We start from the raw sequence: 72,089 nt of genomic DNA, 5'->3' as shown, positions 1-72,089 counted from the left end.
GGGGCTTGATCTTTTTGGTTCAAGGATAGCACTCTACCACTTTGAGACACAGCTCTACTTCTGGCTTTGTGGTAGTTACATGGATATATGAGTCTCACAATCTTTTCTACTTAGGCTGGCTTCAAACTATGCTCCTCTGATTTCAGTCTCCTGAGTAGTTAGAATTACAGATGCAAGTCACTGATGCTTGGGCCTGAGTATTACATTTATCATAGATTTTATTGTTACCATTCTATTGCTATAGGGCTATACAATAATCATCAAATTCATTATTATTCAGTAAAAATTAATAAACATTGCAATAATATTGTGAAACAAAATTTTCTGTTCTTGGATATCAACAAGCTTCTTAAACTTATGCCTCTCCTCCCACTTACAACTGAGAACATATAAATAATTCATAATAATCAATCAGACATATCAAATTTCACATATTAAAAGAGTAATTAATCTGTCTTGAAATAGCTTTTATATTCATATGTATATATATGTGTATATATAGTCTATATATTCACATATATAGATAGATAAATAGATAGATAGATAGATAGATAGATAGATAGATAGATAGATGTACACACACATAATCCCAGAGCTTTTGTGCTAAAGCTACCACTCTACCACTTCAGCCACAGTCTGCTTTCAGCTTTTTATTTTATTATTTATTTATTTGCATATTCTTGGGACTTGAACTCTGGTCCTGGGTGCCATCCCTGAGCATCTTTGTGCTCAAGGTTAATGCTCTACCATGTGAGCCACAGCCCTACTTCCAGATTTTTCTGAGTAATTTATTGAGGATAAGAGTCCCATGGACTTTCCTGCCTGGGTTGACTTCAAACCATGGTCCTCAGATCACAGCCTCCTGAATAGCTAGGATTATAGGTGGGGCCCACCAGCAATGTTTCTTTGATGATACTTTTGTTAATATTTTCCTCGAATAGTAACTGTTGGAACATGTACATGTCATCATTTAAAATTCCACTAAATCTTGACCTTTGGTACTTGAATAAAATTAACTTTTGAATAGCAAATTACAGAAGCATGTGGAAAAATGGCACAGTTCAGATTTACTGAAGAGCACAAATTAGGTAGTATACAACATATCTTGGCAGAATTAAACTTGCTAAAAGCTACATACTTAATTATGCATGACCTGAATACTTTTGAAACAAATTTAATGTGTTCCAATAAGCAGTGATTCAAAGGGTAATTTGGGATAGAAATGTAAACCAGCATCTCCTTTGGTGACTTATTTTCTTACTCAATAGAACTTTACTTTTAAAAAGGAACTCAGAAGAAGAAGAAAAAAATTGCCACTTAGTAGGTCACTGTTATTAGAAAAACATGTCGATGAACAACTAAACTTTGCTTCACAAATCAAGCAGCTGACTCTCCTGGGAATTGTTCAATGCTTGGTTTAATATTTTCCTAACATTTTAAGAGTTTTTCCCATTAAATATTAATACTTTTCTCAAAGAGAAAGAGAGATTTATTATCCTAGAGATGGAGGAAGGGGGAGATCGTGATCTGCATGAGTAGTTAGCCTGCGGAACCGAAGGGACAGGTTCGTTAAGGAAAACGTGCTGAGCCTACATTCTCACTCATATCTGGAAGCCAGGCTTTCACTATGTGCTGGGATTCAATAAAAGGTGAGAATGCCTTCCAAATCATTGGCTCTATCAGTCAAGGTATTCCCTAGTGCAAAATGTCAGCCACAGGATGGTGATAAAGCTATTAGAGCACCCAGGTATTCTGTCTGTGTTTAGTAGAACTTAGTCATCTTTCCATTGCCGTGACAAGTTAGCTGTGAAGGAAGAAACTAAACACAAAATGGTTTATTTGGGTGAGTAGTTTCAAAGGATGCAACAGTCATTTGATCCCATTGTTGTGAATGAAACTGTGGTGAAGCAAAGCATCATGGGAAAGAGGACATTAATAAAACATCGTTTTCTCAGGATCAACAGGAAGGAATGATTGAGAGGAAGAGGAAGGGGTGGGAGAGAAAGAGAATCGGACAAACAGACAGAGGCATGGAGTCACGATATACCCTTTCTAAGGTACATTTCCAATGATTTGTCTTCTCTGATTGGTCCTATTACTAAATATTCCTATGAACTCATCAGTGGATTCATCCATTGTTGAAGTCAGCTTCCCTCATGTTCCAAACTCCATCTCAACAGTGCCACCAACTTGACGCCTTCTACACAAGTCTTTGTAGAGGACACTTCATTTCCAAACCATAGCAATTAGAAAACACAATCCTACGGACGCTTCAGGCATCTTGCTTAAAATCCCCATGAGAAGCTTATGGTCCATATTCCGATGCCTATGGTGTTAAGAGTTCAGGGCTCACTCTCATTTCCATGACTGCTGCAATGATTTCTGAAGCTATAAATTGGGAGAGCTGATGGCAGGCAAATCTCAAGTAATTCTCATTTTTGGGATGCCAAAACTGAATCAATTTCCAGGGGCAGTAACCTGCATCCATTTCCTGATCCAAGGTAGAGTCTTGTAACTGACATTTTTTTTTGGTTCAACCCAATCTGAAAATGGGTTGGGGGAGTCCAGTGTGATCATCTGCTTTGCATTTCACACTTCTCTTTCCTCAATCTTGCTTTATTTACTTCCTCTTCAACGTTCATCATGAGAGTAATCCCCAAGATAATATTTGCATGAAAATATCTAAGAGTCAGCTTCCTGGAAAATCCAATGTGTGATATCTATCATGATTATTGCCTACCTCTGTGCCTTTGAAAGTGGGGCTGTCATTTGAAACCCGGTTAACTGCTCATCCTATCAAAATTGTCCACAGCATGGCTGTCTGCATCAAACTCATGGTCTTCTCCAAGACATCTTTGGTTGATCTGCATTGCAAGTAGAATGCATGTCAGGATAGGAAAGGGTAGGTGTCACACCCTCAATAAAATACGCACACCTCTGTAGCCTAAGAATTTTAAAATTTTAATTGTATGAGTACACAGCTTTGTGGTTCTATTCAAAATGAGGGTATAGTGTCCCTCTCGTGCTCCTGAATTTCTTTATTAGACTCTCAGTCTTTCTCCATCTTCTAGTTATATATTCTGTAATGGAAATCTGCTACAGTTGCCTATGGCAAAGCTCTTTCCACCCTGCATACTTTCCACCATCTCTCAAATAGCACCACCAGCTGAACACAATGTGTTCCACACAACCAAACCATAACATTCTAATCCCTGGCCCCCAGAGGCTCATAGACATCTCCTATCACAAAAGGCTTTCAGTGTATCTGCAAGAGTCTCAACAGTTTCAACATTGTGTCAAGGTTCAGATAGGTCTCCCCTGAACAGATTTCTTTGACACAGATCACTGTAGTCTGTAGTTTACAGTCTTTAACAAACAAGAATCTGATTAACTGGATACATAAGCTCTCCTCACCCTCATATGTTAGAAACAATTTACCTAGCCTGATCCTTCATTTCCTAATTTCATTATTCCTTCTTCAGTGGCTTTGCACTATTCTTAGGAAAAAGTCTAACAGTACAATTTGCATTGGCTCCATTGGTCTGGAATCAATCTACTTTTCAGTTCATGTTATAATTTTCCATCTCATGGATTTCCAGCTAGGGCACATCTATTGCTTTCTAATAAATGTCCTCTGTTATTTTGATTTTTATAACAATTATATTTTACTACTGACATTTCTTCATTGTTCTGCCTTTACTGCTTGCCTGCAGAAGACTTTATATTGTCGTGCTTGCTATTAATTCTCAGAAAGTAACATAGTTTTTGGCACATGGTAGGTGATCGATCTGTTTTTGGTTGAATGAATGATGTCAGAAATAGATAGAGCAGACCTTGTCTTGGCATTTGCTAACTTGGATGATGAAGTTAGCAAAAGACACCTGAACTTTATCCTAGAAAACTTTATACAATCGTGAAATTATTTGTGTAAGTAGAGATTCTGTCACTTGCAAACATGGACCTTAGAAAAACCATGTAACTACTTACTTTTTCTTCTTTTTTATCCCCCATTCCCCTGCAAGACAAGATCTTAAATGGCAGCCTTTGCTGTCCTTGGAATTTCTAAGTGGCATGGCTGGCCTCTAACTCTTAATCCTCCTGCTTCAGCATTCAGTGCTTGCATTATGGGCATGTGCCATTGGCATCTAAATTAACTAGTATCTTGGTCTAAAAAAAGTGGTTTAGAAATTAAGGTCAGATAAGATGTTGTTAAGCGAAATGAACCCCAAGATAGGGACACGAGTGGTTTTTTTTTCTTCCTTGCTATTGTTTCTAACATATTTGCAAGGCATTGTGTGATTATTTTTGTAGCTTTGTATGTCCCTCCCCCATGGTATAATCCCTGTTTTCACTGTATTTGATGTTGGCATAATTTGGGGAGAGGAAGGGAAAAACAATTTGTTTAAATAGAGATAGAGTTGGACCCATTGCAACAATGAGATGTATAAGACACTATGTTGAAAAACGAACTTTACAATTTAGGCGGGGGTGGGAGGTAGACTGAGGGATGGGGGGAGTGTAGTTGTGGAGTGAGAGGGAAGGGATCGTAGGAGAAAAACAAAGGAGAAGGCAACAATGCTTGATAAGAAATGTACTCATTACCTTGCTCCTGTAACTGTAACCCCTGTGTATAGTATTTTCACAAGAAAAAAACCAATTTAAAAAAATTATCTTACTGGATTGTTGTGCACATTATGATTATATACATTTATATATACATATATATTGCTATAGTGTCTGGCAGAAGCAATTTTGAATATGATATCCATTAAAGAGAAGAATTTCTTCCAGTTCATTGAAAAATGGTTACAAAATATTCCATAGTTTCCCAATGCCTTAATCATTTATAGGAACAATTCAATTATAGTTTCTAGTCAATGCACGATAGTGCTTTTAAAATTCCATTCAAGTTAAGCTTGTTTAAGCAGTGAGAGAGTATGTGATATTCTTTCTTGCTGGTGACAGGATCTGACATGCATGCCTGATTCATCAACTACAGACACATTAAGATATTTATGAGGCACACACTGCAAAATCTTAGGTTAAAACTTCTGCAGATTATGAGATTATTTTAAAGACACAGAGTTTTCACATTTTAGGGACCAAGTCAAGAACAAATATTCATAATTTGTAGACACTACCACTTTGGAAAACTAGCTCATGTTATCTGCATTGTTGGGCCCATGTCTCAAAAAATTACTCCATAGAGGTCTCCCTAGCTCTTTAATACATATAATGGAGGTCATGTGTAGTAGTTTATGCCTATAATCCCAATTACTCCAAAAGAAAGGATCAAAATGATCATTAAGTTAAAATCAACTTGAAGAAAAATTATTCAGATACTGGGTCAAGAAATAAGCTCAGTATGGTGGTTCACACATATAATCACAGTTAGGTAGTAAAGTTATTGGAATCTGAGCCTGACCTTTGGCAAAAGCATGATATGATATATGACAAAGAGCTAAAGCAACACAGGGTTGGGACATAGCTCAAATGGTAGAATGTTTGCCCCGAAAGACATTCTATTTATTTTTCATTACCCAGTATCCACAAATATAAAAAGTAAATATAAATAATAAATAAAATACATAAAGTGATCTAAACTTGTTATGTACTTTGACATTTCTAGTACTTGTTACCATTTTGGTACATCTGAATATTAATTTTCTGCTAAATGTCAATGTCATCATGATCCATTGAACTCCACTTCTTGAAATTCTGCTTTGGGACATCACATTTTCCAAAAGTTATTATTTAAAATAAAAATTCTAGTATTTCCACTTCCATGACATGACCTAATAGTTCCTTCCTTACACTGCTGGGACCACCAGAACTTCCAATTAAAACAGCCTTGTCTTTTACTTTTTATTCCAACCAACAATATCACCCATTTGTTTCATAAGCCTTTCTCTGTCATATGTATTTCTACAACATTAGCCCATTGCCAGGTTAACTCATCTTATGGACACACAACGTGAAGCATCATCTTCTCAAAGAATGTTCCTTAAGCTTCCATTGTCATTTGGTTTGTATCCTCTCATAATTGTGTGCCTTTATCTCATCATGTTTTCCTTTGTGATTATAGACTGACTTTTCTATGCAATGATTCAAATATCAACTACTCAAAGTCCAGGATGTTACTTGGGATTGTATTCCCATCTACCACACTGTATGGATGTTTTAAGACATAGCCTCAAGGTAATTTTGGAAGTGACTGTGAAACTTGCAGAAGAATAAAATAGGAATTTAGAGAAAATGAAAACTAGGACTAAGAATAAGAATGAAAACTCTCATTTACTGAAAGTAAACTACTGAATGAATTGGAGGGTTGGATCAAGATCATTGCGCAGGATCATAAAATGAACACAATTGAAACAATTTCAAGTGACTATCTGGAAGTCAACTAATGGAGGCAGGAGTTATATATTAAGATCTTTTCTCCCCCTTAACTAACCAAACATGAGGAGCATTGGCTGAGTCATGAGCCATGTTCAGTGACCTATTCTTAATGTTGAAGAAAAAAGGAGAAAATTAGGAATCACCAACATCATAGATGAGACACACTAAGTAATGGCAGCTAATCTATTCGTAGGTGAGAATTTTAGTTTATTTTAATGTTTCACATAATTAGATGATCTAAATGTCATTTGTTTTATATCAAATTTGATTCAGGAAATTGCATAGGAGATGAAATTCCAGAAAAAATGTCTTTGCCTTTTGTCCAAACAGTATTCAATAAAATTTGATAAGGGGATAATCTCTAGTTTTCTTAGGCAGTGTATTATAGGCATACTATAAAATATACACATGTAATTTATATCTATACACCCATGCATACATACATGCATATATACATATGTGTTGTTGTTCCTCCATCAATTAGAAAAAATAACATCATAACATTTAAAAATGAAGATCATCATGATGAGCAGAAAAGTCCAAATGAAAAGGACAGATAGATCCTGTTCTAACTCGTTTGTGGATCCTAGATCTAACACAATGGTGTGGTGATACTGATGATGATCATGACTGTAGGCTAGGCAAGTGTGAAGGCAAAGGAGAAAGGGTAGAACACTAAGAGGTTAAGAAGATCAAAGAAACAAATATATATTCATACATGTACAGGTATATGCATGCATATATATGAATTTTGTGATTATGTATGTGTGTATATGTATATATACATAGATATATTGACATATACATGTATATAAACCATGTGTAACAACATGATGAAATTTACTCAACATTGAAGAGGAGGCATGAGAGAAGCAAGGAATCATTATAAAGGCTGAACATGTTCAAAGTACACTGTATGCATTTATGGAATTATCAAAACTTCCTATTATGATGAACATATCCTAGTCCAAAACAAAATGAAAGGGAAACATTTAGGAAAACAATAGTATATTAAATTTTAAAAACTCTAATACTAACCTAGTTACTTGAATAGAAATTAATTACTGAGATTATCTTAATGATTTATTATAGACAAATGAAGATTTGTATTATTTCATTGATTCATTTTTTTATATTCTTTGGCCATAAATGTTAGGTACAGAGATTTTGATAGATCATCCCATATGATTTGAACACTTAACCAATAACTATTGGTGCTGTCTGATAGCTTTTATGAGGTTTGTATTTTTTTCCATCTTTCTCAGCTTTCCTTGTAAGACACTAGCATATTTATTATATTGAGTTTTTCAGTTTTATATTGTTCACATTTATAGATTTCAAGCCACACTTTCTCAGCATTTTCAGAACATCACACTCTTTTTCAATATAGAAACAAACCTTTCAGCACCGAGAATGAAGACATATTATTAAATGTTTCAAAGAAACATAGTCCCCAAACATTAATAAATACTGATCTTGACTTTACCTGAAACTTGTGTCTCATACACTAGTTGCCTTGAGGTCAACATTCAGTATAATTTACAGAACCACTGCCATAACAGGAGGGGATCAATATTCAGTATATTTTTCCTGTACGTTAAGAATGGTTTATAGATAAAATCACAGTTTTTCATGGTGAACAAAACAGTGCAGATTCCCAGACTAAGAGCCATGTATATGAAAGAGAAGAGAGTCATGTGAGTTAAATTCCTGGCCCTAGGATATGTTTTATCTACCAACTTTTTGATTTTCATCTTCTCCTCAACATATTACATCCACTAATAAAATTCAAATAGTGGGGCTGGGAAGGTGGCTCGAGTGGTAGAGCGCTAGCCTTGAGCTGAAGAGCTGAGGGACAGCACCCTGGCCCAGAGTTCAGGCCCCACGACTGGACCCCTCAAAAAAAAATTCAAATAGTATTTACCCCAGTGATGAATTGTGTAAACTCAGGCACAAGGTAGATGACCGGTAGGAAAATATACTTAATGAATATTTTATTTGGCACCAATGAAACTGTATAAGGAAAGAAACTATTCAGCCAGGCATAGTGGCCCATGCCTGCCTGAAATCATCGTCCTTGTGAAGTTAAAGCAGGAGAATTTCAAGTTCAAAGCCCAGCTAGAGCTTCATAATTAAGTTAGAAGCCATTTGGTGGTACACAGTGACACCATGTCTCAAAACAAACATCCACATTCTCCAAGGCTTACATAGATGGTGAAAAACGCTTCTATTTGTTTCACTCAGTTTCATTACAATTAACTAAACTGGAAAAATATTTCCTGACATTTTTGAATGACTATTGTTTAACTGGGTATTGTCCATAGAATTCAGTATCCATGTTTGTAGTTAGATACATGTACAGTAGTAATTCATCAAGTAGATCTATCTGCCTAAGCACAAAGATCAGAGGTGAGAATTACATCTTTTTAATACAAACAAAACTGAGTGAACTGAAGCCAGGCATTTACCTCCGTACTCCAGAATAGATGATTTAAAAAGCATTAAATAATGATATGGCCATCACATTGAGATAGGCTATGGATATGAAAAGATCTTTATATTTAATAATGGGTATTATTTTTTATATTCTAAATGTAAGTTAATTCCAACAGATTGTAATTTTATGTGTACTTTGATATGCATTGGGTTAGTGAGATTCTTTTTGAAAAATATTTTTTAATTATCTTAATTAATTTCACACATAATTGCCATTCAACAAAGCAGTTTATGAATACAATGGGTTTTGATTCATGTCACCCCTTTCAACATTGTCACCCATCTCTCCCAACTCACTCCTTCTTCACTTTTCTTAAATTTGGTAAGATACACATTGAATTTTTGACTGCATTTTACTTCCTTCCTATCTTCTCTTCGTTCCTCTACCTCTTCTGCTCTTGATACTACAATACCCTTGTCTTGTATCTGTTTCCTGGTGTTTATTTTGTTGAACTATGATTTTTGCCTTCCTAAGCAATTATGCTTAATTCTCCCCTAATTCTACCAATTTAAACTAATACATTTATCTACACTAGCATAACGCCCAAGATATTTACTTGTTATTTTAGAAATATATACACGATTTTTGCCTTTGTAATTTTGTGTAATATAAAGTTGAAGGAATTTACAAGTCTTTTATATGAGACAATATGGAAATCATATGAAAATAATTATTTTTTTTGCCCTATCTGAAGATTCAATGAAACTTGTTAGTGTAGTAGGAGGAACAATGACTGTTAAAAGTTCCTGCCTTAACAGAAGCTGCCTGACCCTTCATTTATTCCCAGATAAAGTAGGGAAACTAAAAATTCAACCCACCTCGTATGCCAGGTGTTTGAAGGAATTAAGTGAAATCAAAGATGTTAGAGTGCTTGTAATCTTTGTAAGCTTTGTATTAATGAAGGGAATTGTTCATTTCATCCGAATTAATAAACACTTGAACTTCGTACATCACAGCATTTTGTAAGGCGTCCTCAGACGAACAGAATGCCTTAGAATGCAAATCAATTAATGAAAGCATTGTTCCCTTTCATGGTTTCAAAGGTTTATCTTGCACAAAACCCAAGCTTCCTGACACAAACACATTTCTACTTCCCAGAGCTTGCAAAAAAAAACAAAATCCCAGAATTTGAAAGTGTAATTATTTTTTGGTCTCACCCTTAAGTATTGGGCTGCACGCAAAAGGCTGACATGTTGTGGGGGTCTTTCAAAGAGTTGCTTAATTCTCTAGACTATGTTGCTATATCACAGTGTCAAGGTTGCCTGATCTTTCAACATCTTGCATAAGCATGGTTGCAGTATATTACATGTTTGAAAATAGAATAATGAACGTATTGAACCTGTTGATACCTGTTGAAATTGTTTGGGAAGGGGTGAGAGACTAGAAGAATATATGATAAACGTGAGAGAAAAGATCACAGTGGACTCCCCTTCTTGTATAATGAATGTAAGCTAACCCAAAAAAATAACAACACAAGTAGCCTAAGAAGAAATAAAACATTAAATATCACAACTTCAGGCTGGGATGTAGTTCAATGCAAAGCACATGTCTAGCAAATGCAATGTCCTGGGTTTGATCCACAGTACCCAAAACAGTAAAGACAAAAAAAATACAGTTAACAAAACCCAAACAATAAATATCACAACTTCCACCCAACATTACATACTTTGTAGATTCCAGTAACTATTCACAAAACTACAGGGGAATAAAAATATATAAAGAACATCCTCAGACACACTGAAAAACCCAAACCATATACCTTTTATAAAAAGCATGAAAAGGAAATATAGTGTGGCTATACTATTCCTAAATATGCATGGTAAGGTAAAGGTTAATGATATGATTTAAATAGCATATGGGAAGCATCACAGTAGGAACTTATGGCAATAATTTTACATTAGTTTCTTCCATCGGTGGGAAGGAAACTCTTGAGTAGAGTAATCTAGAACAAATTGGGAGAGAAAGTCAGCTGATACCAATCTTGAGCAATTGTGATCTGCTATTGAAAACTTCCCCAGTGACCAAAAAGTGATGTGTCTTTTTCACTGTATGTTAATACTGCTATAAATTCAATTGGCTAATTCAAACAAAGGAATTCTGAAGACTATGTGGTAATCTGAATGGGCTGGCCGCAGTGTCACTCTGAGATTAGAATTGATTTTATCTGACGCCTGAAGCTGCATCTATCCTTAAAGAATGATTGGATAAGCAGTGTCAGTATAATGTGGACCTGCTACTCCACTTCAATTACTGAAAGTGATAAACTACCCAGAAGATACAGAACTGCCAGGTGAAGGACATCATGTTCATTTATTGACTTGGATGATCAAATATATATTTATCTCCTTCGGGTGTTAGTGGCTTGGTTTTCCATTGAAGGATTCCCTCTCTTTCCACTGGGTATTATCCTTGGAACTCATTAAAAGGCTCAGCTTTCCCTTGTTTCAACTTGTGAATACAACCCAAGATTGGAAAATTTAATTGCTACTCTTAGAAATGTAAACTTTGAGGAGCAACTGTGAAACAATGTAGGTGGTGATTGTTTCAACTCAGCCCACATAGCAGAGTTTCTGGTCTTCATACCTTTAACTTCCAAGTTGTCTTGGTCCCTGATTCCTGCTTTTCCTGAATTGTGATTCCTCAGCTTGGCTCTGACTTTTGAACTTTCTCATAAATTAACATCAAATTTCTTCCTCTCATTTCATTGCTCCTAATTATTTGTTCATTAACTTCTTTTTTAACTTTCCCTCCCCATTTAACTTTGCCACAGTCAGCTTATGTTGTTAGCAAACAAAAGAAAACCGTACGCAAAAGCAAAATAAATCAGCACTCCATGTATCCAGTTACTTTTCCTAAAATACCTTGTGGTGAGTTGTTTATTTTTATTTTTATATGGACACTCAATCTGAATTCAGCGGTTTTAGTACAACATCTGAGTTTTGATTTTTCTTTATAGACAGGATTCATCTAAAAATCAGAAAGAAAACTCCTGGTATATAATCACACATAATCATCATAAAACTGACTAGTACACTATCATCGCATAAATCTTGACAGAGACTGATTTTTCCACTTGGGAAAACTCGATATCACTGAGTATGTCTTGTCACTACAAATGATTATTTTATACCATGTAAAAGTGAAAATTTTGGTTAAAAGTGTGTGTGTTCAATGATATTTTATGTGCTCAAAATGTAGGCCCATCTAAATCTGCCAAGAATAATCTTGAAAGTATTACATAAATTGAAGTGTGACTCCCAAGGCCATCTTACTAATATGTTTTTATCCATCAGATCTTGTTTGGGAATTCCCTTGCAGGGAATGCAAGCATGTCAGATAAATTCATTGAAAGGAACAGATGTCAATTAAGAGTGATGTATATTCTGAGACTCAACTTTTAATTTAACTAAATATTATTTTCCATCTTTGTGATCATATTATATTGAAATGTTGGGACTTCAATTTCCTCTACTATTTCATTTAATGAAAAAAAAACCTTTGTCTCCTCTGAGCTCTTAAGAGATGTTAGCTTTAAATCATATTGACTTCACCCTTTGCAATTTACATATGTTGAAGAAATAAAAGCCTTTCCAGAGTCAACATGAGGCCTTTTAGGCCTCAAAGGAGTATTAAGACCTTGAGTTTTATGTGAGCTGCTTCAAACACAAGCCACAAATCCTCCCTGCGGAATACTAATGGCTTTTGTGTAGTTACATTTTCTTGTGATTTTTTTTAAGTTACAGAGCAGTCTATGTATAAAACAGCGTTTGTGTTGGTGATGTGAGAAATACAATTTCAACTCTAATGGCAAAGAGGGAGCTTCACATTGGGTGTTATTATATAGTCTAGTTGCCACTGTAACAATTACTAGATGATCTGAAGGCTGAGAAACATATGCACTTAAACTGCTATGCATATTTTTATTTTAAAAACTTTATAGAAAGGAGACTTTTAACAGCTAAAATATAATTGGGAGTTTGATCTTCCATTTATGGCCATGGATTTAATTTTTCTTCTCTTTTTCATTCTTAGATACAGCTTTGTTTTATTTTTTAAGAACATATACTTGTTTTTAAAATTTAAATGTTATTGTAAACATGGTATACAGAGGGGTTACAGTTATATAAGTAAGGTATTGAGTAGATTTCATTTGGAAGAGTGTTATCCCTTCCCTCCTTTTCTCCCACTTCGCTCCTCCCTCCTCCCAAGTTGTTATGTTCATTTCCAAAATATTATATAGAAAATATCACTGTTGAATTGTTTCACCATTTCTCCCATCATTTCGGTGTTGCTCCTTCCCTTCCCCAAATCAGATAAACTTATATACAAGACAAAGGGTACAGAAATTAAAAAACAATAACAACAATAACAGTGACAACAGAGAATAAACCAGAGGAGGAAAAAAGAAAAGAAAAGAAAAGAAAGAAAGAAAGAAAAGAAGAACTGCAAGCAGTACAATTTTTAGAAAAAGAAAACAAAAACAGAAAATGTTTGTTTCCATTTCTTGGAGTTGATCTACTTAGGCATTATTCCATATGGTCATATGCACAATAGATATATTGAGCCATTGTGATCCTCTTCTAAGAATACAGTCTCCTCCTTTGTTCTCAGTGTGCAAATGAAGCATTCATACATTGATATAATTGGTTTTGAACACTAACGGAATTCATTGTCAGAGCATAATAAGGTCCAGGCAGTGCTGGTTCCTAGTTGATCTTTGTTACAGAATTTACATGCCATTAAATGGCCAATAAGACTTTTATACATGCCAGAAAGCCAAAGACAGGGTAAGAAATACTGCATCAAGTTTTCTATGGTGTCACTGGGACCTAACAAACTCCGACATTTATAAAAGCAATAATGAAAAACACACTGTAGAGTAATCTAACTTTAACTTCCTACTCTCGATTTTGGCACACAGTGTGTCACCCTAGGAATTCAGAAACAAAACAAAACAACAAAATAGGTATGACTGGCCCTTTCTTAGATGAATTGTTGTGGAGTCTTTAGGATTACATTGTTCAGTGTCCATTAGCCATCTGAATCCACTGGGGACTTGAATGGTGACCAGTTGATCAGTATGACGGGAAAGACTATGGAAGGTAAATTTCACATATTTACCACTAACAAATTGATGAAGGCATCCTCTGCCACTCATCTTGAAGTAGGCACCAATAAGTTCTCTTTTTAATAGCCTGTCCTCCCAAGCTCACTTTTTAAAATTTTTTATTGTAAAAATAGTGTACAGAGGGATTACAGTTACATGAGTAAGGTAATGAGTACATTTCCTATCCAGCATTGTTACCCCCTCCTTTGTTTTCCCCCTACCATCCCTTCCCTATCTACCTCCCCAATTTCCCCTTCCCCCCAGTTGTAAAGTTCATATTCAACATAGTGTCTGGTAAATCTCATTGTTACAATGGGTCACCTGGATGCTTCTTTCAGCATTTTGTTATTTCCCTTCCCCTCCCCAAATTAGAACGATGTATATACAAGATGCAAGGCACCGACGTCAAATACAGTGAAAACAGCGCATCCCTCCGGAAGCTGCGCGCTTGGTTGAAGAGGATGACCATCCGGGATGGAGGAGGACCGGTCTTCCGTCAAAGGTATGAGGAGTTGCGCTCCCCTGCTAGAACCTCCAAACAAGCTCTCAAGCTCTCTTTTAATAAAGAAAAAAATCCTGGTAAGTTAGTTTTCAAGAATCCTCTTCATCCTTGATCATTTCTGAACACCAACCATTGATATCTGATCAAATTCATCTTAGTCATTTAAGTCATGGGACAACCATTAGGAAAAAAAAATCCTGTAGAAGCCGGGCGCTGGTGGCTCACGCCTGTAATCCTAGCTACTCAGGAGGCTGAGATGTGAGGATCGCGGTTCAAAGCCAGCCCGGGCAAGAAAGAAAGACCGTGAGACTCCTATCTCCAATAAACCACCAGAAAACCGGAAGTGGCGCTGTAGCTCAAGTGGTAGAGCGCTCGCCTTGAGCTGAAGAGCTGAGGGACAGCGCCCAGGCCCAGAGTTCAAGCCCCACGACCGACAAAAAAAAAAAAAAAAATCCTGTAGAGCCAGTATAAAACATGTGCCCATTTGTCATATCACTTCATCATTTCTATTCGCCGGCAGCTTCTTTCCGCTCCTAGGCTTTCATTTCTTTAATTTCCCTGGATTTAATTTTTTCTGGATTTAAAGTTGAGCGCATGTCCTTTATTGCAATAGTGCTGAATACTGTTTCTTTCTTTCTCAGCAAGTTTCCAATGCATAATTTATCTTTAAGAAAATAAACATAAAAATATCAATCTTTCTATATGTGTTACATGTTAAAAGGAGTTAAGTGTACAATATAGTCAGTCAAACAAAGCATATGACTAAATTAATTTCACTTGCCTTTTTTATATTTTTCTAAGAAAATAATAGAAATTTTAAAGTCCCACAACTGACTTACCCATACTTTGATCTGATAGCACAGTTCTATGACTCATGTCAAGCACCAGTAGTTTAGGTAACACTCTAGTGATTATATTTGCTACAAAGTTTGACCTTTCACCTTTAATCCTACTAGCAGAGAAAAATAAGCATATTCAAATACTATTGTTTTTACGGTATAGCAAGTCTGATGATAGGAAATTTATACTAACCAATTTGTCAAATTAATACTGTATGGTAATTGCCATGTTAATACATGGCATGTATAGAATGTGGTATAAAGACATGTAGAAAACTCCTTTGCCCAAGGACATAGCATGCAGTCAACATAGTCTGAAAATACTAGACAGAATGTTTTAAAAAGAAAATTCATACGTTTTATTCTTTTTTATTTTTATTTTTTGCCAGTCCTGGGGCTTGAACTCAGGGCCTGGGTGCTGTTCCTGAGCCTCTTTGCGTTCAAAGGTAGCACTCTCTCATTTTACCTTTTCTCAGTAGTTTATTGTAGATAAGAGTCTTGCTGACTTTTGTTGCCTGGGTTAGCTTCAACCTCCATCATCAGATCTCAGCCTCCTGAGTAGCTAGGATTACAGTTGTGAGCCACCAGCACATGGCAAATTCTAGGTTTTAAATTGCACACTGTCTTGAGTGGTATGATGAATTCTTACATTGCTCCACCCGTGTTTCCTAGGATGTGGTCCACCTTTGGCCAGCCCATGCATGCTGTGTTGGCTACCTGCTCATTTGTCTCTTAGTAGTTGAAGAAGTCATCAGATCTACTGCCTTGAGACCAGTATCACAGTGCTATCTTGAAATAACAATAATTTTGCAAAGTAATGATATAAAGAAGGCAACAGGACATAAAATGTGGAAGCTTAACTTTGGAAAAATGTGGCAATGTGGCAGGTATATGACATTATAGTATGTGTAGTTCTGCGTATTAGTTTTGGTTGTGGTTTTAAATGAAAATCTTGGAATAGATTATTGTGATAAGAAACTTCCTCTTGATTATATATCAGTGATTGATACCTATTACATGTCAGAATTTTTAAGAAATCATATAGATATATTTGTATTGTATGCATGCATATATGTATATACATGTATATATGTACATGTAAGTATATACATACATGTATGTATATATGTGCACAAATATATATATACATATACATATATACATGTATGTATATGTATATATACATATACATAGAAGCAGACAGAGAAGCAGGGACAAACAAAACCATTATAATACCAGGTAGTAAAGCTGAAGAAACATCAGATTAGATTTGACATTGCAAAACTACTAAGTGACTTTGATCAGAGTACAATCTAAATCCATGTTAATTTCTTCATCTAGGATATAAAGAAGTAAACATTACATTTTGAATCTCAGGCATTAAGAGAGATTTATATGATAGAAATTCAACATAGTATTAGTAATAAAAATAAATATTCCATTTGTCATCCTTTCCCCCTTTATCCTTATGGATAAGAACATCCAATGACAGCTCTAAAATCCACTCACCAAAACTTCTTCCATATGCACAAAAGTGTATGCATTCTTCCCTATGTGTGTCTCCTTTCCCTCTTATGTAAAGAATTTTCCCTATGTTCAAAGAAGCCATATTAGACCTAGTCTTTTCCTTAACATCTTTCCTTATGGATTCCATGATGAATCTTGCCCTATAGATGATATGGAGTGGATAATTCTTTCAAAACTAAAATTCAGAAGTGGAGCTTATCTGTAGATGGATCAGAAAATACTTCCCCAACCTTACTGCATTGTTGGTGGGAGTGTAAACTTGTTCAACCACTTTGGAAAGTAGTATGGAGGTTCCTCAAAAGATTCCACATAGAGCTCCCCTATGGCCCAGCAATCCCACTTTGGGGAATTTACCTAAATGATGACATAAGACCATACTAAAGCTATCAGCACAACTATATTTATTGCAGCATTATTTACCATAGCTAAGATATGGAACCAACCCAGATGCCCCTCAGTAGATGAATGGATCAACAAAATGTGGTATATATACACAATGGAATTCTATGCCTCCATTAGAAAGAATGACATTGCCCCATTTGTTAGGAAATGGAAAGACTTGGAAAATATATTAAGTGAACTAAGCCAGGCCCAAAGAAACATAGGCCCCATGGTTTCCCTTATTTACAATAACTAGTATATGTCTGAGACAAGTAGAAAAGGTCAGATAAGATGATGTTAGGCTAAATGAACTCCAAGATAAGTATTCAAATGTTTTTTTCTTTCTTGCAATTGTTTCTAATATATTTATAAGATGATTTCTTCATTGCTTTGTATGTCCCTCCCCCATGGTATAACTCCTGCTTTCACTGTATTTGATGTTGATATACTTTGTGGAGGGGAAGGAAAAAAACAAATTGTTTAAATAGGGATACAGGTGGACCCACTGCAACAATGTAATGTACAAGACGATGTTGAAAAACGAACTTTGCATCTTTGGTGGAGGGGAAGATGGGAAGGGATGGGAAGGGGACACAAAGGAGGAGGCAACAATGCTTGATAAGAAATGTACTCATCACCTTGCCCATGTAATTGTAACCCCTCTCACAATAAAAGAAAATACTTCCCCAGAAACTCTTTTACTACCAACTTACTCTTCTGTGGAAAATATGGGTGTAGACAAATCTACACCTTACACAGACACAGCATTTTATTTAAGTTTGAATTGTTTCCTAGTACTGAGTAATTGAGATAGTCTCAAGGTTGCTCCTATTAAGGTCATTAATTTTTGAAGGGCTACAGTATCTTTCTTTGCAGATTAATAGCAAATTCTAATATATTTTTCAGAGCCAAAATGTGCTAAACCTAGACAAATTACTTTATTAGCCAGAAGAAAATGTCCTGCAGGTAGAGAAAGAAAGAAAAAAAGGGAGCATCCTGGAAAGAATTAGTAAGAGTTTGATTTAATGGTCAGCTTTGAAATAGATACATCTTAATCAATAGTGAACAAACAGAGAGGAGCCTGGTTTCACTTGCTGTGCTAAACATCACTATAAAGTTATTTTTAAATTTATTTTTTCTTCATTTGGAAGTTGGTACCATGGTTGGAAATCCAGTTGTGTGACTCATGGTGTTTCTTATTACATCTACCCCATTGTGCCAGCTCATCTAATTATCTCACCTTCTCTCCTGTGTTCCAGTTTCTAATGGGTTTCCTGTTTCTCAGCTCACTGGATACCCAAGAGTTCCTGGCAATAAAAGAGTTGAGCTTACACAAAAAGCACTCTGGAATTGGAAGAGATTTGGAGATTCTCTATTGCAATCTCTCATGCTACCCAACATGAAACAGAGGGTTAAGTTGGGATAGCTTTGCTTAATGTCATTAAAAAAGGTGTGCTGAGGGGGACTACAGACCAGGACCAATGTAAAATTATCCTCCCAGGTGAACGATCAGTATGAAGCCTCCACTGACTTCTCCTTCTCCTTTTCCTTCTCCTTCTCCTTCTCCTTCTCCTTCTCCTTCTTGGTCTTTTTCTCTGTGAACAAGGCCTTGAATGTAACACACACACACACACACACACACACACACACACACACACACACACACACACACACACACACACACACACACACACACACACACACACACAGAAATCTTTTCAAAATTAGCACTCCAAAGAAACAAACAACTCCGGGTGCCAGTAGTTCATGCCTGTAATCCTGGCTACTCAGGCGGCTGAGATCTGAGGATCATGGTTCAAAGCCAGCCCAGGCAGGAATATCCAGGAGACTCTTATCTCCAATTAGCCACCAGAAAACCAAAAGTGGCTATGGCTCAAGTAGTAGAGCACTAGCATTGAGCTGAAGAGCTCAGGGACAGTGCCCAGGCCCAGAGTTCAAGAACCCCTCCAGACACAGACACAGACACAGACACAGACACAGACACACACACACACACACACACACACACACACACACACACACACACACACACACACACATTTTCTTCATTTTGAAAAATAATTTCCCTCTGTGTAACTTCAGTGGCCACTTTTACCTGCTTATTTTCTACACACTCACCGAAATCTTTCCTCAAACTATTCTAAAAGTTATTCTTTACTTTTAGTTTTAATACAGAAAAGAAATCTCTACTACTCCATTGACAGTGAAATAAGAACGCATATTTCCCCCTCCTGTTGAATGGCTTTTTAGTTTCCTGCATGATTTTCCTTTACCTTTCCTTTCAGTGGCCAGAATATTTCTTTGAGCTGGAAGTCATGTCTTGTATAAGGTATTGATTTTCCAATAACTTGTGAGTGGAGGAAGCTTACATTAGTTTTGTCTTTGAAATGAGCCACTTCCACACATTCTGCAGCCACCATTTCATTTAATTCTAATGAAAAAGTCCCTTGAGGTAGGGTTTAACACCCTAGTCTTCATAAGAGGAAAACTGACACCCAGATCCCCGTAATAGGACTTTCTTAAAAACTGATTTCTTTGTAACACTGATGTACAGAGGGGTTACAGTTACATTGTAAGGAAATAAATACAATTCTTGTCCAACATTGTTACCCACTCCCTCATTTTCTCCCACTTTCCCTCCCCTCCCCAACTCCCCTCTCCCTCAAGTTGAGAAGTTCATTTCCAACATGCTGTTTTGTGAGTATCACTGTTGCATAGGCCCATCCTTTGTTCTTTGTTTCACCATTTCTGATCCCCCTTCCTATCCCCAAACCAGATAAACTTATGTACAAATAAAGGGTACTGAAATTTTTTAAAAAGTCACAACAGGGGGTAAACTAAAGGAAAAAAGAAATAACTGCATATAATACACTAAAAAACTCATATTTCCATATCTTGTATTTCATTTTGAGTAGCATCATTTTATAAGGTCATATGTACATTGCTATTCAAATATTGTGATTCTCTGCTAGGACTATGCTAGACATATATTAGTTATTACAAATGAGTGAAACCATGTTGCCTATGTTTCTTTGGGTCTGGCTTACTTAACATGATTTTTTCCACTTCCTTACAAATGGATGATGTCATTCTTTCTGATGGAAGCATAGCATTCCATGTGTATATACGCCAAATCGATCTATTCATCCACTAAAGTTACAACAGACAAGGGCGTCATATCTAAAATATAACTAGAATGCAAAAAATTAAACCCCCTTAAAATAAAGAAACAAGTACACCATTAATAAGTGGGCTAAAGACTTAAAGAGAGATTTCTTTGAAGAGAAAATAAGAACTGCCACTAAATACATGAAACTGTTCAACATCTTTGGCCATAAAAGTATTGCATTTCAAAACAACATTGCGATTCTACCTCACCTCAGTTATAATGGCCATTATCAAGGAAACTAATAATAACAGATGCTGGTGGAGATGTGAAACAATACTGGGAATGTAAACTTGTTCAACTACTCTGGAAAGCAGACTACACATACAATTCCCCTTTGACATAACAATCCCACTCCTGAGCATTTACCCAAGTAATCACAAACAAAGCCACACTATAGTTACCAGAACAACTATGTTCATTGCAGTATTATTTACCATACTCGAGATATGGAAACAATCCAGATGCCCCCCAGTGGATGAAAACTTAAGTTTTGTGAATAAAATAGACATCATATGACTCACAAAAATAAAGTTGCAAGTAAACTATCTTTTGTCCTTAAAATATGTTTTGTACTACAAATTAAAAATACTGACTATAAGGATATTTACAAATTGCAAAATTTAGTATGGAAATGCACACACACATATATGACAGACGTATACATATACATTTTAATATGTGAACACCTGTGTGTATTTATGTTATAAGCTCAGCAATGTGATTCATTTCTTTAAGAATTGATTTCTGTTTTTCTGAATGGTCAGGGGTTTTAAAGTATTAATTATGAGTCTCAGTATGAGTATTATCTAGAGCTGTCCTTTATATCTAATGTATGGGTTGAAAGGGGAGAGTGTGTTAAGACAAGGATGGTAGGCAGTCTTTGTGAGTCATTTCCAGTTATCCCATGCATTACCCAAGAATAGTTTTGATGCATGATTTAAGACAAAGCCTTTAGCACAGAAACTAAATTTGGAAAACTTTCACCACTAAAAGGAATACCACTTAAGCAGGAAATAATTTTAGCCATGACAGTGCATCCAGTGAATCTTAGAATTAATTCATACCAGAGCCAATTTCTTCTAGAAGATATCATGTTTGATTTTTCTATATAAGCAGGCAATAAATTTACAGTTTACTGAAATAACATTGATTTTTCTCCATCAAAGTTATTTAAAAATATTCAGCATTGTCTCCAAAATCTAAACTGTAGGTAAGTATACTCAAGCTTATTCAAACTTACCTACTCATTGATTTTAAATTTTGAACCATTTTGTAGGCAATTTGCAACTATTCCTACAAACATGCTTTCACTCAGAAGTTGGAAAATATTACACAAAATTGGAGGCTTCATCTCTAGAAGAAGAAGGGAAGTCAAAGAGAATATGCACAATGATGTTTCAATATGCAAGGAAGAGTTTAGTTTAATCACATACTATATAGAAAAGATTTCTGGAACAAAAAATAGTCAAATTTATCAATACAGGAACAAAGACTTCCTTAGTATATATTTCTTAACGTTAGCTCGAGTGATCATAGAAACTCCCTTATAATTAATATTGTTGGTGTGACAATTAAGGGCTATTTGGATAGTTGAAAACATAAATAAACATGAGCAATCTTTGGCTATCAGCATTAGGGTGGATGCACTTTAAAGTATTGCAAATCACATATCTCTTTTGTTTAATAATCACAGTGTCATAAATTATCTAGTATTTAATACTAGTGATTTATATGCAATTTATTATAGTTTTCTTCAGAGCACACCAATAATAATGGCATATGCTTAATATTTAATGGCAATGATTTATAAACAGGCAACTATTCTACTTATTTTAACACAAAATTTTAATAATATATGTATTGATATGATTGCTATAATAGTGACCAAATCTATGATGATGTAATTTGAAAAATGAATGCCATTGGATGTTTCAGTATTTGTCTAAATTAGGACCTGAGAAATTTAAGTGCTTAAAGAAGAATATCTGAGAACGGTCGGGGGTTATATTTTAACACTCTGATGTCTGAATTGGAATTATTTTGTTTAGATCAGTTGTATTAATTGAAGTTAGAATAAAACAAATGCCCTCATGATTCATTATACAGAATATTAACTTCTTATAGTTCCATTTACTACACTAAAATAAAAAAAAATTCTGGTAGTGTTCTGTGTTATACTGCACTTTTTCCTGCTCTGTTTCTAGTCTATTTTCTAATACCTGCACTGATCTCAATGGAAATTTCTAGCATACAATCATCATTCAATACAAGCCTGATACAGTATCTGGGCTAAAGACTGGGAATATATTAGTCAACAGGTATGAGAGAGGTCCTGTCCTTACCCTACCCATAGTTTGGGGCACATCAAGCCATGAACTACGAGCTAAAATGTGGTGCATATTCTTGCAAGAAATCATTGTACCAAATAGAAGCTGCCTTACCAGAAGTTTATTGCCTTCATCTCAGTCTTCCATACCATTAACCAATAGCCAAAGTTCTCCCTAGAGGATCAAATGGTTTCATATATTTTTCATACAGTTTCTTGACTCAATAAATTAATTTCATTCTTTCCTTCTTTCCCTCCAACTCTTCCTTCCCTCCTTCCATCCTTCTTCCCCTTCTAATCTTTTACATCTCCTCTTCTCATCTTTTAATCCAGAGAATTATGCATAAATACAAGTAAAATTCTACAAATAGTATCACCAGTGATAATATACCACAAATTCAAAATAATGTGCTTCAAGAAGCCCTAAAATGAGAATAACATGCAGAATGTGAATAGTAAAAGGAGACAGCTGACATAATAAAACATTTTCAATTATCAATATTCAGTGGAGAGCTATCCAGTTCTTTATCTCTCCTTCCTCAAGAAAACACATTTACCAATTTGACACAATGACCAAAACAAACACTGTGAATTATCAAGCTGATAAAATACAGTTGGTTTGTATCAATATCTGATCTTAATTTGGAGATTCACCATCACTCCATGTAATGAGTAAAGCATGATCTAGAGAATATTCTGTTTACTTCTGCATATCAATATCATTTAATATATATTTCTGTTATCAAAGTCATGTAAGTTTCAGTGTCATTTTAAATAAAAGTAAAAAAATGATTTCTAGACTGGGTTTCCACATAGGTGTCTTCTTTTAAAATAATTTCTAGAAATATATGTATTTGGTCTATGCATTGCTAGTACATTTTAGCAATGAGATGTTCATGAGCTATTTCTGCAGTTTAGCATTACCTACTCTTCAAAATTAATTGATGAAAATAGCAACATCTACCAGGAATCCTCTGCATGTCATCCAAGTATCTGAGGGGTTTTGGTTCCAAAAAATGTTTTAGTTTTAAATACTTACTTGGAACAAAAATGGAAAATGAATCTTAACAGTAGATTATTTCAAACCATAAAGACATTTTAAGTTATTAACAATCTCCTATTCAGGGCCATTTTAGGAAATACCTTCTGGATCAATAATTCTGCTAGGAACTCATGTGATGACAATTGTTTTTATAAAATGTTATATTTATAGAAACAGCAAGAATGAGGAAATTATGTAATTATGAGTAAGACTGTGTAAATGTATGGACATCTTACTAATTAGTGTGTGTAAAGGCTCAAAGTTCTATAGGCACAGAAATAACTATATAATCAAGTTAACACCTATCCCTCAATAAATATAAAGTAAGAGTGGGTAACCATTTTTCTTCCAAAGGTTATTTGGGCCATTCAGAATTGCCAGTAGATGCTGCCTGCACACATTAGAAGCATATGTGTCTGTCCTGTGAGTTACCAAATTATTTCATAAATGTAATTGAGACCACAGGCTGGATAATCTCTATGCAATGCCACACTAAAGCGTTAACCACCATATTTCAAAGAAGCAATGAAGTAGTCTAAATGCATGCCTCAATGAAGAATAAAATTGTATATAATGTATATCCACTATTGTGTTCACTAGGTTATAGCTTTAATAATGTGTAATCATGACTATTAATTAAGTGCCAGGTCTGTGTTTCAGAATGTGTTAGAAACTTTAAAGAGGTTATAAAATTAATCTCTACAAGCCATTAAATGTCGTAAATGTTAAAATGCACCATCAAGCTAAAAACAACAAACTCTTGCAGAAAAGGAAAGGGCAGAATGGGTCAATACAGCATGCCACGTGTATGCAAGCATCGGTTACAAAACCATTTTGCATATTTAGACTTACAGTTTTACCTCAAAGTAGGAAAATAAGCATTTTCCAAAAGATCGGAGTCAATACTATTTTTCCTAACTCCTGGGTGGTACTCTACCACTCAAGTGACACTTCCAACTAGCTTTGTATTGCATGTAAGCATGGAGACTCATGCACATTTTTGTCTGGGTTTTAAAATGGTGATGTCCTCCAGATCTCAGACTTCTTCTTTTTTATTTTGGTCCAGTCATGGGGCCTGAACTCTGGGCCTGGGCGCTGTCCCTCAGCTCTTTACCTCAAGGCTACTGCTTTACCACTTGAGCCACAATGCCACTTCTGGCTTTTTTTCTGCTTATGTGGTGCTGAGGAATCGAACCCAGGGCCTCATGCATGCAAGGCAAATGCTCTACCACTGAGCCACCTTCCCAGCCCCCAAGATCTCAGACTTTTGATTAGTTAAGATTACAGTATGAACTACCAGCATCAGGATTGACATTTTACTTCTTACTTAGAAGCATTTAGTAGAGGAATTTGAATTTAAATACACCAGTTGCCAAAATATCTTTACAGCTACCCCGAATTGTCCTCCATACTTCATAAACTCTCCTTCCCCAATGGAAGAAAGGATTGGAAAACTGAGATAGCACCACATATAGATCATAGTAAACTCAAGCCAAAGGCACCGGTATCATTTTAGGAGTCAGCAACTTTTAGAGACTAGACAAAAGATCAATATAAATGAAATTAGAAAGGGAAAAAAAGTATCTCAAAGGACACAGATGGCTGGATCACTATAATCCTAGCTACTCAGGAGACTGAGATCTGAGAATCGTGGTCAGAAGCTAGTTGTTACAATTAACAACTAAAAAGCCAAAATGGAACTGTGGCTCAGGCGGTAGAGTGCCAGCCTTGACACCAAGGACCTGAGTTCAAGTCCCAGGACCAACACAATCAAATTAAAGAAATAAATAAAAATAAACTGAAGAAACTGGATCAAAGAAAATAACCTCATAGCATAAAGAATCCATCATTTTTCTAGAGATATAGAAGCCAGCTAATTTATTTAAAAATTAGTCCAGTTATGGAACTAGACCTATTTTTTATGAATATTTAACACACCATATTATTCCTTATTACATCCTACAAATTAAACATGGATAAAGTAATAAATAACCATGTTTCTATTTCTTATCCAAAGCAAAACCCCCAAAAGAGAAAGAGAAATAAAAAGTGGGCTTATTTTTATTTACACTTATAAATAATAAAGATGAAAGCTACATTTTAAGATAGATAGAAGATTCAAAGTAGTAATTGCAATGTACGCTCTATATAATTGGCCTGAGTAGTCCTAATGATTTCAGAACTCTTAAATTACCCCCAAATTACCCAATTTGAGAAATGTACTGAAAATCGGTATTTCTCCTAAAAGGGTTTTGCAGATCTGGCTAATGGATCTTATTGAAAAAGTCTGATTTTTGACATGGCAATATGCGGAGAAGGGTAGAATTTTAGGAGTCATTGCACATTTTTATAGGTGCCAAATTCTATACCCAGATTAACTTTGGTAACCATTCTATTTCTTCTATTTTATCTCTTCTAAAGTAATTTGCATAGATTTAGCATTGATAATAGCCTTTGAGAGAGCTAAAAACATTAGAATATCATCTCATTTATCCTTTAAAATTGCTCATTAAATAGCAAAATGATGTATCCTGAAAAAAATGGAAAAAAATGGTTAGAGATGTTTATATAACTGTGCTCCTTCATGTGGCTGATTTTGTCGTAGATTTTTGTACCTATTCTTAGTGCTTTCTCATTATACAAAGCCAACAGCTAAAGTGCAAATACAATTTAGAAATCAGTTTAACAGCCTTAATTATTCATGCTTGATTTCCTTGTTTGGGTCCCAGAATTCAATCCTTATTGTCAGAGTTTCTTGCTTCTTTCAGTTTATTTGTTTACACCTGTATTGCTAGCCTTGAGTACATAACCTGTACCTATTAGGAAATCAAGAAATAGTTTTGAAATAAATAAGTGCATAAAAGTTTCTTCTATTGGAAAGTAACAATAATTAGGCAGACCATATAGAGATAAATCTTATTTCTTGCTGTTTTTCTCTCTTATCTTGTCTCACATAGTCTGGAATTAATCAAGAACAATGCTGTATTCTGTCACATGTATCTTAGGTGATTGCATCATATACTGTTGTATCTACCCAGATCTCGATGACATAACCCAAAACACACCTAGACTCAACTGCTTAGCCTCCTGCTCCTAGGTTATAAATCTATGCAGAGGGTTACCAAATTGAATTTTGATATCATAGACAATCATAAAGCATAAAGCAATGGTATTTAATTCTCCACACCTACCAAAATATAGAAATGGGTCAGAAACTATGTTATAATAGGAAGAAAATTTATCATCACCGCAATTACAAGCATGAGTAATGCATTCCATTGTATTATGGTGGATATTATGACATGTTCCACTCCATTACTATTCTGTGAGACCATCATATATGGAATTCTACCTTTCAAAATATCATTATGTGACACATGACACAATGCACTTTAGAATTAATGTATTGAAATATATCCTAATTATATGGTTGCAAAATAATCAATTATTGTTTTATGTGCCAAATGCTAGTCTTTGCTCTCTAGTTGTATTAGTTATTTACTTGAACAACAAGACCTTGCTTTAGGCAATAGGTCCATTCTGTTTTCTTCATGGTACTTGAAACAAAGGAGTTAAATAAATTATTGTCATAAATTGTCATACAGCTTCTAACACAGTCATTGTATACAAGTCTTGCTTTAAAAGTATTAAAATCTCCTACCTGTCTAACCATTCCAACCATGTGTATATAACCATTCCAACCATGTGTATACAAGCTCACAGTATTTACCTTGTTTCTAAATTTTTAGGCATTTGCCCCATTGTTTTGTTACATACTCTACACTACATGCAGAAATAAACATGATGTATGTGCAAACTTTGAGAAGACCTAGAATTTGGGCTAGAAGTCTAAAAAAGGGAAGCCAGGGCAGTGCAGAAATGTCTGTTTCCATAAAGTGTCAAAATGCCATTGAGGTGAACAAAATTTGCAAATTATTTACATGTGCAAGAGAACTTTTGTAAGTGATTTTGGACACATAACCCCTGCCCCACAGACACACAAACTCTGATCTATCCGAAGTGTGGGACATAGGGATAAAAGGAGAGGTAGCATGGAAAAAGCAACAACAAATGGATTATGATCAAAAAAGCAAAATTCATCTTTCCAAACCCAAGCTCACTGGTAGCTAAGAATTGTCACTTGTGCCTTTTCCAAATCTGTTATTTCAGGGTAATGGAATTTCCAATTCTGTTATTTCAGTGTAATGGAATATTGTATTGAATGCCTGTTTATTCCTTTTCAATTATCTAAGTGATCTGCCTAAAAGCAAGAGATGTAAAATTAGCATGAGAGCACTATCTTTTAGAATGGGAAAATAAATAGTTGAGATAGTTACAGTTTCAGACATTCCACATAGCCCAGTGCTGAGCTACAACTTCACAACTTGGCAATACCTATAAACCTTGCTAAGGTATATGTCAAAAAACACCGGATCCAATGATTTAATAGTACATAATTAAATACTGCTCCTGAAATGTCATGCATTTCACACAACTTGGGTCTGAATTTGAAAAAAAACTCTTTTATTTTCAATAAACCTTAAAATCTGTAACCTTTTCTATACTCACTGGACATATCTGAGTTTCATAAACCAATGTAGTTAATCTCTATGAAAAATCCCTTATGATGCGTTGTCAGAATTTCTTCCCACTTATAACATCCGTTAGAACCGTTTTTCAGAGATAACTGCAATTCTGGGCAAAGTCTAAGCCCTTGATGGCTAATCCTTCACATGTCACCCCATTTCACTTTATTTTTAGCATACTCCAGTTCAAGTGACTGTCTCCTCATGACATCTGCCTTGGCCTTCAGCAGCACCTGGTCTCCCATAGAGACTCTGAGAGGGAATTAGGAAACAGTACAAAGTCTGAGTGAATGTTCTCCAAGTCTTCCAAAATATGCACCTCACACATTACATTGTTGGGGAACTCCTGGCCTCCATCTAGTGATAAAGCATTGACATTTGGAGGCAATAAAACCACCATTGTTGATCCTCTCTTCTTTCTCAGGGAGCCCGCATAATTTAAAATATTCATGCCGTGTGTGGTTTCATATAGAATTTCCATTTTCAGGGAAAGACAATATGAACTGAAATGGAACACTTACTGGACCAGACACTCACCCTTGCGTAGGCATGCTTTCATTCATTCCGTTATTAATTCATTTATATCTTTCATTCCCCAAGCATACGCTCAGATCATAGAATGTGTGTAATATTAGTTTCCAGGAGGGAATCACGTGAAAAGTAGCCTCTAATTTCCAAAGAACTCCGGGGAGCAAACCTGTATGTGCTTCATCTTTTAGAAAACCACTCCACCTTCAGTTGTTAAATGTTATCCTTCAAACTCCAGGGACTTTTCCCCTCCATCTTTACCCCACACTGTACAACAGTCTGAAGAAGTTTCTCAAATATTCAGGGGTAGTTATTTTTGTGTCATTGGAAATTATCCCACCAGGAACTGAATAATATTGCTTTGGCTTTTCCATTTGTAAGGATGATTACATTTCCTGGCCAGTTCTTTAATGATACATTGGAGAGTTAAAGATTTTTTTGTTAATTTTTCTGTCAGCTCTAGGAGTTTCAGCTGATCTATCTATCTATCTATCTATCTATCTATCTATCTATCTATCTATCTATCTATCTATCTATCACCTATCTATCTGCAACTGCTTTTGTGACATATCCTTGATGAAAATAGGATTGCAATTCACAAATAAGAAGAACTTGGACTTACCACTTTAAAAAAAATCACCTTTCCTTTTGCTATCTTCTCTGTTTTTATGGATGGTAGCATCTAGCATGCAGTTCAATAACTCTGATTGTATTATCCATTCTCATTTTGATTCTTAGCACTAATGAGATTGCTTCTAATCTAGTGCGGGGCACCGCTGATATTAATAATGCTTGTGCTTTCAACATCTCTTTTTCTAATATACATGTTTATTATGCTAAGCACAAATAATTACTACTTTACTAATAGCATCTCATCAGGATGGATTTTGAATTTTTAAAATGTCTTTGATGTTTCTTCAAATGATTTATTTTTGTTGACCCCTTCTTTTGATCATTTATATGAGTGTTCTTAATATAAACTTATTCTCGACTTTACCATCAATCTATTTTAATTTTCAAATTTATTCATCTGTTTTAGATAGAAACTATGTCATAAAGAATTTAGTAAGCAAACCCTAAGTGTGGTGAGTTTGAATAAGTAAACAAGAGGTTGTATCATACTGGTATTAGTAATCGTGGATAACCTTTACAATTTCAAGGCAGAAGAGTAGGAGGGAGGGTAACTACCAGAAGCAGACTGTTTGATGAGAGGGGTAAGCCTTATTAAAATAGCAGTGCCAACCAATTGAGAATGTACATGCAGGGAGTAGATGGAGCAAATTGCCCAACCTCTGTTTTCCTCCACCACTGAGCTGATACCACGGAGCAGCGAAGCCAATGGATTCCCTTTATTGGGATCTGATTGCCATGGCACAGTGCAAATGGCACAGAAACTAGAAGAAGAAATAGAAGACTATATTTACCCAGAAAATGTCTAGTCACTATACTTATACATATCTATCTATCTATCTATCTATCTATCTATCTATCTATCTATCTATCTATCTATCTATCTCTATATCTATCTATCTATATCTATATATATATATATATATATTCTAGTCTTTCTGGTACCTATGAGGCTTTCCATTGTACAGCATGTACCCAAGCCAATATCATTCAGATGTTGTTAAGAGAGATGATAGATATAATGATGCTCTATATTGAGATGTTGAGGATAACAATGGGATCAAAGAAACGATTTTGTCTAGAGCCTGCCTATGCAGGAAGGAAGATTGATTTGGTAGAATAGAGAGGAAGCAGAGACAAGAAATAACCACAGCCTGATGATAGATATCATGTTATCTTCTAAGTAATATGGAAAGACCCTTCAGGGTTTACATGGGGAATGGCTATGACCCCATCTTTGGAATTATTTATTTCTTTGAATTCCAGATTAAATGCCTGTGATGACTGACACAGGAAAGCATGTTTACAGAAAGCATATAGCAGGTAGTATTTTCTTCTTTTGAGGTGGGTAATGAACCCAGGACATTCTGGCTGATAAAGCATACTAATAATACACTGTAGCACAACTTTACATCATACCTTAAGCATATGTGGGTGGAGAAAGATAATTGCTTAATTATGTTCATGTTTCCGTATTTGTAGGTTTAAAGACAACACAGATTCCAGAAAAACTAATAATTTACATTTTGTTTTCTAAATAGGAAGAATAAGTTTGAGATGTGAAATTTTACTCTAAATAAGAAGAGCATGTTGTAGTACAGTTTTAAAATACCTTGTGTATTTGCATGTGACCTCTTATTCACATAATTTATTTTCTAGATACAATTTACTACAAGATTTTTATTCTATATAATATATATCTTCTTGTATATTATATATACATATTAATTTAATTGTGAAGGTGGATGAATGGGGTTACAGTTACAAAAGATAAGCAATGAGTACATTTCCTTTTAAAAACTGTTACCTCATCCCTCATTTTCTCCTGTTTACCACACCCTACTCCTGCCCCCCCAAGTGGTAAAGTTCATTTCCAACATAATGTGTTACGAGCATCATCACTGCATTAGTTCTTCCTTTGTCCTGCCCTTTCTGTGAGTTCCTTTCCATTCCACAGATTAGTTAAGCTTATATACAAGACAAAGGGTACAGAAAGAAAAAATAGAAATAACCTTATGCAGGATGTAGTATCCTCTTGTTTCCAATTCCTGGAGTTCATTTTGGTCCTGTGTACTTAGCAATCAGGCTATTGTGATCCCCTGCTAAGAATATCATAGTCATATTCTAGTTGTTACAAATGAGGAAAACCATGAAACCTATATTTCTTTGGGCCTGGCTTATTCTATTGAAGGCTATTATTTTTATTTCATGTGTCTGTTTTCCATTATTTTAAGTTTTCTCTCTGTTTTGCTCCAATTACATAACAGTGGATAGCCTTTGCTGTGTTGTGAGTGTATCTCATGATTTTAGCTTGTAACAGTATAATTCAAATATATAACTTGTGTTGAGTACCATATTGATTACTTTTCCTATTTTCAATATATAATAATATGGATGATCATGTGATTTACAACATGATGCATGTTGGTAGTCCCATAAGGTATAATTACAAGAATTCTATTTCACCTTTTGAGATATTTTTCCTTTGATTCTTTCATATAAACATGAATGTAATTTAACTTAATGAAAAAATTCCACTTTATTTCACATTTAAAAAGTAATGAAATTTTTTTTCCTGACTTCATTATAACCACTTTTGAAACTATTGTAAAGAAATTCCAAACCATGTATTTGTGAGGATTAACATATTTGTTGATTAAATCCAGCTATTTTATCCATATTTACTTACAATTAATAGTTATGTATTTATGCTCCCTGTCAAAAATATATTAACTATATGTCTATTCTTGACTCTTTATAAAAATTTTTTGACTTCGATAATACAGGATTTATATATTGTATATTTATTCTGTATTGTACAATGAGGCTCTGAAAACCACCCAAATTGATTTTCCTTACAAGTCTATATTAGTTACTCTAGATAATTAAACATTTTCATCTAAATTGAAGAATTAATTGAATATTGTTTACAAAATTCATATCAGAGTTTTGACTGAAATTATTTTTAATCTTTGGTTTAATTTGGAGTGAATTGCCATATTGAAACCTTCAAACATTAACATGGTATGTCTCCACTGATTTTGTGTCCTCTATATTTTCTCAGCTATATTTTGTATTTTTTTTGCATGAAGAATTCTCACACATTATTAGCCGATTAAGGTCATTCATAGCTATTTTCTTTCCATGGTTTTCAGATGATACTTTCCTGGCACAATCCCAGTTAATTATAAACAATTCATGGTTAAGCCCTCAGAGAATGAGAACAAGAGGTATCTGACATTAGTTTTTAAAAGACAAAGAATGTAGAATTCATGTCCATGTAATAATTAAGTTATCTGCTAACATCCTTCAGAAAGGAAATTTTAAGGAAATAGGGCAAAGAGGAAATTATTACTGGGGATTTCGTTAAATGTTCAAATATTATCTGTTATTCATTCTCTGAAATTATCCTGTGAACTCTTTGATTTTGTAGATGTAAATCTGTATTTCTTTTTTTTTTAAATTTTGGTCAAATCTGTATTTCTTCCTTGTTCCTTCCTTCCATCCAAACTTTCTTCTTTCATTCTTTCTTTTCTCTTTCATCCTTTCTTATCTCTCTCTTTCTCCCTCCCTCTCCTACTCCTTTCATCCCCCTCTCTCCCCTCCTCTCTTTTCACCTCCCCTCCCCTCTCTTCTACCTCTCCTCTCTTTTTTTTGTACTTTTTTTAAATTGTAAAAATGCTGTACAGAGGGGTTACAGTTACATGAGCAAATTAATGAGTACATTTCCTATTGAGCATTGTTGCCTCCTCCTTTGTTTTCCCCCATCCATCCCCCCCACCCCTGGCAGAAGTTGTAAAGTTCATTTTCAACATAGTGTTTTGTACATCTCATTGTTACAATGAGTCAACCTGTATCCTTATTTGAGCATTTTGTTTTTTCCTTTCTTCCCTAATTAGAGAAGTGTATAGACAAGATCCAGGGCACCGACATCAAATGCAGTGAAAACAGAGGTTATACCATGGGGAAGGAACATACAATGCAACAAAAAATCACATGGTACATTATTAAAAAGTTAGAAACAATAGCAAGAAAGAAAAAAGATATGTGTCCCTATCTTGGGGATCATTTTGCTTAACATCATCTTATATGGTCATATGTACATAGCTTTTGGCCTTTTCTGTTGTCCTACATTTTGATGGTACTAGCTTTGAATTTTGCCTAATACTTGTTGGGTAAATACTTTACCAATTGAGCCACACCATTAGCACTCTTTCCTGGAGAGGAGATACTGGAGGTTTGAACTGAAATCAAAGCTCTAGAGTGTTGATAAGCTGTTACATTACTGTTAAGTCACATCTCCAGTCCTATTTCAATGTTTTCCTACACTTTCAGTATTTTTCCTAGAATATTCTTTTACATTTCAGTACTGCTAGATTGTTTTACTTTCTATATTGAACTGATTACACTGACAATGGATATTTCCCTACTTAGTACTTTTGTATCTCATTTTCACTCAGTCGGTGTTTCCATCTTTCTTTCTTATCAAATATTATTAGCATCTACCCAACTTTTGCAATTTAAAGAGTACCAGAAAATGACATTGTCCAATTCATTAGAAGATGGAAAGACTTGGAAAAATTATACTAAGTAAGTCAGACCCAAAAAACATAGGCCACAAGGTTTGCCTCATTTGTAATAACTAGAAATGCTTATAAATCTACAAGTAAACCCAATGTCTAGTCAAAGACAAACAATTACACCTGGACATGATTAACTAAACAGGACTCTACATATTCACACAGTGAGAACAAAGGTGGATATTTTTGGGGAGAGGATAGCAGGGTCTCAATAGCTATTGTGCATAAGATCATATAAAATGATACTTATCAACATGAACTCCAAGAAATGGAAGTAAGGAGGATTTTTTCTATCATACTGTTTGTGGGAGTAAGGAGGTTTTTTTTCTATCATACTGTTTGTGCTAGTAAGGAGGTTTTTTTCTATCATACTGTTTGTGGTAGTAAGGACGTTTTTTTTTCTATCATACTGTTTGTGGTTCTTCCTTTCCTTTTCCTTTTCTTTTTTTTTCTTTTCTCTTTCCTTTTTATCTTTGGTTTATTCCTTTTTGTCACTGTTTTTTATTTCTGTATACTTGGTCTTCTATCTAAGTTGATCTGATTTGGGGAGGGGAAGGGCAAGCACAGAAAAGTGGGTCAAAGGGTAAATCAATTCAGAAGTGAAACCCATTATACACTTTATTGGAAATGAATTATACATCTTTGAGTGAGGGAAGTCAGGAGGGAAAAAAATAACTGAGAGAGAATAAGGCAGCGATGATACTGTTCAAAAGGAAATGTACTCATTACTTGACTCATGTGAATATAACCCCTCTATACATACATCACCTTTACAATAAAGAAATTTAAAAGAGTACCAAGAATCTTATCATTTGAATTGGATTTCTGGTGTATTTTTGTATGTTTTCCATATATCTGAGTTCAATCAATTCTTTTTCTCTGCTATTAAAAACCCATTAATGCTCTGAGTATTTTAATTGAGAAACTGATTTTTAAAAGATTATGAAGTTATTCTATGAATTTTAGCATATGAGTTTTTTCCCTCATGGAAGATTTTCTTCAGATGATAGGATTTTAATTTTACTTTCTATTCCTTAGTTTTTGGTTTATTGATTATCCCTCTGCATGGACTTATTATTAGTCTTTCTTCCCCTAGATTACATAGTTGACATTTAGGGATTTTCAGAATTCCTAGTTATCATTCACTTCTGTCTGCTTTGCAAAGTCCAGATACTTTAGTGGATTGAATTGTTTGGTTTGATTTATCTCATCCATGGAGAGATGAGTGGTTGTTCCTTCGATATGTTGATTCTGTTCTGTTTTATAAGGCTCCAATTTTGCCTCTTCCGACACTTTTTTCCTCGCCTACCTAATGCCAGAAAACACAGCTTTCTTCCAATTGACATTTTTTATTCTTCAGAATTGTACTGTTTCAGTATATATATATATATATATATATATATATATATATATATATATGAAGTCTGTAATTTAAACACAAAATAAACAAGTGACTACAATATACATGAGCTATCCCCAGATATGCTCAGATAAAGGGAATGATATGAGGTGTTTAACATTGTTGTGTAGTTACTAAACATTCATTACTGAGCTGGAAATCAGAAATGTCTCCCTGTTTAGTTTCTGGGAATAAGAAACTTCTGTGCAATGTTTACCTCCTATGAATCTATCAGATCTTTTACTTAGCACATTCTATTTTTCTCATCAAATTTGCTTCTTTTTATTTTTTTTATTTTTTGCTTAGATGGGGCTAGAGGGAGATAAGACTAAAATAATGAAAGAATTAAACTTTAAAAGTTTTATATAGGTCATATATATATATATATATATATATATATATATATATATATATGATAGAATTCTATGCTTCCATCAGAATGATGAAAAATTATATTAACTGAAGTAAGCCAGACCCAAAGAAATATAGATTCCATAGTTTCCCCTCATTTGTCATAATTAGGATATGCCTAGGATAGTTCTAGCAGAGATTCATACTAGCTCAATAATTATGTACACATGGCATATGACCATATAAGGTGATGCTAAGTGAAATGAACTCCAAGATATGGAAACAAGAGGGTTTTGATTTTGTGCTTTTTTTAATGTATTGTGTGAAGTTGTTTCTTTGTTCATTTTTCCCCTTTGGTTTATCCCCTGTTGTCACTATTTTTCTATTTTGATACCCTGTGTCTATCTGATTTGGGAAAAGGAAGGGGAATCACAAAATGGTGAGACAAAAGACAATGAATGAACCAATGCAACAGAGAAACTCACAAGACACTCTGTTGAAAATGAACTTTACAACTTGTGGGGTGGGGAGTCAGGGGAGGGAGTTGGGGGGGAGGAAAAATGGGAGAAAACCCAGGGAGGAGGTAACAATATTCAACAATAAATGTACATAACTGTAACCCCTCTGTATTATTACCTTTACTTTAAAATAAAATATATGCTCTAAAGTCGTATTCTTCATTGAAGTACCCCTTCTGTAGAGATAGATATTTTCTAAATGTACTCTGTGAATTATAAAACTAGCTGAACTTTTTCACATTATTTGTATATCTCACAATTTTAAGAATCTATTTGAAAATCTCAGTTGGAGGTTAATACTAAGACACTTTTTGCAAGAATGGAAACAATACTTAAGACCAATAAACTTTTTTATTCATATAACACTAGGGGGAAAGCAGAAAATACTTAAGCTTTTAATTGTATCAATTTGTAGTTTTTACAAGCTCTCCCTGTAATTGCAATTTACAGTGATTTGGGAAAAAGAATACTAAAAATATATGATAAAACAAAAATGAGCGAATGTTTTAGTGGACAAAAATCTCTATTTGGCTTTTATTTTTGCTACCAGGAGGCAGTAAGGGACTGGACACCAGAGGCAAAGGTGCAATAAATTCCACAACTTTGTGCATTCCACATTTTAATTTGGATTCCTAACTTCCCTGATGCGCTCCTCATAGTGCTCAATGGAAAATCAATTGTCTCAAGGAGCAGTAAGGAACCAGCTCACAGAACAGAAGGGTGAACCCAAAGGTCCTGAAAAAGGGAATGCAAGATAAAGAATCTGCCTGGAGAGAGGTTTATTATTACTTAAGTATAAACAGTTTAGTATTCTTGGGTACACTTTATTCCTCCTTGCCAATGAACTTAAACAAGTGCAGTCTAACAGCTTTATCCCATTGAACCCAAGCAAATAAATACAAAAAACAATTATGGATTGTTAGGTAAAGAATGTCTTTCTAAATCAAGCATAAAAGAGAGGAATCTCACATCTCCCATAGTGTGCTAGCATTCCCATTGACTTTCTATATATCTCTTGTTTCCAAATAGGCTGCATGAATGAATTTGATGATGGATTATCTCAGCCTGAACACATTCACAGAGAAAAGGTGGTGATTATTTACTTCCTACACATGGGAACCTCTAGAAGTGTTTGTAATCATTTGCATAGCTTGATGTGTTATCTTTGTTATATTGCTTTTGCTGGTGACCATCCCTATGTCCAATTGATAATTGGTATTTAGACAATTATGGTGCCATGGCTATGGTATGAGTTTGGCTGTGTTTATTTCAGTCCTTGTAAGCATGAATCATTAGTCATGGAGGATTTTCAGACCTCACGTCAACCCAGCAACACTAAGGTCCTTAAGACAGGCTCAATAACATCGCACACAATGGCAGTCAAGTAAATTGTATCCTTCGGAATGCTTTATTTTTGTAATTAAAAAAAAACAGCACCATGATCAAATGTCTCAAATCCAAGTTTTTGGTAAGCAGCACATCTTCTGCACTGGGTCTTGTTAATAGGTTCTATGGCAGGAGGATGAGTGAGGAATCAATGGATCGAACAAATTGCTTTTTAAATGTTAACAACAGAAACAAACTGAGCACTAACTGTACAGGTTCAGAAATCTATAAAATGCAATTCCAAGTACTACATTTTTGTCACAACTATCCTAAGAAAGAGAGGTATGTTTTCAATTTATGGATAAGATGGAAAAAATGTCCAACTTAAAAAAAATTCTTCTTCCAGGCTGGGAAGGTAGCTCAGTAGTAGAGTGCTTGCCTTGCTCGCATGGCCCTGGGTTCGATTCCTCAGCACCACATAAGCAGAAAAAGCCAGAAGCCTCCTTGTGGCTCAAGTGGTAAAGTGCTAGCCTTGAGCTGAAGAGCTGAGGTAGAGTGCCCAGGCCTAAAGTTCAAACCCACGGCCAAGACACAACACACCACACACACACACACACACACACATACACACACACGTGTGCACACGCACATGCATATGCACACAAATTCTTCCTACCTGGGAAGTAATAACATTGTTACATTCTGTCTGATGAGTTAGATTTCAGATATAACAAGTCTTCTTAAAATTCATCAGTATTTCAAATGTCTAGTTAACTTTCATCCTGGAAAAGTAGAAAAGAAGAGGTTTGCAAAGTGTTCAAGATCTGTCTCTACATTTCTAATTTGGTAATGTAGCTTCTTAAACATTTGTCTCAGATCTTCTCTGCCAATGATGGTTTTCACACCTTTCTGATTTTTTTCTACCTACTTGCTTTTTTTAACCTATCTGTTATCTATCTTTCTTGGCCAGTCAGTTATCTTTATGTTTAGTGAAATTTTTTTTTTAAGATTTGAACTCAAGCCCTCATGTTTGCTAGACAGATGCTCTGCCACTTGAGCCGTACCTTTATCTTTATTTTTAATTTAAAAATTATTAAGATATTTCAACTAGAATATTTTATATCAATATTTATCAGACTGCATTCCAGGGCACAGGATCACATTAAATAATGTAGAACAAAAAATTGTTTCTTACAATCTTCAACATATTTTCAGAGAATTATGATCAATTTCAATAGTTTAATATTTCTGAGAATTCCTGGAGAGTACTTTAGGAGAAAAACATTAATTTTACTGAACAGAACATGTTCAAATATATTTAAGTTTAAATTTCCTTACAAATTACATTATTCTCTCTCATTTATCTATACTTTAAATAATGCTATTTAATAATAATTATGCATTTTTATCTATTCCTTCACACACTATAACATTTTAGCATCCTCAGGAAACAAACATCAAAATTACATGTATATGTATATATACACACACATATATATATATAATTTTTATTATAGAGGTGTTATATATATTCTACACTTCTAAAATTAGTCTTTTTTTAATTAGTCAGCAAAATTAGAGTTAAAAAGAGAAAATCAAAGGGCAAAAAAATAAATAACCACATTTGTGACCAAATAACCAAACTAAACTCAGGTATTGACACTGCATTTTTTTTTTGGATGAACACACACCAGGACTATACTTTTCTGGTGTTAAAAATGAACATGAGCGATTAGTTGTGGTAGTTTTTTATTTTTAGTGCAATTGCTATGTCTTACTTGAACTAGTTCAGTAATTTTTCAAACTGATTCCCCGGCTTCTAGACATTTGTTTCAAAACAATCCTTACACTATTATCAAGGCAATTTTCATGAGGTGTAAGACAGATTTCAGAATCCTTCTGGACCTTTCTGACTCCCCACGCCATTTATCACTCCACAATCTATTTTTTTCAAAGCGATATTATTTTAGTCCAGCCTGATTGGACATCTCCCATGTTCTGTGCATTCCCATTTACTTCAGCAATTTAACATTGCTCACAAAGATTTTTCCCATTACACACATCTCTGTCTTTAAAAGCTCACCCCCACCAATTTCACCATGAGTCCCCAGGTCTGTCTAGTGAAATCAAACTTTCTTTTTTCTTACCTCAATTCTCATGAAAAGTTTAAACTTTCCTAATCCTGTCAAGACACTCTGAACCTACACTTCATATCTCACCTTATTCTCCAATGTGATTTCCTGGTAGAGAAACTCATGATCCCTCTTAGTTTGCTTGGGTGTCTACAACAATATGCCAGGACTCTGTGGCTGATCAGTGACATAAATTTATTTGGAAAATATAAAAATCATTGTGGCAGCAGATTCATTGTCTAGCATGGCCTGCCTCCATTTCCTAGATGGTCTTGTTTGTACTTTGCCCTCACCTGGTGAAGGGGTTCATGGATCTCTTTGGGCCCTGTTACCGAAGTGCACTAATTATATTCACCACCATCGAATCACTTCATAAAATCCCTGTCTCCTAATGATACTGTATTGCAAGCTCAGTTTCAGAATATGAATTGAGGCAAGTAGGCAAAAACCACTCAGTTGAAGGCACTCTTCCTATCTCTGCCTCTTGAAAATATCCACATGTCTTCTCCTCACCTATTACAGGAGTCCAATTTGATGACTCTTTTCTTAGGTATATTTCCAGTGGAATTCCTGGGTTGAGCAAATGCTAAATTAGTTTCTCTTTATTTGGCTTCAGTCTTCCTATCATCACTTACTGCGATGAGAATGACTGCCAGTTTTCTTGAGGAAAGAAGATGATATACAATGGTCACAAGATTAGTCAAGAAAATACAGTCAGGGAGAATACTTGGAAATTTTTCATTTCATTTTTCATTTCAGTTTCTTAAATTGTTTCCTTATTTTCTCTTCCCTTTTTATTTGCCATTTCTCCCCCATTCTACTATGTTAAAATCTTTTTCTACATTTTGTATATTTATTTTAGTTTCATATATTTACTTAAATCTGTTCTATGAATCTATTTGATGAAAAGGAATGAGATATTCTGCAACTTCCTACCATGTAAAATATTCAAGTAATTTATTCTGTTTTTTCTTAATCATGACATATTATTATCACTATTACTATTAATTTGCAGCTATTATTTTAAAAATAGTTAATGGTGAAATCTTTGTCCTAGCACTGTTATATTTCTGTGAGGAACTATCAGGCATGGACAGAAAGAAATGAGATCTAGGTTTAACCTGAAGGAGTTTTTAATAAGTAAAAATTAGGCCGAGTTCCTTCATCATTTTTCTGCTTCTTCTTCTTATTCAACCTAAGTATGAGTTTAGGTGTAGTTTTTTTTGGGGGGGGGGGCGGGTCCAGTCATGGGGCCTGAACTCTGGGCCTGGGCACTGCCCCTCAGCTCCTCAGCTCAAGGCTAGCGCTCTGCCACTTGAGCCACAGTGCCACTTCTGGCTTTTTTTCTTTTTGCTTATGTGGTGCTGAGGAATCAAACCCAGGGCCTCATGCATGCAAGGCAAGTGCTCTACCATGAGCCACCTTCCCAACCCTAGGTGTAGTTTAATATCCCACATCATTTTCTGAGAAAGTTCTGTAGCCCATGACTCAATAATAAGCACGAAAAGGCCCTTGTGATCTTAAGGATGTTTACAGTTCCTAGGTATCTCCCTCAAATAAATTTTATTTCAAGAAGATATCTTGAATCCATATGCTTTCTGTAGCAGATTTTTTTGAGTGATCTGTTCTTCTTCTTTGCTGAATAGAGAAAAACAGAGAAATACACACCTCTCTCCACACCTTTGATGTAAATTCCACCTACAAATAAGTCTTACATTCTTTATCTGTAACATAGGGAATGTTGTGAAGCACAGAGACTGAGGGAAATAATATGTATGCCACATGAACTGAAAGAGGACTGGTACCACATTAAGAGTGGGTGCTTGGTGTGTGTCTTTTATTTTCTTCTGGCTTCATTTAGAGAACAAAGAGCAGATGGAAAATAGACCTGGATACCAGACAGCTTTAGTAGACAGCAACATCTATTATGAGAAACCATTAGTACCTCAGTCTTCATGAGACTCTAAAACTACAGCAGATTGTAGCCAGCTAAAATATATTTGTTGAACATTAGAGTTACACAATAATAAAACATTGCCTCTGTAGTTACCAGTGATGCAGTTAAGTTTCTCTTTGTATTTTTATATGTTTTGTAGAAGAGATTCTCTACTCTTGGCTTTTCATCATCATAATGAAGATTCTTCTTTATGAAAGAGCTGTTATACCCAAAAGAAATTTCCTGGGAGGTTTTCAAAAGGCAAGAGATAATAAATAGATGCTTTTGGAATGGATGCATGGATGGGTGGATGGGCAGATGTGTGGATGCATAGATGTTTGCATAGGTATGGTTTAGTGACTAGAGAGATGGATGGATGGAGAGCAAACTGAAGCAAGAGTCACATGTTTGGGTACAAAAATAGAATCATACTCTACACAGCAGTGATTCTTTGGAAGAAAATTAAGTTACTACTGGCTTTAATTTCTGATGTAATCCTGAATTTTTTACACATGTAGCTTAAATAGCAATCTCATTCTGTCAGATTACCCTCTGTTTCTGTCCCTAATCCCTGACAGTCACAAACGTTTTGGAAAAGGAGGATTTATGAAGTCAAGTAACAGATATTGAATCCAACTGGCACCAGATGTGTGCTTAAGATTTGACTTTACTCTGTTTCAATTCAATGCCTGGCAGATTTGTGAATGGGAAACAAAAGGCAGAAACTATTGGATTTGGATTGATATCCCAGTCTCATAAATTAGGCTTTTATTTTTCATTTGGATTCTGGAAGTGATGAGCAATCATATGTCTTGACCATCAGAAGTTAAATTTCTGGTTTTAGTCTCAAGTTGACAATGTAACTGCCTGTTTGTGTTACTTTTCCTAATGTTTGTCTGTAATACTAAACTTGGGATATGGTAGCAATTAGGTCAGGCCCTTTTACATAACATTTATTTCTTCTTAAGTGCCATATTTTTTAATACAGTTAAAGATTTTTGTATGTAATTACTACTTCTTTTTTATAATAAGCAAGGGAAAACATTGAAATGTATAAATGTGTGTGTTCTGATGCTTGTCCAAGGAATCACAGATGAAGGGAGTTATTTCTTCCAGAAAGAGATGAACTATTAGTCACTTTGTATTTCAGACTCTATCCCGAGTTACTTGCTGGATAAGTTCATTAGCATTTTAGTAATGTGGCACTTTAACTGTACTATGGAATTGCTTTAATCTTCCTGTCTTCATTAAAGAAAAAAGTTTCACTCTATTATAAAACTTTTGAAGTGGCATTTATAATTTTGAGTCTCTGTGACCCCTTCAGAAAGCATCTTTGGGAGGTAGAACTCACCAAATGTTCAAGCATGCTTGGCCACTTTCTTTTCACAACTGATTTGAGCCTACTTTTCAAGCATATTATCTTTTATATACTATTTAGTACATGTAGCTCTCTGGGATTATTATACATGCACGCTTGTATGTGTTTGTGTGTGTGTGTGTGTGTGTGTGTGTGTGTGTGTGTGTGTAATATTACCCAAATTTCATGTTAAGATGTGGATTCCTAGGAGATGGTTGCCCTGTGACACACACCCTTTTACAAATTCCTTTCAATTTCTGCATTTCTGCCTGTCTCTAATGATCTTCCATTTTCAAGTGTGTTGCAATCTGCATTATCACATTCAAGATGGGTGTTGATCACTAACAGATAGTTTGTTTCTATGCAAACAATTTTATCCTTTAATCAAGTTGCAAGCACACACTCACCACCACCCTCCCCCCATGAAATTCTATTCTCTACTGGCTTCCAGGCTAAAGAGTTGTATGTTTCTCATGAGTCACTTTTCACTTTTGATCTTTGAGTCATAGTTTTATCAACTGAGAGATGGTAACAGTGACTTCTAGGTGAAGGGGTTTTTCTAAAGTCTATATTGTGAATGGAATTCACAATTAAAAAACTTAAAAATGAGACATAAAGTGGATAAATATATAGAGTAGCTTTATATCTCAACCCCAGCCTCTAGTTTTACTGTAATAACTAAAGAGAGTAGGGAAGAGATTGAAAATGGAAAACTTTGTAAAGAAAAAAATGAAGAATAGGTCTTTGAAAATAAAAATTACACTGTAGTTAATCTTTCAATTTAAGTATTTTTGATTGAACGAAGGGAAGGTTTTCTCATGAATTGTTGGTTTGTGTGGGTTAATTATTTTGGTAGAATAAAACCAGAAATCTGAAAAAAAGTCTATGCTTATTTTAAATAACAATGAAATATATTATTCTTACTTGTATTTAAGGTAGTTGTAAGAAAATAGGGCTAATAACTGATTTATTGAATGATTTTACTTATCCTTGAGGAATAACCTTTTCTACAATGATCATAAGTGAGAATCATTTTGGAAACTATTCCTAGCATGAGATGTCAACCACATGCTCAAATATTTACGAATTGACATTTTGAGTCTTTTACATATACAATTTTTCAAGGGACATTCATCTTTCCTAGTGTGTAGCTTTCAAGAATCAATTGCAAGACAATAGTCATAGAAATGAAATGGAGGTTTTATAACACACGGCTTGAAATCTTAATGTGCCTCAGATCAATCAATCCAATGAGCATCAAAGTTCAGCATTAGTATTTTTATGACAATTTTTTTTCTTTTCTTTCTCCTCCCCAATTTCTCCTGTGGCTGGGTTAGAGAAGGCTGCAGGTAATGTTTGTGTTATAAAATTGAGGCCAGTAATTTAATCCCCCCATAAAACTCACTCACAATTACAATAGCATCGAAATGGTACATAAATGAGTTCTTCATAAAGCAGAGAAGAAAAATGGTGCAACAGTTAAGCTTTTTAATGATGGGCACTAAAGCCATGCTGCTGATTAGATTCTCCGCTAATTACCTTCTGTTACTTGGATTGGATGTATTTCAGCAGAACAGAAGTATCTATTCATAAATAGTTGTGTTCTTTCATAGCAATATGAAAGCATTTGATTCTGAAGTTGAAAAGTGCCTCTCAGGGTCACCTCCTGTCCTCAGCTTGTCGACATACAGAATTAGGTGCATAGCCTTTCCCAAAAGTTTCTGTGATGGAATCTAAAATCAGCTGGAGGGTATTTCATGTGAGATGCGGTAGTGATGAACCTGGAGCACCAATATGTGAACGGAGTCTCAAAAAACAGAAGAAGAGGGAGAGCTGTGGGAGAAGGGAAGCATTGACAACATTTCCCAGGCAATGATGAGTAGAATTATAAGAGAAATGTTCCAAGGCGAGTTATAAGGAGGTGGGCAAGAGCCATTTGACATGGTACCTTTTCAGTTCTAGTAATGGCAGTTTAATTCTGGCCATTATTTTAAAAAAGTTATTTATTCAAAGGAAGGCTATCATGAACATAAATGTTTAAAGTTATATATAATCCAAGTGGGAAAATATTGTAGGATATAAGAAGGAAGTAGAAGCCACATTGCAGGGTTTTTAAAAGAATTGTGTATGGATGGGAGGCAAAAATTGAGAGAGAGGGAGGAAAGACATAACATTGTCAAAGAAGAAATGTACTCTTTACCTGACTTACGTAATTTTAACCCTTCTGTACATCACCTCTATAATAACAATAAAAATCTTAAATAAAGGAACTGTATTTCTTTAAAATACATAGATTGACTCAACTTACAAGGTAGCTATAGTTAGATAAAGGACTTTTAGAAGATAACTGAGGTTGATGAGGGCAAAGAAAAGTAGTGTCCTAGCCCAATAGGACAAGTGGCTATGCAACAGAAAGAAAGCACACCAGGAATAGTAAAAAAAAAACAAAAACATATATACAGAGGGAGGAGCAAAATAGTATGAGAACCCAGCAAGGAGGTAGATTCTGCAAGCCTGAAATAGTATAGAGTATGTAAAAAAATCAACCTATATTAGGTTTATGGGGGTAGTGTTGCCTTCATACAGAAGAAGATAGGAAATATTATTTTATTGAGTGAGGTCAATTGGAATTACTTTTCTTAACATTTAAACATTTGACAAATTCATTGAGTAAGTAGTTTGAAAACTATTTATAATTTAATAACAGGAGTTACTACAAAGGTATTATAAATTACTACAAAAGCAATAATTATAAGTTTAGATAAAATATAGTTAATCCCTGATTCCATAGTATATAACTGTTTTCTGGTCTCATTTAAGCAGTGAATATTTATATCAATGTATAAAAAAGAATTAAAATAACCCTTGTACACCTCACATCAAAAGTGACTAAAATTTAATTCCACACCTATGAATTATTGTCCCTGAAGTAGTTTACAGTATGACAATCAGTAAGTACTTAATAATATATGGAATGAATTGGCCTTGAAAGAGAAACATGACAAGCTGTGAGTTTATTGATTAAAAAGTCGAAGAAGTGATCTGGAACAATTAAACAAAGCATTTAATTAATATATGAAGCACTGAAATGAAAGAAGAAGGGTTGAGGGATAGAAAATAATTTATGGTAATTTAAACGAAAAAATTCCTTTAGCATAACAAAATCCCATTAGAGCACATTTATTCTTTTCAGAGTTTCTGAAATTCCAGAAGTTAAATCATACACGTTGAAAAAGCATTCCATTCATTGGAAGCTGAAGTGCCTCAATAGGAGTCTTTTCAACTCTCACCAGAATTATAAAAGGAGCAATAGGATATTGGAAATAGCAATAGGAAACTGTAGAGCAGTAGGGAAGCATTATAAAGAGAGCAATAAGAAAGCATGAAGCAATAGGAAAGCCCAGTCTGGCATAGTTACTATAAAACATATTGGGCTGTTATAAAATTTATACAAGTTTGATAAGTATAGAAAACAATAAAAAAAAGTGTGCTCATATTATAGATGATTATAGTAGAGCTCAATTATTGCGTCCCTTCTTGATCAGGGACCTTTCCTTCATGTCCTTGGTAAAAGAATGAAAATATCTACAAATGCAGCTCCGAAGTCCAGAATCCCTCTCATCCCAATGGTGCTATTATCATATTAAAGACTTTTACTCCAGAAAAACAAAAAAAGATAAATAAATAAATACAAAAACCAAAAGGTTTGATTTAGTTTAACATTGGTTCAATCAATGTATTAGACTCTGAACTGGCTTCTATAGATCAGATACACTTGTGTTCTTTTAACATAAACAGAACTATTTATAAAAGAAAAAGGGTGGTCTCCAATTCACAACTTTTTGTTATAGATGCCTCTTCCTGCCATGTTTGTTATCATCAATTAATTATGTCTTTTTTTTTGGGGGGGGGTCCAGTCATGGGGCCTGAACTCTAGGCCTGGGCGCTGTCCCTCAGCTCTTCAGCTCAAGGCTAGCACTCTACCACTTGAGCCACAGCGCCACCTCCGGCTTTTTTCTTTTGCTTTTTTCTTTTTGCTCATCTTCCAGTTTGTGCAATGGTCACTTATGGTTAATATTAACAAAAGTCATTGTGCTTTGTTAAATTCATTATCTTGCTGATGTGATTTTGGGTATGTGAGAGTTCAGGGTTGGTAATCTGTCCTTTTTATAGATACAGATCATTTTCACAGCCATCAAGGTAAAATCAACTTGAACAGGAACTTCCTAAATAAGTATTACAAATAGGAGAGTAAGATAACCTGAAGTCTAGAAAATTAAATTGATTCTTAAACAAAATTAATTTGGTGAACTTATGAGTTTTCAATTTAATTGAGTGGACATTTATCTCTCAAAAATAGACCATAAGATTTTGCATATGTTTCTACAGTATTATTTTGCTTTGTTTTTATTTAAAGCAGAGTATGAACAAAAATCACCAGTTGACCTAGATTTGGGATATCTTGTAATGAATACAGAAAAGTGCAAATAGCTTTGAAATCAAAAAGCTTTGATGTCAGGATATTAGGAAAATAGTTACACATAAATATTCCTAATTATAATTCCATAGTCAATATGTTTTATGAGGAGCAAGTGAATATCTGTAAATAGTATTTAAATTGATTAACTATACATTCCAGAGATATATTAAAATGCTTCTATTAGTGCCTTTGGAAATAAATTTTGTATCCATTAAGCAATGATGTGATAAGAAATCAAATTATTAAGCATCAACAGTATTGATAATATGTATATTTTGATGACAATTTACTTTGCTCCTTGGCTTATGTTGTATAACTTTTATAACTGCCTGATTAAAATAAGAATTATTATATATAATGTAAATGTGTTATCGAAATTTTGCTCTCATCCCTCCATTCTCTCCATTTCCTCCTCCCTCTCCTCTCTTTTCCCCTTTTCCCTTTATCTCCTTCCCTCCTCTTCCCCTAGTTAGATTTTTTTTAATATAAAATCAGCAGCCTTTCTTTTTACTGCTGTAGGCTCCAATTTAATTATGCAGAATAAATTATAGATGCTTAGTGTATATGCAACATGATATAATTATATTTAAGGAACTAATACTTTACTTTGAACATCTGAATAGCTGAAGCAGCCATTTGGATGTGTTCTAAGTTCCAATTTTCTAAGTGTTTTACTGTGTGACAATCCTAGCCTTCAAATATTGTCAATAAAATAAGTGACACAATAAACTATGCTACCTTAGACAAGAGATCATTTTAGCAGTATGCTCTTTCACTAAGGGACCATTCATTCTGAGAGAATCACAAAACCTCTTTGACTCAAAGTCATCTTTCATAAGGAGTAGTTGGAAAAGATATTTTGAGGATTGATTCCAGCATAGTAGTGGAAACTGACCAAACTAAAATTCTGAAAGATGTATGTGTTTTCACTTCTGTAAATGATTGCTTTGCCTGAACCAATGCAAAAGATAAATGGCCCAAACACATCCCAACTCCTCGTCATCTGGGTGCAAGTTTTGATGTCTCAGAGCCTGGCAGGAAAGCTCAGCACATAATCAACATAGATACTGGGCATTTGAATTATCTTACATTATCAGACAACAGCAATAAAATAAAATATTTAAATTTAAATTCACAAGAAAACATGCCTCATCTATGAAAACTATAATCAACCCTAAAGCCTGGGCAGACAGTGCTGCAACATAAGTCAGAATAACTGAATTTGAAGTTTCAATTATAAGCTTTACATCAGATATACATTAGGACAAAAAAAACACACCTCAGAGTGATATTAATTATTATCCTAATAATTTAGGATTAACTATGTCTCTATTTTAAAAACACACACACACACACAAAATAGCTGGGTGCTGGTGGCTCACGACTGTAATCCTAACTACTGAGGCTGAGATCTGAGGATTGTGGTTCAAAGCCAGCCTTGGCAGGAAAGTCCGTGAGACCTTACCTCCAATAACCACCAGAAAACCAGAAGTGGTGCTGTGACTCAAGTGGTAGAGCGCTTGCCTTGAGCTGAAGAGCACAAGGACAGTGCCCAAGTCTAGAGTTCAAGTCCCAAGACCGACCAAAAAAAAAAACAACCCAGAAAATAAAATGAATCTTATTTCACTGTCCACCGTGCTTTAGATTTCTGTGTACTGTGAATATGTATGTGTGCATATGTGTGCATATTATATATTATATACTAATATATATTATGTATAATACATATACATATATTATATGTATACATATGTGCATATATACATATGTGCATATATATGTATGTATCCCTTCTTCCTCCACGCAAAGAAAGTGAAAAGTTAATGTTGCTAAATCCATTTTGCAAATGAAGAATTGGATATAAGAAATATCCTTATGTTCTTTGATCTTCTCTTTTCTTTCCCTCCACCTTTCTTTTCATCATCATTCTTTCTTTGTAGGCAAATACGTATTTCTGCATTTGCCACCTTGCTTTATAAATGCCCAGAGACAAACACTAGGCTGTTAATAGAAGCCTCTGGATTTGCCATCACAAGTCGTAGGGACTGAACTCTGACATAATGAACATGGTCAACAGAACCCTCTACTGGATTTTTCTCTACATTGTCCATTTTGCTATCACCTGAAAAGAAAATTTAAGAAAGGAAATTATCTGAGTTTGAAGTAAAATGCATAGACATTTTATTTCCTTTTGAATACATAGGGGAAATGTGGCTTCTCACATGCTCATTCTGAAAGTTAAACATCAAATAGGCCTGAAAGAGTAATGAGTAAAATAAGTCATGTGATGGTATTACACAAGATCTATTGTTCCATTGTAGAGAGGAAAAGGACATTGTTACAAGTGCTATGAAAGCCATGAACAAGCCACATTAGAATGGAGAGCTGACATACTCACATTATGAATAGTGAACTTCCTGAAGAGGGTCTGTATGAAACCCCTTCCAGCTGTAGCAATGTGATTAAGGTAAATACTTTTATCATCCACTCACAGACAGAAAGTACTGAATCTATCCAGGGAACAAATTGTTTGTGAAAACAGACTATATGCATCCCATGTTGCAATATCCAGATGGGTTAATTACATCAGATCACAAGAGTTGCATTGAATATGTGAAAGTTAAAACACAAAAAGCACACGTATAATATTCTTTAACATTTGACCACGTCAATGGTTAGATAAAGCAAACTCCAGTTATTTCTCAATTGGAAATCGATACAAAAACATTCAGAAGGTAGCTAAAAAGACATACCTGTTAATAACTGACAACCTGGAAGAAGAAATGCCTCACTTGTTTGTTTGTTTGTTAACAAAACCAAATTCTACAAAGAAAGAGCAACTGAATTCAAATTTGAGATGGAATTGTCTCACAATGCATGCACTACCATTTGCTAAGGTTCAAACTCTCTCTCTCAATTCTATTGTCTTTTTAGACAGAAAACATATTTGAGTTTCCCCTCTTAAACCTTGTCATGGACTTGTAGACATGTCTTTCAAACTTCCTTGTAAAACTGTCATCCTCAGGTAACCTGAAAAATCTTCCACTGGAGCTCAGCTACCTGACAAACTTGCCTTTGTCAGAAAACAGGTAGTTAGCTTCCTGAGACATTCTGCCTATCTGATATCCCCAAGTGAAAACACTGGAAGAACACAAATGACAAAAATGCGGAGTGACCTGTTATTATACGTCAGTTTGAACTTTAGGGATTCTAGATATTTAGATATCAGAACTTGTTTCTGGGTCTGGCTTAGCACTTAATGAAAGGGATTTGCTGGCTGAGATGTAAATTTGTAATGTCTCTAATGGGAGTACATTTTTATTAGTGTGTTTGCATCACTGACCCTTTTCTCATTTGCTCTCCCTAGTATGCACCAACATAGAAGGGTCATTCTGACTCATTTTGGCCACTTAAATAAGTTTCAAATATCAAAACATACGTCATTCTCTCATATATGACCTTTCCCAATGAATTATTCATCTCCCTGTAAATGAGCTTTATTAGTACACATGTCAAAACAAGTCTTTGAGAAATGTCAGCTATCGCAAATAAATAGGCCCCATCCCAGTGGTATAACAATGTCAGAACTGGAGGCAAATGAGTGCCCAGATATGTTCTAAGGAAGACAATATAAATTAATGCTGACTTTATCAAGATTCCACAAGGATAACAGAGTTAATAAACACCTACAGCCATTTCTTTCTGTACAGAAATGCTATCTCTTCCTGGTATCTATTTAATTAAATACTCTTCACACCAAATCAATAATTAGTCACTTTGAAGAGAGTTGAGAGATTTAAAGGTCAGAATGAGTCATACAACAGTCAACTTGACCAAGTTAAATCAAACCACCAGATAAGTTATAAAGGAAACTGAGATTAGAATAGTGGCTCTGTAGAATTAAAAGATGTGTATATTTTTGGTTTGTCATTAATAGGCAATCCTGCCAGTCCCACATGTACCTCTTCAATGAAAAGTACAAGGAAGATATACCACTTAATAACATGTAAAATATCCCTGTAAAGGGATATCTTGACAATAGCAATATGTGCCTCTTTCTCTTTTCTCTTGTAACTTCTTGTTGTAGAGCGCGCTTGGATTGTTTGTTTCTCAATGTTTCTTTCTCTCCTCCATCTATATCTCTGTCTCTGTGTCTCTATATCTGCCTGTCTGTCTTTCTCTATTTCCCCTTGTAACTCTTCATTGTAGAGTATGGTTATTGCCCTACAATTTCTAGCAGTCAAATTTCTAGCAGTCAAAACAAAACAAAACAAAAGTCTATCTTACCAGATAGGTTATGATATATTTACTTTTTGTCTGTTCTTACACAACACAGTTTATATTACTTAGTGATTTCTAGTTCAGTACCATAAATAATATTAACATCTATGCTTTCTGAGATATCATACAGATACTTTCACTAATATCTTCTCTGACACTCAGTGTCTTCTGATGCAAAGAAAGCCACCATTTTGAAAGAGACCCAGATCTCCATTAGTTAAGTTACCAAAGATACATTATGCAGAGAATCTGTGATAGTTGAATGAAAAGAAAGTTATCTGTTCACATTAGAAAGAATAGGAGTCACAGAGAATCACATTAATTTTCACTACCTGTAGAACACATTAGCAAATGTTGTGACCATCTGTGAAAGACACCAGGGCCACATGAGACATGGAATTATTTAATGTGTTAAATTCATTTAAAATGTTTGTATCCTGTTAGTTTTAACATAATTACTATGTTAATTTTGGTGTGTTTTGCATATTAAGCTGAGTACACTCTGAAAAGCTAATGGCCGCTATGTCAGCTTTTTATTAAATCACAAAATAAACATGCACAATCCTGCTTCCAAAGATAATTAGTTTAGTATTACTGCCAAAGTTTAAATATTAGACACACTTTGAAGATTTGACTTCTATTTTGGGGTGACTGTGGTCGTGTGGGGTCTTTGTGACTCTTCAAATTCTTTCCCTGGTCTATAAGTACTTGCAATGGAAGAGGATTGAAAATAACTAGTTGTTGTCGTTGTTGTTGTTTACTGTCTTGTTACCCTTCTAGGTCATCAGTGAATAACATTTCAACCACATTGTAAATTAGAGATGCAAAACAAATCCAGATTCTTCAACTTTTAAACAGAAGCCATGGAAAGTTGATCCGGAGAGCTTGTGTTGTTTTCTGGCTCTGTACAGGCTATGCACATTTTCAGAGGAAGATGAAAATAAACCATGCCAAGAGAATATCATAAATAAAAACATGAGGAAATACATCTGTGGCCTCTTCCAAGTACCTTCATCTCCTCCATAGACCTGTGTCATCCCACAAGTCAGAGAAGACTGCATGGGATACTCTGCTGGCTTTTATGTGATAATGACTATTTTAGGGGTACAAATATGCAACCTGTGCTACTTCTCACACTTTCTCTGAATAATAATCTAGGAATGATTTTTGGTGAGTAGAAACAAGTATTGTTGTGGAGCTGCTGAATGACTTCAAATTTAGTCTAATAAAGTATATTTAATATAGCTTCTTTAACTCTAGGTCTTTGCATTCATTTTAATACACTGAAAGCACTATCCAACCTATGTTTTATTGTATGCATGCAAAATCCAAAAAGACAAATCATCCAAGGGCAAAGCTGTACTTTTTAGGTCCTGGAGCTTGAACTCTGGGCCTGGTTGCTATCCCTGAGCTTCCTTTAACTAAAGGTGACAGTGTTCAACCAGTTGAGCCACAGTGTCATTTCTGGCTTTTTCAAGTCATTTATTTGAGATAAGAGTCTCACAGAGTTTCTTGCCAAGGCTAGCTTTGAATTGTGATCCTCATATCTCAAACTCCTGAGTAGCTAGGATTACAGGTATGAGCCACCAGCAGCTGGCTGTCTGGTTGTTTTTAAATGTGTATAAAATAAATAGACTTAGCTGGGCACCAGTGACTCACGCCTGTAATCCTAGCTAGGCAGGAGGCTGAGATCTGAGGATTACAGTTCAAAACCAGCCCGGGCAGGAATGTCCATGAGACTCTTATCTCCAATAAACCACTAGAAAACTGGAAGTGGCGCTATGGCTCAAGCTGTAGAGCGCTTGCTTTGAGCTGAAGAGTGCACGGACAGTGCCCAAGCCCAGAGTTCAAGCCCCACAACCGACCAAAAAATAAATAAATAAATAAAAACAAATAAATAAATAGATTTATATAGACTTATGCTATAATCATATTATTTGTATATTGGTAGTATTCTTCTAAGAGAATAGAAGTTTATTTTTTAATTTTTTTTAATATTAGGCAGGAAAAAATAAGACAGCTGTGGACAATCTTAGCTCTTCATGCTAAGGGGAAAGTGCTAATAATGTGGAAATAATGACCATCAAAACATTGTATTCATGTAATGCTTTTTGGAGGCCACAAAAATTAAGACATTTGGTGCAAGGTGATATATAAGAATCTAACTTCAGTTTCTACATGTGCATAGCCAATTCTGCCAGCACCATTTGTTGAAGATGTTTTCTTCCATCTGATAATTTTGGCTCCCTTACCAAAGATTAAGTGGCCATAGGTTTGTGGGATCATGTCTGGGTCATCAATTCTATTGCATTGTTGAACCAATGCAGCAGCAATACTCACAAGACACTGTGTTGGAAATGAACTTTACAACAAGGTAGGGGGGGAGGGGAGGAGTTGGGGGGAAGGAAAGTGGGAGAAAAATGAGGGAGGGGGTAACAATGTTCAACGAGAAATGTACTCATTACAATACTTATGTCACTGTAACCCTTCTGTACATCACCTTTACAATACAATTAAATTTTTAAAAATTAAAAAATACTAAGGCATTAGCTTTTTATTAGTTTATTGAAAAATTAATATTTTCCTTATTTAATTGTCTGCCTTATTTTCCATTCTCTGGAAATTTTTCATTTTCAAACATATTTTTAAGCATTTTTCTCCTTAAGTTGTAGAAAGAAATCCTGAGTTATAAAGTGAGCCCAGGTGTTAACGATCTGTATCCTGAAGTGTGAAGTGTTAGATGCATGGCCTTGTCAGAAACTGAGTCAGGAACAAATTCCAGATCTCCACACGTTTTTCATAACTCCTGAATCAGATGGGAACTTTCCTTCGGATTGCTGAACATTGTTTATTTCTTTCTTCTGATTGGATCTTTCTCCCGCCTGGTTTTTCCTTGTTTCCTCTTTTCGAGTTAGTTTTCACAAATTTATCAACCGAAAGAAAGATTTGAATGACTTTTTTAAAAATCTTTTTATATCTGGAATAAAGGTGAAACTTTTAGAGAGTTACATAAAATCTTTACATAAAAATTATCCTACAGCTTTTGCATTCATAAAAACGCTTATTAATTTTTGTTGACTCAGAGTCTATGGTTTTCATCAGTGATCACCCTGAGCTATAAAAAAGTGGTGCTGGAGGTAGCAATCCTCAAAATGGATACTAGAAATGAAGTTTTCCTGAAATACTGCATGCAAAATTAACCACTACTTTTCCAATGTCTCAAAAATATGCATATATGTATGTATGTTTTTTCAGCCTTTATAGCCCCATTTTTTTTCCTTCAAATTGTGAAATTGTGTACCATGAAGACATGGTACAAACTGTGTGACATTTTGGCCATGTCATTCCATGTCTTTAGTACTTAATCTCTTGATCCATGAATTGGAGAAAAACTAGTAATTACTGAATTGCATGAACTGAAAGGATTGAGAAGACATATTCTACAAAATGTCTAGCACAAGACCTAGCACATAGTAGATTCTTTGCACCTGTAGGGACTGCTCATCAACATATCCCAGATTTGTTTATGAACAGAGTGTTAAATAAAATTTAAAGAAGCAGGTCAATTTTGTTTCTAGTTCATGAAAGATTGCTGGGCAAGTAAATTTCCAAACAACGAATGACTGATTCTGATTGATACTTCTTTGAATATTATCAACACCATACAAAAATCTTATCATCTTTATCCAATTGCCTTAAAAATATGTTTTCTTTACTCTTCTTCTTCAGCACATTGAGGAATTCCCTTTTCTCCCGAAGGATCTTGCCTATGATTCTCTAATGAATCACAGAAGTATTCACTCTGAAATCTACAGGGTTATAATCACAGGCTGCTCTTAACAGACTTTCACCTTTTCCATTTGTCCATGCCCCACTGTTCTTTCAGTAACTACGAATAAGCCGGCCACCTGTGGCTCAGACCTGTAAGCTTAGCTACTCAGGAGGCTGAGATCTGAGGATCGTGGTTCAAAACCAGCCCAAGCAGCAAAGTCCGTGGGACTCTTATCTCCTACAAACCACTAGAAAACCGGAAGTGGCACTGTGGCTCAAGTGGTAGAGTGCTTGCCTTGAGCTGAAGAGCGCAGCCCAAGCCCAGAGTTCAAGCCCCACGACCAAACAAAAAAATAAAAAAAATACTAGGAATAGATTATTTTTTGATCTCTGGACACATTATTTTATAGCAGGCTAAATCTCACATTAATGAAGTCCTGAAATACTTTATTTCTGGGGCTGCTACAGAGAAGCATTCTGAGTAATTGCAACTTAGGTTAAATTAGGAAATAGTCTCTTAAAGTCTCCTTTATTTGTGGAGTGATACTGACCATTCATAAAGCAAATGGCTCAAGAAACGTATAGGGCTGCCAGTTGACGAGGCTTATCTGCCACCTAGGTCACTCCTGACACAAGAGGCTAACATGGGACAAACTAAAACCAACAAGACCATTATCCTAGTTTGAAAATGTTCATGAAACAATCATTATTTGGAAAATGATGGGTATGTTGTATTCCTTGAAATCTGTGAACACAGCTACAGGAGGCAAATTCATCGAGTCACTTTGTTTCAGTCATTGACATTGGACAAATTACTAAAAACATTCATCTTTCCTTCCTTCCTTCCGTCCTTCCTTCCTTCCTTCCTTCCTTCCTTCCTTCTTTCCTTTTTTTTTCCTTCCTTCCACTCTCCCTTTCTTTTTGCTTTCATCCCTCCCTCTCTCTCTCCTTTCCTTTCCCTTTTTTCTCCCTCCCTCTCTCTCTCTCTCTCTTCCTCTTTCTCTCCCCCCTCTCTCTCTCTCTCTCTCTCTCCCTCTCTCTGCCTCTCAATATTTTTTGAGACACATGGTTATTACATAGTCCAGGCTGGCCTCAGACAAAAATGATCTCCTGTCTTCTAGTATCTTAGGACTGCAAGAATGAGGTACTATGTCAGGGAAGAAAAGATTTACTACAAAACAAAATCGGTTTTGGTAGGAGGAGAAGAGAGGTGGAGAAGGGAATAAAGAAAAAGAATTTAAAATGATGAATTAAAGGGGGGCTTATGTGTTTTCTAACATGACAGCACAATTCATGGCAACTGATTCAAGAAGAATATCCTAAGACCTTAAAATGTTGCTGGTTGTCAATAATGAGTGGCTCCCTGAGCTCAAAATCACTGGTAAGTACAATCCACTGACATTGTGATTCCAAGTACTAAATGTTGTCGAAAATTTCAAAAAGTCTTGCTTCATTATTCAAAATGTCATGGGTGATAAAAATCAGATTCATTTATATCTGCTGTCTTATCAGGCTCGAAATTCAGACTGATGTCTACGCATTGCTAATGTTTTCTGTTCAACCACATGTTGGTTATCTGTCTTGTTATTTTCTGCTGCCTGCAATATTCATCCTTGTATTACATTTACTTCCCTTTTTTATAGATCCTTGACAATATTTCAGTTGATTCAGGCTTTTTTGAGAAAGGAGCGATGCTGTGTTCCAAATACACAGGATATGATGGTTCAAATTGAGATCTGGCATTCACAGTTCACAGCTCTATGGTGTTGTTAGCTGAATGATTTCTCGATATTATCTCTTGTCACTTGGCTAGGCAGATGGACCAGGCTTCAGTCACATCAAATCTTTGCATCCTATTTGTGATCTACCCTAATTTGCTTTGGCAAAGGCTGTGTCCCCTGTATTAACTCTTCAGTTATTTCTACCCCTGAATATCTTTCCATGACATGTCTTTGTGAAACACCACTAAAAAGTGTTCATTTTACCCACCTTCTTTAATTTTATCTTACTCAATAATCACAATTAATCCTTTAAAGGTAGAACAATAACAATATTATAAGGGGCTTTGTGTTAGCTTTTTATCACTGAAACAAAATATCTGAGAGAATCTGCTTTAAAAATGGCAAGTAAATTTTGCTTCATACTTTGGGGATTCCATGATCAGGCTGTCATTTTGCTATGAAATATGGTTAGGATATGTCACAGGGGAAAATAAAATACCTGTACCAGGAAGCAAAATAGAATAAATAAAGGATCAGTGATCCTACAAAATTTCTCAAGGATTTGTTTCAATGCCCTAAAGATCTCCAGTAGGCCTAACCTCTTAAAGAAGCAACTGGAAGCCAGGTATTTAAGACTTGGGATATTCAAGATCAAACTACTAGCAGTTCCTATTATATAAGACCCTATGTAAAGCATAAAAGCAAAAAAGGCTATAGGCCTTGTTCAGCTGTCAGAGTGCTTGCCTACAAAGCATGAGGCCCTGAGTTCAAATTCCAGTACTGCTAATTAAAGAAAATTCTCGCCAGGGGTTTATAATTTATGCTTGTAATCCTAGATGTTCAGGAAATTGAGATCTGGTAATTGTTTGAAGCCAGCACAGGCAAGAAGTCCTGTGAGAATCTTGTCTCCAGTTAATCTTGTCTTCCACTTGAGATGTGGAAGAGTGCTAGTTTTGAGCAAAAAAATTCAGGGAAAGCTGGGCGCTGGTGGCTCACACCTGTAATCCTAGCTACTCAGGAGGCTGAGATCTAAGGATCACGGTTCAAAGCCAGCCTGGGCAGGAAAGACTGTGAGACTCCTATCTCCAATAATCACCAGAAAACCGGAAGTGGAGCTGTAGCTCAAGTGGTAGAGCGCTCTCCTTGAGCTGAAGAGCTGAGGGACAGTGCCCAGGCCCAGAGTTCAAGCCCCATGACCGACCAAAAAAAAAAAAAAAACTCAGGGAAAGCAGCCAGGCCCTGAGTTCAAGCTCCAGAATTGGCACAAAAAAATCAACAGAGAGTGAGGCTGTGGCTCAAGAGGTAGAGCACTGGCCTTGAGCTGAAGAGCCCAGGGACAGCGCCCAGGCCCAGAGTTCAAGCCACACAACTGACAAAAAAAATATTCTTTGATTCTGTGAGTTTAATTTTTTATCATATGAAAAAGAAACATAATAATCTGTAATTCTGTACTTATTATAAAAGCTACATGTTGGTTGGGTGCTGGTGGCTCACGCCTGTAATCCTAGCTACTCAGGAGGCTGAGATCTGAGGATCACAGTTCAAAGCCAGCCCAAGCAGGAAAGTCCGTGAGACTCTTATCTCCAATAAACCACTAGAAAACTGGAAGTGACGTTGTGGCTCAAGTGGTAGAGTACTTGCCTTGAGCTGAAGAGCGTAGGGACAGAGCTCAAGCCCAGAGTTCAAGACCCATGACTGGCCAAAACAAAAAAGCTACATGAAATAATCTGTATAAAGATTATATATGTAAGATTCTACTTTTGCTGTGTATCAGCTCTATTAAGATAATTATTATATCTATACTAATGTAAAATTGAAACAATAATGCTTCCAATCACTGAAAATTATTTTTTAATGAAAGATATAATATTAATGTAAAGAACCTGGCATAATTCTCAGCACATTTTTTTTAAATTCTCAGCACATTTTAATAGTTCAGTAAGTACAAGTTGTTAATGTTGCCTTTGCCTTTGTTTTTATTATATCTCTCACAGTGCCTAGTATAAAAACTATATCATATGTATTAGGATCCATATCATACATATTAGACACTCAACAAATACTATCTGTTGGATATTGTGGTTAATGACCAAATATGTTTTTGGAATTAGTTTAAAAGCCATCTGTTGGTTGACATAATGTGAGAATAAAAGGAGATAATTGCCACCAAATAAAATTTATAAGTTAAAAATAAAATATACATCGAACCTATTTTTTATCCTGCATATACACTATGTTCAACACACACAGCTACATAAAAGTTTGATTTTATTTATTTATTTTTATGTGCCAGTGCATTTAGGGCTTGAACTTTGGAATTATAAACTCAGTTTTCTTGTTCACAACTGGTACTCTACCACTTGAAGCTGGCCTCCAGTGCTAAATGTTTAATGTTATGGCCAAAAAAGATACAATGAGGAGTAAATGTTGTCTCTACAGATTTTTTTGGCAAAAATGCTCTTCTACGTCCCCAAAATACAGCCTTAATTTGCATTTCAATAAATAATAAAAAAATAATCATTTCTACATTTGGCTCAAAAAGCAATAAATTCAAAGAATGCAAGGCATATTTCCTGGGCAGTTCTTTAAGAACCAAAGCAAAATGGAAGGAGCATTCATGGCAGTTTTCTCCAATTCATATTGCTTATACAAACTGCTTTGGCAAGATGTAGTTCAGACAAGTGAATTATGAGCATTAATTTTAGTATTGTTCATCAATTTATCTTCTGTGATTCAACAAGATCTGAATGGGAGCCAAAGTGGTAATTCCGTTGTTCTACACATATCCAGGGGGAAAAGCATCTTACAATTGAAGACCAGGAAGCACAATTCTGTATAGAAAAAAATTATTTTTCTTTTTCTAAGATTTTATTCTATTGTAAAAAATGTTGTAGAGAGAGGTTACAGTTACCTGAGTAAGGCAACGAGTACCTTTCCTTTTGAGCATTGTTACCCCTCCCTTATTGATCTCCCACTATCCCTTCTCTCCACACCTCCCTCACATCTTCCCCCCTCCCTGAAGTTGCAAAGTATATTTCTAATATACTGTCTTGTGGGTATCATTGTTGAATGGCTCATCCTGTGTCCTTGTTGCAGTGTTTTGTAATTCCCCTTCCCCTATCTGAATTAGGTAAATGTATATACAAGATGCGGGGTATCGAAACCAAGTACAGTGATAACAGGCTATATACCATATGGGGAAGAACATACAAAAGAAACAAACCAATCACATAGTACATCGAAAACAACAACAACAAAGAAAGACCTCTGTGTCCGTATCTTGGGGTTCATTTCACTTAGCATCATCTTATATGGTCAGATGTACATAGCTTTTGAGCTTTTCTCGTCATCTGATAAAATTATACTGGACATATACTAATTAATGCAAATGAGGTAAAACATGGGATTTATATTTCTTTGGGTCTGGCTTATTTCACGTCATATGATTTTTTTCCAAGTATTTCTATTTCCTAACAAATGGAGGGGGGTATCATTCTTCCTGATGGAAGCATAGAATTCCATTGTGTGTGTATGTGTGTGTGTGTATATATATATATATATATATATATATATGTATATCTATCACAGTTTCTTGATCCATTCATCTCCTGAGGGGCATCTGGGTTGGTTCCATATCTTAGCTACGGTAAATAATGCTGCGATAAATACAGTTGTGCTGGTAGCTTTAGTAAGGCCTTGTTTGTGATCATTTGGGTAAATGCCCAGAAGTGGACTAGTTTTAAGAACTATAATGAGCAAGCCCAGAATCTCAATCAATCAAAAAAATGAGTTTAGACTTATTCTTCTTATACAGTATAGAAAGATGTTTAAGACTTTCTTATCCGGAGTTCTTTGCTACTAGAGAGAGATGAATTTATAAAACAAAAGAGGAGGGAAATACATCATGTCTTTTACTACTTAAAATGAACTTTAAATTCTTCTTCATATCATCATTTTTTTCTTAATTGAGACTCTGGGCTTGCTCATTATAGTTCTTAAAACCAGCCTATATGGGTCTGGGAATGTGGTTTAGTGGTAGAGATCTTGTGCAGCATGCGTGAAGCCCTGGGTTCGATTCCTCAGCACCACATAAACAGAAAAAGCTGGAAGCAGTAGAGTGCTAGCCTTGAGCAAAAAGGAGCTCAGTGACAGTGCTCAGGACTGACAAAAATACTAGCTTATACAGACAGATCCAAGTAGATTAAAGCACTATAATACTAACCTTAAAATCAGAACTTCTTGATTTTTATTGGGACTTGTCCAGCTGTGAATAGTATACAGTGCATAGATTGAGAGTTCATGACTACAGACATAATATTTATGATAATAAATTAATAAATAATCATTTACAATAGTTAATTATAAATTATAAAACCTTTCAGATTGACTACTTATATTGTCAACTTAATATTACATCATGCTTATAGTTATTTCCATAATATCACTATCTCTCCAAATGCTCGATTGATTGATTGATTTTTTTTCCTGACAAAGAAGTGATCTGTACATGTACTGCCTCTTAAAATTCCAAATTAGAACAATGCCCATGTGGAAATACAAGTTTTGGAAATTGGATATAGCTAATGTCTGTGTCATTGAAGTGTGGCATTGAAATCAACCTCTTCAGACTCAATATAACATTAAACAAAAGTTTTGACTTTCCACAATGAAAGGCTGGAAATTGCCTGTATAAATATTTACAATTCATCTTTGGTGTCCATTAGAATTCAAGAAACATTCTGATTTATTAACTGTAGATAAACAAGATGTTGATAAATCACATGATTGAAGTTGCACTTTTTATGGAAAAGGACACTGGGTACTGATGCTTATGCCTGCCATCCTACCTACTTAGGAATGGAGATCTAAGTGTCATTTTTCAGTTAGTCTGGGAAGAAAAGTCCTGGAGACCTCACCTCCAAAATAACCAGAAATAAGCCAGGCTGGATGTGTGAATCAAGTTGTAGAATGCCAACTGAGCAAGCACGAGGTCCTGAGTTCAAATTCTGGTACCAAAGAAGACAAGATGAAAAGTTAAGTGGGTGCATGTTGTGCTTTGCTTCACATGGAGAATTAGGAAATGTACCTGCTACCTTATTTTTATTTGTTAAATTAAGATTGAAAGCATTCGTTGACATCTAGATCCCAGTCCCAATAGGATAATGACTAATAAAAAATAAAATGAAAAACTCCAAAACATCATTTAAGTCATTTAAAATAATCCAGCCAAGACAAGCACTGAGAAAGCATCATTTGAGTTGGGAACCTCAAAGCACTCAGCCCCAAGATGGACTCAACCAGAGCTTTGTATTGATAAAACTAAATGGAATGCATATTCCAAGGAAGAACTTGGGATGAGATAGAAACTAGGCTTGTGTCATTACTGAACACTCATTTAGAGAAGTCCTCTCTGTGTGTCTCTATCTTTGTCTTTGTCTCTGTTTCTATCTCTGTCTCTGTCTCCCTGTCTCTCCCTCTCTTTCTCTCCTTCTCTTCTGCTTCTTTTTTGTTTCTCTCCTTTCATAGCTCAAATGATAAAAGTTTTGGGTCTGTTTTTGCTTCTCCAACAATTAATCCAATCTGATATTCTATGCTATCTTAGAATATATCCTGTCAAAGCATCAATTGCTTGTTTTCACCGTATATTCTTTGAAAAGTCATTGGAAGTTTCTCATTTTCTTTCAAATATCTTGTGGCACTCATGAAATTTGATGCTAAAAGAACAATTTTAATAAGTCATCAAGTTCTCTCAGTCCATGCACATTTTTTGGCAGTGCAGGAATATTGCTTTCTGCCATCTGTGCAGAGTAGAATTTGGAATTTTGTTCAGGGTCAGTTAGAATGTGCTTAAAACCCAATATGTATCTAGGCTTTGGTTCTCATTCTGAACCCTTTATTATGTGCTGTTTGGAATTTAAGGTGGCTCCAACAAAATCTTCTGTCTCTTCCACAGCTGACATTTAATATGACTAAAGTTCAAAATTATTCAGTAGTAGTTGGTTAATGTTGATAGCAATCCAAACCTAAGAACATCTTATCTGGTTCATTTTGAATATGTTTTATGAGAATGAAATAGTTTCAGAATACAGGCAAATAAGCTTGATGAACCAATGTCTAACCCAAAAAGGAGACTGAGAGACTTCAGTCTCATTTTCACAGTGAGGAAACATCAAAATCTATGTATAACTATTAAGAAGATCTGAGCAATTAACTGAGGCCAAGGTTATGCCAAAACTCAGGTTCTGTGTATTACGAGAAAACATTCCAATAATATTCTCTAATTTCAAACAGAAAGATCAACTTTGAATCATCAATACATTTCTATTATATGTTGAGGATTTCATGATGATCTTTGGAAAGAAAGAAATGGAGGGTACAACATTTTACTATTCTGGATATTTAAAGTATTAGTTACAAGATGACACATATAATTGCAATAATGCTTTTTCTCTGACACAATGCTACTTACACACCAATTTGTGGCCACATACTTTGTGTCTCTCTGTGGCTACAGGATGAAGCTTATACATTCTTTACTTTGTATTCATCGGACCTCTGCCTATTTCATTTATTTAGCTCCAACCTGCAAATGACCTAATGGCATTTGTCAGAATGATATTTTTCATTCTTCTTTCCCCTTGGTTCTTGGTTATCTGTATAAGCTTTCTTGCCATTATTTTAATTGTAAGCATCAATTTATTTATCGAATATTATTGGACAGACTACCTTCTCTATGAACGCTCTCTTTTTTGCATACCTCAAACCATATGGATGCATCTGTTAATATATCTTATGTGTATGCCTTTTCTTCCTGGGTAGATAGAATATGATCACCACACAGTCAGAGTATTGATTCAAAGAAAAGCTATTCAATTTTTGTTTAATATAATATACAGAAAGCAAAGAATAGAAAGAAAAAGCAGATGAAAAGAAAGATTAAAATAGTATTTTCCAAGGATAATTTTTTTAATTAACTAGTTGTCTCTTGTCCCTCTAAGGCTAAATTTGTGAAATGAGAGATAAATGTTCATGTCTATTTCATTATAGTAACCCTTTTGCCAGATATATGCATCCCTTAACTTCATATTGTTAACATGAGATGTATACAATGAAGTGGATTTAATACAAATGAAATTGATTTAGACAAAAAGGAAATATTATAAGGGACAATGAACTTTTATAGAATACAGGAGGAAGCTCTTCAGTAAATACTGTGTAAATTGAAGCAAATAAATTCTGTGATCATTAGGTTTTGCTAGATACATTTTACGAAGGACAGTAATTTTGATTGGGGATTTCATGACGATAGTAGACCCTGATCAGTAAAAATTATACAGGTCACAGTCTCTTCCCTATAAAAATGTGAATGTCACTGGAAATCTAGCAAACACACTTCATTTACCACTAGCAAGAGAGAGAAAATATAGTCATCTACCTGCCTCTTTTACTATGTTTTGTTCTCTCTCTCTCTCTCTCTCTCTCTCTCTCTCTCTCTCTCTCTCTCTCTCTCTCTCTCTCTCTCTCTCTCTCCCTCTTTCTTGTCTTTCTGTCTCTGTTTCTGTTAAGAGAATTTTTACTACTTATATGCACAAATATTTTATCTAATATACCAAAATTTTGATTTCAGTTCACACACATTTCCTGAATATTTCCTTTTCTCTCTTCTTTTCTACTCTTTATTTACTTAGATGTGAGAGTACCTGACATTTGTTTAGTATTATTTTTGCTTCAGTGAATCCTCTCAATTTGTCTCTGAGGGGGGAAAATACAATCACACAAACAAAACTCAAAGAATGATATAATAAGCTCCAGAACAATATGTGTCTTACACTAGGATAGGATTATCTCCTGAAAGATGTAAAGTTTAGCAGGAAAAATATGAGCGTGGTGCCTCAGGGATCTGCTCAGTGGAACTCATCCAAGGATTGCCACTAGGAAATAAAAATGGCAATCCCATAGAGAATGGTTGGAAAAATAAGAGACACTAGCAGAACCAGGAAGAAAACACATCGTATTTTCCCCCCAGCATCTCCTTCCCTAGCAGAAAACAAAACCAAAACCAGCATGCAATCACTAAAATCTTTGCTCATTTAGGAACTGACAAAGATTCATTGACTTGGAACATCAGGATTGACTGGGAAGGTCTACAGGTGACAATATTGAAAGATATTGTAGAGATAAATGACAGTTACTAATTTTGGATACTTTACAGTGGGAGACACATCTTGGAGAAAATAAACTCTTTTCCTAAGGGAAAGGAGTCTTGGGAATTGGTTGTGCAATAAAGAACGTATATTCAGGGCTGGGAAGGTGGCTCAGTGGTAGAGCGCTTGCCTTGCATGCATAAGGCCCTGGGTTCAATTCCTCAGCACCACATAAGCAAAAAGAAAAAAACCGGAAGTGGCGCTGTGGCTCAAGCGGTAGAGTGCTAGCCTTGAGCTGAAGAGCTGAGGGACAGCGCCCAGGCCCAGAGTTCAGGCCCCACAACTGGACCCCCCAAAAAACCAAAAAAACATATATTCAGTGTGAACTATGCTGATCTAAAGAGAGAATGGGTAGAGGTGTCTGAGTGAGGAGAAAGCGTGCACAATGGAAACAATGGCCACTGTTAAAAGCACCACCGCTGCCATAATGTTTTTAGAAAGCACCAATTCTGATTGAGTATACGTTACGTGGAAAGTTGACCTATGTAACTGGGGGCAGGATGGGAGGGGGAAACTGGGCAAAAGCAGAAGAAAGGATGACGTTGTCCAAACAAAAGTAGAAATATACTCATTACCTGATTTATGAAATGGTAACCCCTCTGTGCAACACCTTAATATTAACAATAAAATTACATAAAAATAAACGGGACCCGCTGTGAAATTAGACTCAATGTTGTCTCAGCTGCATGATGTTAAAATTCTCTAGGAGCACCCTCAATTCCAGTCTCTTCCCAGTTACCCCATTCCAGCCTGAGATTTGTTTCTTACTCACTAAGTCCTTCTACCTACACACCTTCACGTTGTCCCCAGCCTGTGTAATAGATACAGAATGTGACTCTCAAACATCATTATCAATTTTTCTATTAACTGTATTAAAAAGTAAATTAAACAGGCAGTTAATTTGAATGCTTTACTTAATCCAACATTTCCAAAAGATCATTGAACTTGCAGTCTACATGAACAGGGTCTTTGGCAAAGAATTTTGTATTCTTTCTTTATGTTTGCCTATTAATACTTAGGAATTGGTTGTATGATTGCCACTAATGCAACATTTGAGTGTGCTCTAGCCACATTTTTTTCTACCGTGCAGAGGATAGCAGGGTTCTACTCCTTGCTTTCATTATTTCCTTCCCTCTACCTGTGCTCAGGGAGGAGAGCACCTCTTTCAGATGAGACTTTTGCCTGAATAGTACATATTCCACAGGCCCGGCATACATGACAGTGAATCACTTTGGTGCTCTCAGCTTAAATGCTGTCATTCTCATTAGATGGAGAACCCCAGAATCACTCCTTTTGTGTATGGATTGTGATCTCTCAGTATGCCTGGTGGGTTGGTTCTAGAATATCCCACAGTTAGCAAAATCCCCACATATTCAAAAACCATATAGCCAAAAAGCATGGAAGTTCTATATTAGCCCACAGACATCCTTTTCTGTGCTACACATCACTTCAAGATGTGTAGAATCCAGATGTGATGTAAGTACTTGTTATATCTTATTGCTTATGGAATACTGACCAAACAAAGACTGTCCATAATGAGTACAGCTGCAAATACTGTAGGCTTAACAACACAGAACATAGGCAAAGCCAGGCGCCCCTGGCTCACACCTGTAATCCTAGCTACTCAGGAGGCTGAGATCTGAGGATCATGATTCAAAGCCAGCCCTGGCAGGAAAGTCTGTGAGACTCTTATCTCCAATAAACCACTAGAAAACTGAAAGAGGTGCTATGGCTCAAACAGTAGAGCACTCGCCTTGAGCTGAAGAGCGAAAGGATAGCACCCAAGCCCAGAGTTCAAGCCCCATGACTGACAAAAAAAGAAAAGAAAAGAAAAAAAAAGAACACGGGCAAGACACCAGGCAAAAGTGCTGGAGAGAGACTAAGGATTTGAAAAATCTCAGAATATTGGCAGGTGTCACTATGTAGCATTTCATGTTTGTGTGTGTGCGTTCAAATGCATGAAGCAAATTCAAGTTCTGCATTTTGAATCCAATTGGCATTTTTTTCCAAACATTTTAAATTTCCAGTTGGAGAATAGGATTAAAATATCAGATTATAAACCTGGATCAATTGTATCTTCACAGCGGTGGTGATTGTATGGTCCCACATAGGAGACATTTGATTAATGCTTACTATTGTTCAGTGCCTCTAATCCCTTCCTTCCTCGGTTGAGGAAAACCATCATAACTTCTCCATCAAAGAGGTACTGTGAGGGTCAAATGTAGCTATGACGACATAGTTACATAGGGTAACAGACAGTTATAGCCATGAATTGGTTGTTATAAGCTCTACATATAGTCTTGGTCAAGAAAAGCAAGAGGAAAATGTGTTTTCAGTTTAAAGAAGTGAGAACATGGAGAGTTATGGAAGGCATTTTTACCACAGTTCCTGGTACTATTCCTATGTGTACCAATATTCTATTCAGAATAACATTCTCTCAAATATATTGTTTTATTTTAGAGCCTTCACTGTAATTTGTTTTAATAGCTGTATCTCCAATATCAGTAAATTTAGAGAAATCTAGGATTTTACTAGCACTGACCTGAAGACCCTTTTAGTTTATGATCATTACATACTAAAAATCTATATTAGACAGGGTTTTCCAAGAAGTAGAACTAATAGGAACTTCTATCTATCTATCTATCTATCTATCTATCTATCTATCTACCTACCTACCTACCTACCTACCTACCTACCTATCTATCTAATCAAGGTGTGGAGGGAACACAATGTGAAGACATTACACATAAGAAATTGGCGTGCAGGGCTGGGAAGGTGGCTCAATGATAGAGTGCTTGCCTTGCATGCATGAGGCCCTGGGTTCAATTTCTCAGCACCACATACGCAGAAAAAGCTGGAAATAATGCTGTGCCTTAAGTAGTAGAGCGCTAGCCTTGAGCTAAAGAGCTGAGGGACAGCACCCAGGCCCGGAGCTCAGGCCCCATGACTGATTAAAAAAAAGAGGGAGAAATTGGCCTGCAGATTTATCGAGATTGAAAAGCCTAAAATCTACTTGGCAAATTCGCAAATTACAGACACAGAATAGCTGCAGCTGTACTTCAGGAAAACTAAAAAAATTCAGCTTAATCTAAATACAGGAACAAAACTCACCTTAATTCAAAGGTTCTCATAAGGAGAATGTTTCTTTCTCAAAAGAGGGTCAGCTCTCTTCTCTCCAGATGTTTTAAATTGGTTATATAAAGCCCTTCCACATCTTAGAGGTTGATATGTTTTATTCAGAATTAAAACGTAAAATATTAATCTCATCTGAAATTTCCTTTACATTAAAAATTAGAAATGCTTCTGGTCAAGTTTTTAGTCACCAAATGATCCAATCCAATTGTACATAAAATTAAAAAAATCATCTTTTCAGGTAATGCTTCAGTCATGGAAAGCCCAGGGCCTTGATAAAGCAAATACGAGAGAAAGGAGAAAGAGTAGTTATTTCTTGAGACGTACTGCCCAAGAACTACTTTGGTGTCTTCTGCATCTATTGATGTTGGAACAGAATATACCAAACATGACCACTGTATCTAAGATGTAGTGTCATGCCACATGACCCGTGTCTTTTATTCACTGAACGTAGAACTATTAAAGACATTTGAGTAGTTCAAGTTGCGCATTTAACATACTTCATAGATGAGATAATTTTTAAAGCATCATATATTGAACATGTCCTTGCCACTGGTAACTATTGAATTACCCTCTATTTGATATTAAACAACACTTGATTTTCAGAAGTACTTTATTCATGGTAAGTATTTACAATATCATGCAATAGCTAGGAAAATGCAGGTTCCTCAAAAGACTCCGCATAAAGCTCCCCTATGATCCAGCAATCCCACTTTTGAGCATTTACCCAAACAATCACAAACAAGGCCATACTAAGGCTACCAGCACTACTATGCTTATTGAAGTATTATTTACCATAGCTAAGATATGGAACCAACCCAGATGCCCCTCAGTAGATGAATGGATAAAAAATATGATATATATATATATATATATATATATATATATATATCCATACATACATACATACATATATCTGTACAATGGAATTCTATGTCTTCATCAGAAAGAATGACATCACCCCATTTGTTAGGAAATGGAAAGACTTGGAAAAAATTATATTAAGTGAGGTAAGCCAGGCCCAAAGAAACATAGGTCCCATGGTTTCCCTTATTTTCAATAACTAGTACATATGTAGGACAAGCAGAAAATGTCAAAAGCTCTGTATATATGACTATATAAGATGATGTTAAGCAAAATGAACCCCAAGATAGGGACAAAAATATTTTTTCTTGCTTGCTATTGTTTCTAAGGTATTTATAATGTACCATGTTATATTTGTGTTACTTTGTATGTTCCTCTCCCACGGTATAACCCCTGTGTGCACTGTATTTGATGTCAGTGCCCTGCATCTTGTACACTTCTCTAATTCGGAGAGGAGAAGGAATAAAATCAAAATGCTTAAATAGGGATACAGGTTGACCCATTGTAACAATGAGATGTACAAAACACTATGTTGAAAACGAACTTTACAATATCAGTGGGGTGTGGGGGGTAGGAGGAGATAGTCGTGGAGGTAGGAGGGAAAGGGTAGTATGGGAAAAACAAAGGAGGAGGCAACAATGCTCAATAGGAAATGTACTTATTACCTTGCTCATGTAACTGTAACCCCTCTGTACAATATTTTTACAATAAAAAGTACAATAAAAAAAATAAAATAAATTTTGTTTGATAAATAACAGTAAGGTTACAAAGAGATCAGTGTTGGGCATCCAAAATTACACAGATTGCTTTCTTTTTGTTTTATATCCATAGATATATATTAAATAGGTACAGGTTGATTTCTTCCTATCTACTTAGGTCATTGCTACTTGAAACTTACTCATTTTGTTATTATATAATTACTAAGTATCTATTCCATGTCAACTGTTCTGGGCCCTGAAAAATTTCGGAAGAGAATAGTTGCATTTTAGTGCCAAAATGAGGAAAGTCCTGGCACTATAAAACATTGAAAAACAAAGCATTGCAATAGTTTTTCAGAAATTGTTTATATATTATTTATCCAGAGTAATGGAAAAATGGGGTAAAAATAAGGTAAATGCATCTAAGAGCATTGTAAAGAATTTTAAGCACAGTCAGATATAGACACAAAGCCACAGTGTGGGAGAAAGCCAAAGAAAAATCAAGATCACTAAATTACTGAAGACCCGTTTAGTTTTGGTAGCTATTGATTTACAGTTAGACCAATCTATTACTATATACTTGGCTTCTATAAAATCAGTCAATAGAAACAATAAATACAGGATTAATAAATCAATGCCAATGCATTTTGTAGAATACTCTGCCCTATGGGGAGTTTCAACATGTCAGAGATTAGCAATTGCAAGATGCTGACAGAAGGCAAATGAGCCAAGGTTCTTCTATAAGCAAAGAACTCAGTTGCTTCAAACTTGGTTTTACTTGTTGTTATGATGCACTTTCTTACCACACAGAATAGGAAACCCACACAGATGTATTATTTCCCAGACTGTTACACAGAGACTCAGTAGAGCTCTCTTACGTAGCCAAAATTATGTGTCAAGAGCCAATACTAAAATAACAAAATAATGTGTTAAGTCTTTACCATGTTCATCCAGTGTGCTGTCTCTCTATAGGAAATATTCTTTATGTTGTTTTACAAAGAAAAAAAATCTAATATGACCATTGGCTTAAAGATGGAAAAAACATGTTCTTCAAAATGTCCCTTCAAAATGTTCCATCAGTTTGAAGATTTGAGCAGATAGTGCGCCAGACTTTGAGCTTGACAATATTTTGATAGACATGCCAAGATACATTAGCTACAAAACACTTGTCTGGCTTGACCTACTGACCTGATTAGTTGTTTGGCACCACATTCTCCATCTGGAAACTGGAGAATATCTGCCAAACACAATGGTCAGGTTTTTGGCAGGGCTGAAATTGCGCTATTCTTTCTAATGGTGCCTTGCTAACAGGTTCATTTACCTCCTAAGACCACTACTTGAATGTTGCAATAATGTCATGCTTAGTGGGATGGAAAATGCATAGGCTCTGGAGCTCCACACTCTGGAGTGGAAATTACTTTGACCACCTAATAGTTTGTCAATTACAGTGCCACCTTCAGGCTCAGATTCTGTTAAATCTATGGAGTGGAAACAATGATTTGTCTCTCATTGACTTAATTGGAGCATTACAAGCATGAAACATTTACAGACCTTTCATTGTTGTTCAGTTGTATAAAGCATATGTTACTTTATTGAAAAAAGGGCTATCTTATTCACATATTATTTCTATTGCAACTTTTGAATGTAGGCATAAAGTCAGGGGAGAGAAAATTCTTTACTGACATCATCCACACTAAGAAGCATTCACAGTAAAAGCCTTAGGAGTAAAAATCAGCTCATGAGTCAGACCCTGGAATATGTATGGTTTAAGTGTTTTATTGTTAT

Source organism: Dipodomys merriami, unplaced genomic scaffold, assembly GCF_024711535.1.
Source record: "Dipodomys merriami isolate MVZ:Mamm:240054 unplaced genomic scaffold, mDipMer1.0.p SCAF_64, whole genome shotgun sequence".
NCBI lineage: Eukaryota > Metazoa > Chordata > Mammalia > Rodentia > Heteromyidae > Dipodomys > Dipodomys merriami.
The sequence above is the reverse complement of the archived record's forward strand: the minus strand, read 5'-3'. Positions refer to the sequence as shown.